The sequence below is a fragment of the Lissotriton vulgaris genome, chromosome 1_1 (genome assembly GCF_964263255.1).
Source record: "Lissotriton vulgaris chromosome 1_1, aLisVul1.2, whole genome shotgun sequence".
NCBI classification, from domain to species: Eukaryota; Metazoa; Chordata; class Amphibia; order Caudata; family Salamandridae; genus Lissotriton; species Lissotriton vulgaris.
The window spans coordinates 1,413,512,698-1,413,584,786 of NC_141685.1; positions in this window are offsets into that span (position 1 = coordinate 1,413,512,698).

Here is a 72,089-nt window from a genome sequence, read left to right on the forward strand (position 1 = left end):
ACTCCCAGTTTGGCCAAATATTCTTGCGTGGAAACAGAAGTAAATTGCACTCCATTATCAGTTAGTAGCTCTTCCGGAACACCCTCTCTCGAGAAGACATCTTGTGAGAGCCGATTGACCGCTTTGGAATTAGGCTCAGAAACGCCTCTTACTTCCAACTACCTGGAGATATTGTCTATGATCACTATGAAATACCTCATGAAAAACATGAAAGGGACCAAGAAAATCAACAGAAATTCTTTGCCAAACCCTGGCTGGACACGGGACAGGTTTAGGTATGGGAGTGCTGGAAGTGAGATGCTTATCACTATAACAACACTGTCCACAATTCTTAACCAAGTTATCAATGTCCCGACCCATACTGGGCCACCAGAAATCATTCCTGATTCTGCGCTTGGTAGCATTCATCCCCAAGTGACCAGAGTGAGCTGTTTCCATTATTCTCACTTTGAAAACAGTAGGGGGAATAATGTTATTGTCTCTGACCAATAAGTCATTCACAATAGAGAGTTTGTTAGCAATTCTGCAAAATGGTTGTAATTCAATGGAAAGAGTCCTCCCTTTGGGCCAGCCTTAACAAGAAAATCCATCACCTGCCTTAAGGTGGGATCATTGGATAGAGCAACTTACCAAAGTGACATGTCAGAACAAATGACAGTATCATCCATATTTGCAATAATACACTCTTCAATGTCATCAGGAATGTCAGTGGAGACTTGTGGATTGTCCATCAGAAGTCTGGCTAGAAAGTCCGTCCTGAGGTTTTTTCCACCAGGTATGTAAAGTACAGCAACATTAAATTCTAGCAGGTTGGTGGACAACCTAGCTAGTCTGGCAGTAGACTTTTTAATTTTGGAACCAAACAGAATGTCTACTAAGGGTTTATAATCCGTCCTTAGCCAAAACTTCCTTCCCCAGACATAAGATTTAAACTTTTCAACGCCCCATACACAGGCAAGCATCTCTTTCTCTATCACTGAATATCTTAACTTAACATCTTTCATTCTCCTGGAGGAAAATCCTACAGTGATTTCTCCTCCAGCATCCATTTGAGATAAAACTGCACCCATTCCATAGGCACTGGAATCAACAGTAATGAAGGTATCACGACCTTCCACATAAGCTTGAAGAGCTAGAGCCGATAAAATACATTCTTTAATTAAAACAAAATGTTCCTGAAATGTGGCTGTCCAAATAAATTCTGAACCCTTTTTAATAAATTTCTAAAACACTCAGTAAAACTTGAAAAATCCTTAATGAACTTAGAATAACATTTGTGTAGACCAAGAAAAGATCGCAACTGGTCTTTGTCCGATGATTTGGGGCATTAACAATACCTTCAACGATGCTGGGATTGGGCTTGACACCATCCTTCGTGAGCATATGACCTAGATATTCAATTTCATTTACTGAAAAAATACACTTATCTTCTCTCAGAGTGACACCATTGCTCTGGAGAGTTTGAAAAACATGATCCAAAATTTTATTATGTTCAAGTTCCGTTTTCTTGTGCACAAGAATATCATCCTGAAAAATTACAACATTGGGAACATGTTGAAACGGATGTATGACGTTACAACGCATGCTTTTACCACGCATGCCTTTACAACGCAGTTTTTACATCGCAATCCATTACAACGCGTAGTGCTTTGGGGTGCTGGATAGTGAAAAGTTTAATTTACTATTCCAACACCAGTCCCCGTGGACACTAGGGAAGGTGTTGGATAGTAAATTAAACTTATTCCCTATCCTAGAGCGCCCCCCAGCGCAATGCGTTGTAATGGTTTGTGTTGTAAATACCGCGTTGTAAAGGCACTGCGTTGTAAATGTTTTGTTGGAACGGTTGTTCACCTGTTGAAACATCATAGTCATACATTTTTGAAACACAGAAGCAGCTGAGGCCAGTCCAAATGGCATCCGGCAAAATTGAAATGTACCATCAGGTGTCATAAAAGCTGTAAGATGATGGGAATGTTCATCAAGAAATACCTGATGGTACGCTGATTGTAAATCCAATTTGGAAAACCATTTGGACTGACCTACAGCAGTAATAAGGTCGTCTATGCGAGTTAATGGAAAGTTCTCTACCCAAATAGCCTTGTTGACAGATCTTAAATCAACACATAAACGAAGTTCTCCAGACCTTTTCTTGGCTACAATAATAGGAGATAACCAGAGAGTGGCATCAACACGTTCAATTATGCTATCGTTAAGCATTTTGTTGAGCATAATGGTAAGATCACCTCTTATACTATGGGGAACATTCTTAAACTTGTGTTCGACAGGAGACCTCTTTAATCTTAATGTAATGCACAACATTTCTTATTTTTCCAATAGTGTTAGCAAAAACATGTGAGTAACTATCTCTCCATTGTGAGGAGTCAGAAATTGAAATAATCAAAGAAACAGAATTCTTCTGACCAGGTCTTATTATCATACCAAATTCAACTTGGTGCCACCATCCTAAAACATTGATGCCTTTCACAGCAACATAAACCTTGCCATGGATAGTTTTGTTTTGAAAAGTAATGTAAGCCCAAAAGTAGCCTGCAAGATCAATCCTATCTAACTCATCAAGAATATCATTGGAAGGTATATCTTGGACACTTTTTACCAGAAACCAGTTGCCTCCTCTGCACACCTTGCCAAAATGGACAGTTTTTTTTACATTTGTAACATTCTTGGTTTATAGCAGGACAATTTCTGAAATTGGAAAGATGAGAAGGTGAACCACATATGTAACACTGAAAACCAGAGGAAGGACGTACAGGAAACTTGTTCCTGTCAGGAATGTCTTTGACTTTCTTAGACTTGACATCGCTAATAGGTTGTCGAGCATTGGAATGAGAAGTGGTGGCAGCTACTGTCGACCAAGTGTTGGACTTCAATTATTTAGTGTCCAATTCTGACCGCTCAATACTTTTAGCAATATCAATAGTTGTTGTTGAAATAATACCTGCATACAATTTGGTCCCTTATTAATTGAGAAATAAAATCCTCAAAATCACAATAACTAGCTAATACCTTTAAAGCAGTAACATAAGTGTCTATGGATTCACTTAGAGATTGAACACGAGTAAAACATTTGTGTCTATGGACCGTCAAATTACTCTACCTTCAAAATAAGTACTTAGTTGTTTGAGAGCTAATTGATATTCGTCCTTGTCGATTATAAAACAGGTAAATGATCATAAACATTTTGTCCTTCAACACTTAAATAGTAGTAAAGAAGACTGTGTTTCCTATCCGGTTTGAACTTCATACCATTAATAGCTCCAAGATAAGCATTGAATGATCTGAACCACACCTGTCTCATAACACGGGAGGCAAGATGGCCGCGGGGGGGTTGTGGTGAGCAGTTGCACCTAAACCTCTCTCCCATCTAGATGCAAAACCAATGGAGTAGAGGGCGCTGAAATGATAGCGCTAGATCATTCGGATGGCTGTTGACTTTACCTGCTCAAAGGACGGACCCAGAACTGAGAAGTGCGGTGGGAAGTTGATTACTAGTCAGCTCAAAAGCAGAGCGGTGGCGGAATTTTGCAGTCTCAAAAAGGCGCTTAGAACGCTCACAGGTAATCTGCTGAGGCAAGTATATCGGCAGCTGGACTGAAAGAGATAAGCGGTACACTACGCACAAAAATGCCACTAAGGTCGGCGAAGGCTGATAAAGATGACAAAACAAAAAGTGGAGATGGGAATGAATCCAATAAACCAAACTCTAGCGGACCGGAGATTCCCGCCGTAGCGAAACCACAATTACTGATGAAGAACCCGGGCGCTATTAGGAAAGTGACAGTCCCTGTTACAAAAGAAATTGGATCAAAAAAAGGGAAACCACTTGGCGGTGAGGAAAGCGATACAGTAAAAGGACGCATAAAAGTATCCGAGAAGCCGGCGTTGACAAAACCAAAAAACAAAGGTACCCCCCATAGGCAGTCCACCTTACCAGAATCATTTACCCGCCCAGTCAATGCAGAATCGGCGGGCTTAGCAGCGGCAGCAGCAGGCACCCTCGGGAATTCAGAAACAAATCCTGGAGCCGTTCGGCAGAGCGTCCTCGAGGACGCAGCGGCAGCAACAACAATGGGAGCTGGAGACGTGGCAGGCGTCGAGTCGGCTGTTGCTAAGCAACCGCTCTCCGCGAGCCTCGAGCAGGCTGAGCGAAACGCTGACAGGAGCGAGGAGGAGAAGGCAGAGGCGAATGCGGGGCAGAAGACTCTGAAAGATGATGAAAAGAACGGAGAGATCGAGACTCCGCGGAGTGCCAAAGAAGGATTTGGTGTTGTCACTGAAAATGGTAAGGGGGCGCCAAGGGGGGCTGAAAGCTCGGATATGCTACAAGCAATTATGCAGGTGGAAGCTGAAATACTGGCCAAATCTCCAAACCCCACATGGGGAAGTTCAGTAAGTTTGGTGGCAGAAAATTCAGGAGCCGGTATTCTCAGGGAGAAGGAAGATATATGCTCATTGGAGGGGGACCATTTTTTCTCAGTAAATGAGGATTCTGACTTTGTACAGCAGGAGAGGGTGACAACAGAGGAAGAGGAGGAAGAGGAGGTAGAGAAGGAGGAGGATGAAGAGGAAGGTGAAGAGGACTCATGGTCGGACTCTACCTCCTCAGGAACTGATATAGGTAAAGATTTAACACAAAAAAGGAAACAGATAAGGCGCTCCAGGCACGAAAGATCACCCACAAGGGGCGTCGAGAGGAAGCTGGACTGGGATTACTCGGCAACATCACAAACATATCAGGAAGAGCAGGAAACCGGCTCAAGGCAAGATGGTGCACTAGGAATGGTTTTCAACATGTTGAAACAAATACAAACCGAAGCGAGGTCTACAAGTCGTAAAACAAGACAAGATTTCAAAAGGATTCAAACAACGCTTCGAAAGACAAACAGGCTATATGAAGGTTTGGTTGGGAGAGTTGCTGAGGTAGAGGAAAGAACGGGCAAGGTGGAGGATGACGTCCGCAGCTTCAGCGAATTTAAGTCACAACAGGAAAAAAAGGCGGACGATTTCCTCTGGAAGATGGAGGATTTTGAAAATCGTCAAAGACGCAATAATGTCCGCATTTTGGGGGTGGCGGAAGGGCTTGAAGGGCAGGACCCCAGGGGGTTCGTGGTTAAACTACTAAAGGACGCTTTTCCTGAATCCCAGTGGCAGTGGGAGGTAGAGATCCAGAGAGCGCATCGGTTCCCCTTTGTCCTGCGTAAGCCATATGGAGCCGAAGGGGGCTCTAAAGCAACTCTTCCCAGAGCAATTCTAGTGTATGTTGGGAATTTCCTGCTTCGGGAGGAACTTATTCAGAAAGCCAGACCAGATAGCAGAAGAACTGTGTAAGGGGTTACTTTCTTTACAAGACCGGATTTTTGTCATGTGACTGTTGAGAGGAGGTGGAGGCTTAGGAAACTGATTCCACAGTTCCAGGCCTTGGGCTCAGAGGCATACTTGCTATTCCCAGCCAGGCTTAAAGTGATCACAAAAGGCAAAGTCAGGATGTTTATGTCAGAAGTGAAAGCGGAAGAGTTTATTCAGGAGCTGGGAAGGGAGAAGAGATAAGGGCCTTATTCAGGTGTGGGGAAAAGTAATACCAAAGGATTTGAGAAAAAGGTTTATGCGGTAAAATAAGAAGGACATGATGAAGGTGGGAGAGGGGGGCGACTAACACAACCAGGAAGCGGCCACACATAGGTCATTGCTGACCTATTTGCCTGTAGGGAGGAGGGGAGGGAGGGAAGGGGTGGGGAGAGAGAGGTGGGGGGTGGGGGTCAAAAAATCAGTGGAAATGTATAGTTTGGAGTTGTCTTTTAGCACACGTTGATTGCACATATAGTTTGTTATTTATATTTATATTTTTGAGAAGAGAAGGGAGGAGAAAGAACGGAATAGATGGGATACGAAGGATGAGCTGGATATGCAATACACTATGTCTTATAAATTAGTCTCGCTAAATGTATGTGGATTAAATGATCCAAGGAAGAGGGCGAATGTAGCAGCCTATATTAGAACTCTACAAGTGGATTTAGTAGGTCTACAAGAAACGCATATAGAGGAAAAGCAGATATATCTAATGAATCAATTGGGCTTTGATGTTCTCGCAGCTAGCAGGCAAGGATCTAGGACAAGAGGAGTTGCAATTCTTTGGAAAAGAAGGGAGGTGATAGTCAAAAGAAAGAAAGAGGACCAATGGGGGAGATGGGTCATAGCGGAATTATGTTTCAAAGGTCTCAGGTTAACATTGGTAACCGTATATGGCTCCACGGAGGATGATCCGGAGATATGGCAATTTATAGATACAGAATTAGCACAATGGCCCAAACCTGTCATTTGTTGTGGCGATTTCAATTTACATGACCCTACAAGTTCATTTATGAATACAGGAGGGATGTATAGTGGTAGGAAGAAAAAGGTAAATAGGGCCATTACTAACATGGTTTATAATAATCTTTTGGTGGATCCGTGGTTGATGCAACATCCAACAAATGAACTCTTGCAGTTCAGAAAAAAGGTGAAAACCTGGCTCTTTCCTTGCTAGCCTTCCTACGCTGTCTGATCTTTACCCCTCGTTGGTCTCTGTCAGCGCCAGGATGCCTGTAATGGTGACGGTTGCGCTTTATAAATTCTCAAAATAAATAAATAAATAAATGTTAGATAGTAGCACCTTTTATTCAGCACCCCATCAGGTGTTGGTAAGATTAGACTATTTCTTAGTCTCAAAATCTTTGGTTATGGAGACACTGATTGAAAAACAACCAAGGATTATCTCCGATCATAGCCCACTTATATTAACAGTCAAGGTTCCGCAAGTCATGCCAAAAAGATCAACATGGACTTTTGAGAGGAGCCTCCTTCAGGATGCCGAATATAGGAAGCATATGGAGGGATGGATTAGGGTTTTTTGGGAGATCAATCATGGTACTGCCTCTATAGGACAAACTTGGGATTGCTTCAAAGCGGGTTTGAGAGGGGAAACACTGTGTTATGTAGTGACAAGACGTAAGAAAGAGAGATTAAAGAATGAGGCTATCCGGAAGAAGTTGAATATAGAGGAAGAGAAGCTAGCGGCTGCCGTAGAATCTAAAACTAGCCTGGAGCATATATTGCTAAACCTGGTAGTATTGAAAGCACAAGCTGTAGAAAGTTTTTCCAGAAAGCTTGCTGAAAAATATATGGCTAAAAAAGAGGAAGCATACGAGTGCAGTGAAAAAGTAGGGCATATACTAGCAGTCAAAGTTAGACAACAGAGGGCAGCTGCAGAGATAAAAGAAATATTGGATCCACTGGGTGTCATTGTTACAGACCCGGATAAGATAAGAGATGTTTTTAGAATATTTTATGAAAAACTCTATACACGGGAAGATACAGGGGGAATAGTGGAAATTAGCAATTATCTTAAAGATGTAGCCCCATCACCTCTCTCAGGAGAAGAAAGAGAAATGTTAGAATCTACTCTAGGCCTAGAGGAATTCACCGATGCATTGAGTAGTTTACCATCAGGAAAGGCATCTGGACCTTATCAAATTCCGGTTGAGTTTTATAAGGTATTTAGGGAGTGTTTACTGATTTATATGTTTGAGGTTATGCTGTATGTACAACAAGGGGGGCAGGCACCGGATTCATGGGGAGGGGCAGATATAATTGTCATCGCTAAAAAAGGGAAGCCCTTAACTCTCCCTGGATCTTACAGGCCAATTACATTGATGAATTCAGATGTTAAGATATATTCGAAGATGTTGGCAAAAAGACTAGCAGGCTGTATAGAACACCTGGTGAGCCCATCGCAGCACGGTTTCATACCCGGGAGGGGTACTACACAGCATATTAGGACAGTCATCACTATGTTTGATGCGGCAGAGGTTGCAGGCGATCCTATTTCAGCTCTCTTCTTGGACGCCGAGAAGGCATTTGATAGGGTCGCCTGGGACTATCTATGGGAAGTTATGAAGTGGTGTGGTATTGGGCCAGGATATATACAGGCTATACAAGCTCTATATAGAAACCCGGTCGCAAAAATAAGAGTAAATGGAGGGCACTCAGATCTAGTACATATACAAAGGGGGACTAGACAGGGTTGTCCGTCTTCTCCATTGCTTTTTGCCTTATACATAGAGCCACTACTCCGCAAACTAGAGGGAAATCCTGAGATTCAGTCTATGTCATTAAATGACAGTACCGTGAAAACCCTCGCTTATGCGGATGACGTTGCTATATTGACTCCCAACCCAGATATAGCTATGGTAGGTGTAGAAGCAGAGGCACAGGATTTTGGACTGGTCTCAGGATACAGCCTAAACAAAACAAAAACTCAAATAATCATGAATAGGTTTGCAATTAGTCGGGATACTAGGGTGGTTAACAGTGCAATATATTTAGGGACTGATATTTCTGCAAATTTGGAGGAGGTAGTCGAGTGTAACATCAAGCCATTGATTGCGAAGGTAAAAACGAATTTGGAAAGGATAAACAATTTGCACCTTTCACTGGTTGGCTGCACGAATGTGTTGAAAATGATGGTCTTACCCAAATTCTTGTATCTATTCAGGTCTATACCTCTAATTTTCGAGAATAAATGGTTTAGTATGTTGGAGAATGTAGTTAACAGATTTATATGGGCCCAAGGAAAAACTCGCAGGGCTTATAAATTCATTACTTTGCCAAGGGATAGAGGGGGTTGGGGTGCACCGGATTTTAGGTTGTATTATTTGGCTGCTGCTCTCCAGTATATGCAGGGACTAATAGGTGGAGGTGGAGGGTCATCAAAGTCTATTAATACGTCAATTGAAGCCTACACAGCGGTATTAGGACAGAATGCGGTGAACTGCTTCCTCTATTTTACAGATTTGGGTCATCTTAGAAGACAGACATATAAGACTATTAGGGCGGCACTTAAAATATGGGGCTCCTTTTTGAAGAAAACAGGCATGGGCAGGTTTAATAGATATACCAAAGTCTATAAAAATAAATCCTTCCCTGAAGATATTTTTGCTGATCATGTAATGGCTGGCTGGGAAGATAAAGGGATACATCAAATCGGGGACTTAATAAACTCAGAGACTATGGTACAATTCGAGGATTTGGTGAACACATATAACATAAATAGAAGGGATTTTTTTAAATACCTTCAGATTAGGAGTTTTCTAAGAAACAAGCAAGGGGGGCCGTTGAGTTTTCAACCTAATGAACTGATGGAAGGGATAATCGCGGGAGAGGAATATTCCATTAGGTCAATATATGCTGCTTTGGCAAAAAATAGACCAGATGATCTAGATAAGCATAGGGTTAAATGGGAGGAGAGAATAGAGGCTACTCCGGAAGCTTTTAATGAATCCCTGGAACTAGGTCGGACTATGCTCTGTTCTGCCCCCTTGCAAGCCCAACATTACAAAACCTTATTTTCATTGTATTATACTCCATCTAGGATTGCGAAGTGGGGGGGTATAGAGGGTATCACTTGTCCCATATGTAACTCCACTGAGGCTGATATTGTCCACATGTTTGCTACATGTCCCCAGTTACATACATTAATTAAGGACATTGAACACTTCTTAGTTAATACACTAAGGATACAGATAACCTTTACAGTAAATCTAATTATGTTGGGGGTCGATGAGGGAAATGCCCAAATGGATTCGGGTGACGCAATGTTTTTGTTTATGGCAGCTGCTGTGTTTAGATTAATGTTAGCTAGAGTGTGGCTAGATAAGAGTCCTCCATCCATACAAACATGGTTAGCAAATCTTATTGCTATATATAATCTTGAGAAACATATATATGCTAGAAAAGGCAGGCTCGGGAGGATTCGAGGCATCAAGATTTGGGGACCACTGGAGAAGTGGAGGGCAGGAATAGGATGATAGGGTTTGTTGATGTTTTTTAGGAACTGCTTTAAAATGTTAAAATATGATACGTTTATGTATTGGCTTCCTTCTCTTGAGTGTATATTGTTTTTTGACTAAGGATTTCCTTTGATACTGTGAGGTGAACAAAATGTAAGAGGAAAATTTGTCTTTTACTTTAATGTGTGCTTTTTCTTTTGAAGTGTAAAATAAAAATATATTTAAAAAAAAAAAAAAGAATGATCTGAACCACAATCGCCATTTTAAAGGAGGTTCTCCTAGATCTTGCTAAAAATAGTTAGGGGGAGTAACAGTTTGCATAGTGTAAAACAGAGAATAGAAAAATAGCAGGAATTAGGAAAAGTTAAATAAAATGAGAGTGGAAGACAAAAGATTAAAAGCACGAAATTCACACACGTAGAAACAGTAAATGGAGAAATGGAAAAAAAAATGGTGTGAACTACAGAATCATCATGATAAAAAGGAAAAATATATCAAATGCAATAATAACAATGATTAAATGAGCTTACAAATGTTGGACTGTATAGAAATAGCATTGCAGGAAGTGTGTGAATCACTGGATCCACAATTTGTGGAGGTTGGCATGCTAGATCTTTAACCACTGCACTTCCTCGTTCACAGGAAGTGAGATAACTGTGTCAGTGCTCGACGTATCCAGGAGCAGAATCAGTCTGGAATATGGCAGTCTGGAGCAAAGAGAGGGAGTATAAGCCTCAGGAATTCAAGAACAGAAGAGTAAAGTCACTGGCAGAAAGAAACAGATGCCAGGGCAGTATCCCATGGCTGAGCGCGTTGAAAGAAAGCAAGGCGAGCAAGAACTAGCAGGTGCATACGCCGGAGCAGTGTCCCACGGCTGAGCGCGTTGAAGATAGACAATTTGGTTTCCATGACAACGAGGGATTGTGGAGTAGTGCAGCGTGTCCAGGGAAACCACTGTGAGTGACGAAATGCAGCTAGACCAGGGAAACCTTGGTGTGTGATGACAGGAATCTTGTCACTGAACGCAGAAACTCTTGAGTATAAGCCTGAGATGTAGCACACGGGCAATATTAAAAAATCAACACCTAGTTGTGTGAACGTTCACCCAGGCTTTAAATCTATTGAAAATAGGGACACCAGTCCAGAAATAGAAGGACAGGATGAGCAGCACGGAATCTTTAAGAAATAAAAATCAGGAAAAATGACCCCTGGGCCCGTTGGAGAAACAAGAGAAGTGCAGTACCTTAATGAAATAGTAGAGCTGGAACAGAACAGCGCTTTACAGGCAGGTTAGGTCCAAATCCCAAGTCAGTCGCCAAATGTAAAGATGTAGTCCATCACAAGAAGAGTTGTTCAGGAAGATTTGTTCCAGCAAGCAACAAGTATTGAGGTATAACGGGCACAGGGAATCAGCACCAACTGAAGCTGATGTTCTCATCCACTGTTCCCATGCATTCCATTACAGCATAACACTAAGTAGATGGACATAACAATCCTTTCATTCTATACCATAAATAAACCAAAGGGAGGACACAGGAAATACAATATGCAGCAATAGATAGCAATACAAAATACATAACAATGCATAAAACACCACAAGATCCTATTCAGGATGGAGAATACTGTATGTAGATTGAGCGAAGTGGACCTACAAGGACAAATCTGGTTTGGATCAGGGGAGATATTCTGCTCAAGCAACAGTGATAGCCTATTAGCCATTGCTTTGGCCAGAATCAAATTTTCAACATTAATCAAGGAAAGGGGTCTATAGGAGTCACAGAGATTCGGTTCTTTGCCAGGCCTAAGCACGTCCAGCATATCCTCTCGGTTTAAGCGTGAGGTGTATAAGAACTTATATTATGACACTAATTCTCAAATAATGCCTTCATTAGCTGTAACCTGGGTGCCATTGTCCAAGCGTAGTTCAGTTATACATCCGGGACCCCGGGGGGACACAGGAGGCGGGCCAGGTTGCAACCAGGGCACTCACCCTCGCGTATCTACGAGCTGTGGAGTGTTCGCCGGTGTACGCAGTCTCCCTCTTGGTGAGGTGCTGGAATTCCGCCAGAAGAATTGATTGTCTGTGTATAGAGGAGAGGTATTAATAGGGAAAATTTGCCTTGTCGATGTCAACGAGTTTGGTCTCTACCCCTGCTAAACTATTACAGAGTACGCCTGTGTGCTTCGAGATGCAGACCCACGGACATAAGCCTTGAAGGCATCCCACAAGGTGGCAGGACTGCTAACAGAGCCAGCATTGAGCTTGAAATATTCAAGGATAGAGTCACAGAGCTCTGAGTAAAACACTGCATCCAGCAAGGCATTGGTGGGAAAGGATCAGCGATGATCCCGGCTGCCACTGTGGGGGAGAGTGAGAAGCAGTTTGACTGGGGCATGGTTGGACAATGTTTGTGGTAATATATGTATGTTCTGTAGCCATGGACTACCATTCTCGGATATGTACCAGTAGTCCAGCTGCTTCCATACCACATGGGCACTAGAATAAAAAGTGTATTCTGGAGTATTGGGGTGACAAAGACGGTAGGCGTCTGTGAGGGCATGAGTATCAGTGATATTACGGCGAATGTGAAGCGAACGTGGTGTTCCGGCAAAACATATGCTGGTGGTGTCCAATAGGGGGTCGACAATTAAATTCAAATCACATCCATCCATTAAAGACTTTTGATGAAATTACCTTTCTGTATTGGGGTTATCTATTCCCTGTATCTCTCAACACACACAGTGCTACTGTGTATCGCATGGAATCAGCATAACCCACATGGGCCTACATTAATAGATACAGTCTTACACAGTGACTACAAGGGGGTTTGGGCACCATTTCATGTCACCTGCCTTGATTACCGTAATGAAGGGAAGGATGCAATACTGTGTAAATCATGTTCATGAGTTCTTCTGAATGAAGCAGTAGGGCTTCTGAGTAAATTTTGGTGGACCTCGTGGCCATCAGTTATCCATTAGTTAGGGCAATCTGTTGGATCCCCATTAAATTAGAAGGCATTGTTTTTTAGTTTTGCAGAACTTGAAGCACATCCACATTGTCTGACACTGAAGAGCATCAAAAATGTGATGGAGACAGTTAAAGAATGCACCTGTGGGTGAACATGCAGCTCTAACTCATTCTGCACTACTGTACAGCTTCTCTACAGTACAACAGTGACATCCTGTGTGCCTTTGAAGGGGTCATGAAAACTCCTTTAAGTTTGTGGGGGTTGTATCCACAGATTTCAATAATCATAACTGAGACTCTGGGCCTTCTCCATTTCACCCAGAATCTCCAGGGCCAGGTTGCACTTAGTTATGGTCAGGTTGGACCATTTCTCTATGAGCTACTCTTTCTGGGTTATCATTGCTACAAGGTTGGTTATCACTATAACCCTAACAATGGTGCCTCTTGTGTCAGGTCAGTGCAGGCCTACTTCTGTCCTGGGAGGTCCCTTTCTGTGGGTGACTAAAAATACCAAAAGACCAAAACATGACTAGCTCTTTACAATATTCGGAGTGTAAAGTTTGTAAACATGCTTTGCATGTCAATCACCAGATGCAATCTAATGTCTCATATCTCTTGCACCTTGAACCAAGGATCAACTTGAGGTTAAACCGAACCCCCTAATAACCTCTATCTACACCAATATATGTCCGTAATCCCTGATCCTGGAGACTGGGGTGTGGTACCCAGATACCCATTAACCATCTTTCTGTTGTTGAAGGATTCCCAATTTATTTTGAGAAGGTAGGTATTTGGGTGTGAATACTGCAGCACAGACCTTTTCTTGACGTCTGGGGCAATTAGTAGTTACTGGGAAGTTTTCTGCATGGGTACTGTTACATATCACTGGTTAATACTTTGGGGTATTTGACTTTGACGATAGCAGAGAGATGCAGTTAGTGCTTACTTTGTAGAACTTAACTCAGATATATGGCCGATGTTATCCTATAGGCTTGTGCTCGGGTCAACTTAGAGATATTTGGAAGGACTCCAGGTCACTAGTCTCTTGAAAGTTTTTTTCCTCCATGAGAGATTCAGGGCCGCTGAAATCTCAGAAACTGTTTTGAGTACCTAATGTGAATAGTAAGTGTTGACCCACATAAAACCTTTTGCCTAAAAATGTGCAATCCAGACAACAAGGACTCCATCCCAATGTAGCCACTTGTGCTCCCAAAGATCCGGTTATGAAGTCAGTAATGACGAGTAGCCTGGCACCATGAATCCAGATAAGAACACAGTATAAAAGTGACAAATATTCCACAACTATTTTAGAACCTTACTGGCTGTGTTTTTTGTTCAATAGAACATATGTAGCTAAGAAGTCCCTAAGGTACTCCTAAATGTCAATGACTTGTATCTCAGAATCTAGAAGACATGTTTGAGATTTTCAGTGGTCTGCACACTAAGGGACTTGGGGCACTGACTACAGTCTTTAGCTGCATCAGTCTCTTGTTGGGAATGTGACTTTTAGAGTTGGGGCTTGATTGTGAATTTGAAAATCAATAAATGCTGGACCTACAGGACTTTCACAAATAATTCTAGAATAATGAACTACTTTCTCCAGTCAGAAGCACAGGGCACCGTGCTAGCACTACGGAGGCCTGCTGGTCCTTCTGGGGCTGAGGAGGGATGATATTGGCATGTGATGGTTCAGGGACAATGCAGCTCTTATAGTGAAAGGAGATGATGTAGCTTCATGGCCTAGATGCTGTTCTTCTCCTCCTGGGCAGATGTGCTTCTGGGATCCCATGGCTCTAAGTGATGCCAGTCCATCATTGTATCCTCCACACTGTTCATCCAGTCAGGTGGACCCTTTGTAGTTCTTCCTGGAATCAAATCAGATTCACCTGTTAACTACAGTCCAGTTTCTTCTCTTCATTTTTACTCTAACTAAGCCCAGCTAAGCTGGAAAATGATTATAATTGATTTTCTATGAAAGTTTACTTTTTGCTTTAGTTCTGTTTGAAGAATGGCAAATGTTTGCAGAATGTTCTGTCCAAGTTTATCATTGCCGAAGCTTTTCTAAGCACAATGACATTGCACAGAAAAGGAACACTAACCTTTCTAATACAAATATAATACATGAGACTCTGAAATCCCTCTATAAACGGCAGTCTCTAATTTCTTTTTAATTGGCGACTTGTGATACATCCATTTGCCGATTATAAAGAAAAGACGTCAGAACTTGACTATTAATGAAGGGCTAATAAATAAGTAAACCCTGGTGTACATTATAAGGATATTGCCAGTCACCAAGGAGTTCCATATCTATATAGAGGATTGTTGGAATGAGGAGTGTTTAATTTTGCACTAGAGCTTTCATTTTTATTCTTCATATTTGCAAACTAGCTGACTCTTTCCTACGAAAGAGCTACACACCAAGGTTTTAAGTGGATTGTGGGAAAGGGGACCATGTTTTATACGAGAAAAAGTACCCCCTGGAGTACATAATAAGGCTATTGCAAGTCACTTCGGAGTGCTTTAACCTTGTAAAGGAACTCAGCCATCGGCCTTGTTCCTCTATATGGTTATAGAACTCCTTTGTGACTTGCACTATCCTTATAATGTAAGGCAGGGGTTACTTTAGCCCATATATTATGTTAGAACTATTTTATTGGTGTTAAATAAGGACAAACACACATATGTGCACAGACATACACACCCATCCACACCTATCCCCTGACTGTTCGCCTCCCAGAAAGATGAAGACAGTGACTTGAATTGTGATGAGTGGACTGGTAAGAACTCGCTGGCAGTCTCCACACAGGAGTACCAGTACATATGGGTATGCACCTGGACGACAGATTTGTTGGAACTGCTTCCTTTTCTGAAGTGTGAGGCAGTAGCCATGCTCATTTAGAAAAGCAGTACACTTTGAGGAGGTCCACCAGCTATCAGAGAACAGTTCTAATGATGAACAAAACAAAATGGAGAAGGAATACCTACAAGGGCTCTATGAAGGTCAATTTGTGGTCACTGATGTTGCAGCTAGTTCCTCTGGCTTTTTTTGTATACTTGGCACTGCTTTTCTCACCAGTGGCTTGCACTCCAGTGCATTCTCAAGTAAAGTAAAAAAGGACTGTAAGAAATCCATAGTATAGAGGAAAATGTAAAAGTGAAAAAGCATTCTTTTTCTTTCCCGAGTTGACAAAAAACACCCTAAAATGTCTTCTTTTTTTCTTAGCATTTATTTATCACTTTTAAAACAACAACACATAAAATAAGCCAGAAAAACATTTGTGCAATAGCATTTACATATGTGGTAGCATAGGTCTCCAGTGGTAGAAAAAAATAGCAAAAAATTGAAAAGTCTTATAAATATGAGTAAGTAGAGACACAGAATCAGTGTGGAAAATTACAGAGACATGACATATACATAATGACATGGCAACATATCAAATATCATAAAACAAATCAGAAAAGTAGTTTGAAAAACAATTGATATATGATAAGCATTTAACATGTTTTTTTTGTCCTCGGTAGAACAATCCCTAGACAACAAATACATATGCAGTGGTGGCCAGATATCCTTGGGCAAGATGTAATTGGCTGTAGAGACATAACTCAGAGCAGAGTTAGCACCACAATAAGACAGATCTTCCAACCAGGCTGCCCTCTTTGGGGAGGTGGAGTTCGCCAGAAACTTGAGGGGTCCTCCCTGCAAGGTACGTGGAGGGGCCCCCTCTGGCCTCAATCAGGAGCTCCCCGGCCAGAGTGCTGAGCTGAGGGGGCTCCCTGGAGCTTAAAGGGCCCCCCACCGCAGGTGATGCGGGGGGGCTGTGTTATGCCCCTGCAGTGAAGTGAGATTTCCTGTTTGGCAAGTAATAAAGCAATGGCTGTATAACAATGAAACCCTAATGGTAATAGGTTAAGTTATCACAATAAGGCCATCAGGGTTGGGTGATAGAGATCGTCCAACCATGAGGGATAAGTGGGGAGTAGATATCTCTTGAAAAGGAGGCTATCACCCCACAGGTCCATGCCAAGTAAAGAAAATCTGCATGTTCCGCCTGGCACTTAGAGCAGCAGTGAGATACCCTAAAATGTCTGTTTTTTTCAACTTGCAGTTTTGTTTTGAGACAGTAAACTTCATGCTAGCAGTTAGGAATAGCATGGATAGGAAACACAATCTCGAAACTTATGTATTACTATTTTTGTGGCCACAAAGTGGTACATGATGTTAGAAATACTTATTTTATTTGTGAAAAATAAGTTTTGTTGTATATAATGCCCACACAGCTGTTGACCAGTAAGGGTAATAACTGCCTGTGGTTTTATATGTATTGATTAGTAATTACCTTTTTTAACACCATGTGCTGTACTGCATTATTCATGCACGAAATTCTTGTACATTGATACAGCCGATACTACACCGATCATCAAAGTCCGATACTGCCCTGCATAAAGCAGTTTAATGTACCATGTTCGTATTTGTAGTTATATTTCTTATGTATTATTTAACCACAGACACAATGGCATATTGACCAGGGCACACCCAGAGGCAGGGGAGGGGCCTGTAATAGAAATCCTTACCAAATACTCAAGTGTGGCTTTTAAGTTTCACCGGAGAAACCGCATGCGCAGTTGCTTGTGAATTATTTTGTTAGCTTAGAGTGGGCTTACTAGACTAGAGCCCGCCAGCTGCTCACATTTTTTGGCTTAATCGTCACTCTCATTTGCTTGCGCCTTGTTGATCAGTACATGCTGGAATCACTTCCTCTCCTTGTTTTGGCCCAATGTTGGAAAGCATGCCAGAAGTACTTTTGTAATTTCACTGGTCGCATTTGGCTGCTACTTTTTCATTTTTGTTGAAGCCCTCCATGAGAGCGCCTGTGTTTACAGGCTGTCTCCTTCCTGTGCTTCTTTATGTGTTTCTCTTCCTCTCCAAGCTCCGTGTCGCTCTCTCATACCCCCATCCAAACACTCGCCCATGATGGCGGCCGCACGCCCTTATCTAAGACACATCAACCAACCCACTGGTCCCCTGAAAGGTCACATCCTCTCCCCCTAACCTTACGTGAACCAAAACAAGCGCGCAGACTTTATAACTTAAACGTGCAGACTCTCAAACAAATGAGAGAAACTCAACCCACAACTATTCACAACCAAAGCCAGTTGCCTGACCATAAGATGGCGACTATTCACAAATAACTCCGACATAACAGGACCCTCTCCGCAATACAGCCTCAACTCAACCCAAGGAGTGACCCCCAGAACCCTAAGACCCTCATACTAGAAACACACGGGCCGCAACAACTGGAGTCACACCCCCTCACCTAACTAGGTGCCTGCCCCCAAGATGGTAGTTGTAAGCCCATAACCATCCTTAGTACTACCTGCATGGGGACGCTGTCTCACTGACCTGGCCGGTGGTGTTTGTTTCTAAGGGCTGCCTGCTTCCACGACTCGCGGAACCCGCTCCGCGGGTCCCGCTTCGGATCTCCACCACTTCTACTCCTGCCTGGCTGCTTCTGTGGGGGCGTGTGAGGCTGCAGGGCTGCGAGCGTGAACCGGGACTCACCTTCCCAGGAGTCCCGGTCCCGGGCTGAGTCACCTGGCCCTGCTCTCCCTGAAGGCCCCGCCCCCACCTTCCTGCAACCTAAAAGGCGCTTGGACCTTTGCTTCGTGGGACGCTGTCTCACTGACCTGGCCGGTGGTGTTTTTTTCTAAGGGCTGCCTGCTTCCACGACTCGCGGAACCCGCTCCGCGGGTCCCGCTTCGGATCTCCACCACTTCTACTCCTGCCTGGCTGCTTCTGTGGGGGCGTGTGAGGCTGCAGGGCTGCGAGCGTGAACCGGGACTCACCTTCCCAGGAGTCCCGGTCCCGGGCTGAGTCACCAGGCCCCGCTCTCCCTGAAGGCCCCGCCCCCACCTTCCTGCAACCTAAAAGGCGCTTGGACCTTTGCTTCGTGGGACGCTGTCTCACTGACCTGGCCCGTGGTGTTTGTTTCTAAGGGCTGCCTGCTTCCACGACTCGCGGAACCCGCTCCGCGGGTCCCGCTTCGGATCTCCACCACTTCTACTCCTGCCTGGCTGCTTCTGTGGGGGCGTGTGAGGCTGCAGGGCTGCGAGCGTGAACCGGGACTCACCTTCCCAGGAGTCCCGGTCCCGGGCTGAGTCACCTGGCCCCGCTCTCCCTGAAGGCCCCGCCCCCACCTTCCTGCAACCTAAAAGGCGCTTGGACCTTTGCTTCGTGGGATGCTGTCTCACTGACCTGGCCGGTGGTGTTTGTTTCTAAGGGCTGCCTGCTTCCACGACTCGCGGAACCCGCTCCGCGGGTCCCGCTTCGGATCTCCACCACTTCTACTCCTGCCTGGCTGCTTCTATGGGGGCGTGTGAGGCTGCAGGGCTGCGAGCGTGAACCGGGACTCACCTTCCCAGGAGTCCCGGTCCCGGGCTGAGTCACCTGGCCCCGCTCTCCCTGAAGGCCCCGCCCCCACCTTCCTGCAACCTAAAAGGCGCTTGAACCTTTGCTTCGTGGGACGCTGTCTCACTGACCTGGCCGGTGGTGTTTGTTTCTAAGGGCTGCCTGCTTCCACGACTCGCGGAACCCGCTCCGCGGGTCCCGCTTCGGATCTCCACCACTTCTACTCCTGCCTGGCTGCTTCTGTGGGGGCGTGTGAGGCTGCAGGGCTGCGAGCGTGAACCGGGACTCACCTTCCCAGGAGTCCCGGGCTGAGTCACCTGGCCCCGCTCTCCCTGAAGGCCCCGCCCCCACCTTCCTACAACACGGCCCATTGGTCACTGGCCCATAAATATCGGAGAGTGACGCTGCGCGGGAGCGCGCTGGAGCGTCCGGGGCTAAGACCGGGCAAAGAGCGGGCCGTTTGAGGCCGTTCGAGGACAGAGAGGACTGGACTGGCCCATCCCTTTTCGTCTGTTATTTCCTGGATTCAATACAATTACTGAGGGACCAAAGATCCACCTTCGTCACTGTGCTCTCAGCGCTATGAATTCAAGGGTAACTCGCAGTAAAACTTCTAAAGGCGGGTCACAGTTCAGTGGCCCCATGGATGACTTTATTACCCGCACCAACATAGCCATTGACGAAGAGATAGCCAAACTCCAAAACCGGGTCTCGCTAGAATTAGAAGCTGCCAGAAGAGTGTCCCAAGTAATTGCACTTTCTAAGAAATCTTCCTTAGGCCACATAGCCACTTCTGTCACCCCTGAGCGTCCAGCCCGCCCACATTGTATAATCACTCAGGTCGATGTTCATCATTTCCCGACTCCGGCTACCCCCCAAAGTGCCTTAGGAAGTAAAGATGAGATAATCCCACCGATACCACTTAGTGTGCCCAACCCAGTCACTATTGTACCCTTCCCGATAAATCTACCTAACACTACTTCTAGTGGCAAGCAACCAAAGAGGAAACGCAATTCTCGCTCTGCTTATTTCCGCAAAAAAGCGAAAATTGCTGTTCCCAAAGATCTGCCTCTGACTAACATCACAGCACCTAACGCTGGTGCAGAGCATACTCTTAATGCACAGCCATCTAGTGAGGGACAGGAAAAGTTTCCATCCATTCCCTTCCCTAATACCCCAGCAGGTGTGGTCCCTGAAGTAGATGGGTTAACTAAAAACAACAAAGAATTTATAGAGGTGGTTTGGGAGACTCTTAAAAAACTTTTGTCACCCCTAGATCTAAGACTATCAAGGATAGAAAATAACTTGTTAGAAATGGAGAAGAGCATCATTGCTTTGGCCACTCTTGGGTTGAAAAGTCTTGAAAACCAGGGTATCATTGTTGCTGACCCAACGCCACAATCTACTGTATCCCAAACCAACCAAACTTCCTCTTTGGTATCACCCACAATAAAGCCCGTCCCTAAACCAAGGACCGTTACGGTGGAGCAAGCTTGTGATAAACCAAAGGTTCCTCCACGGGGCTCTTCACGTCACCAGCAAAATACCAAACACGATATACCCAACAGGTCGATTCCTAGTGAAACCCAAGTCCCTCCAGCTAAAGACAACTTTAGAGGTGGCTATATTGACCTCCCCCCAGAGGCAAACGACTATGTGGTTGTCCTGACGGGTGTTCCCATGATAGGTAATGGCCAATTTGAAAACCACTGGTCGCTCAAAAATAAAATAATGCACTGGTTAAATGTAAACAGACCAATCCCCAATGGTCGAAGAAGTCGCGTACTGATGGTTCGCAGAACTCCCTGGGTAGGTCCAACGCTGAAATCCAGCCCTGGGGACTGCGTAGTAGTGACCTTCGAAGATCCCCACACGGCGCATCACATTTGCTCTTGGCCCAGCAACGGTGACTCCCTAGTTATACCTAAACCACTTTCCTTTTTTTATCCTCCTTGACCAAGCCGAAATCAGGGGGATAATTGGACATTGGTTCAACAACATCCATGGCTGAATAAGTCCCGGGGCCAGAAGGAGACCCTCCTACACTGGAACGGTCTCTCTACTTACAACAGATTCGGGTCCCTAGAGGAGGTGGATTGACTCCCAGCGCAACCAGTCAACCAACCCCGAAGGGAAATTTTACCATCGCAGGGGCACCATCCCAATGATTGCACTGGTCCTGAGTTTGGAACAAATGAAGTGGGACGACCAAACAGCCCATGGTTTGAAGGGGAGCTATCCACATTTGACACAACAAAAACTCCCGGTAGGGAAGATTGGCCGCACCTACCCTACATGTCCCACTCTGCAGCTACCTTTAACGAACCATCTGGCCCTACCTGTTCTGGCTGCTTTGTGACCCCTAACCAGCAAATTGAGCCACCTGTGAGGTCTCCTAAACCTGAGGATACGATTGTTTCTCCTATGCCTATTGTTTCTACCAAGGCTTCTCCACCCGGTGACTCTGCTCTAAAAATCTTAAGTTGGAATGTGGCTGGTCTCGGTCGCAACTTTGATATTCCCGAATGGAATGATTTCCTGGAACCCTATCACATCTGTCTTTTCCAGGAAACCTGGTGCTTGGAGCCAAGACATCGAGTGGGATTCTCTACCTTTTTTATCCCCGCTGCCCAGGAACAAGGATCTAAAGGTCGCCCTTCAGGCGGCCTTATTATATGGATTAACATTGCACTGGACTTTAGAGTAATAGAAAGAAACACCCAGTCACCTGATCTCCAGTGGTTAACGATAACTCACAAAGGGGGAAGAAGCCTGGAACTTTTCAATATTTACCTGAGGGGTGCTAAAGGCGGTGCATCCCATCTACCCTCTACAGGCCTAAACCACAATCTGGCCGTCTGCAGTGTGGACTCTTATGTAATGGTTGCAGGCGACTTCAATTGCTGTTTTGAACCTCTGGCCAGAGAAGATATCTTGGACACTTTTGAGGAGGATACCAGGAGAGGCATTCCTATTCTGAGCCTTGACCCGATCCCTAAATGGTCGCAAAACGCAATAGAGATCAATGCTCTCTGTATGGAGCATAATTTGCGAGCGACAAACGGGCGTTCCAAATCTGACCATACGGGTGCTCATACCTACAACAGACCAGGCCATACATCAAGGATTGATTTCGTCATGCTTAACTATAACCTCTGGCAACACCACCAAGACATGGAGGTCATAGTGTCGGGTGATAGCGACCATAACCCTTTATCACTAACTATTTCATCTCCCTGGCAGGTTGGAAACCAAGGCCCTCCCGGCCATAAGTGGAAATCTTCCCATGAATTAGCCCCTACAAACTGTAGTAGGCACTTGAAGTGGGCGAAAGTCTCAGTCGATGAAACAAGGATGGCCCAAGCCGGGACTATTTTGAGAGGAGTGGAGTCCCGGATGGACACCTCAAGGCCAACTGACACTAAGATTCTACCCCTATTCACTCAATCAATCAATCAGTGACACTTGTAAAGCGCGCTACATACCCGTAGGGTCTCAAGGCGCTGGGGGGGGGGGGGGTGCCGCTACCGCTCGAACAGCCAGGTCTTCAGCTTCTTCCTGAAGGAGAGGTGGTCTTGGGTCAGGCGCAGGTCGGTCGGGAGGGAGTTCCAGGTCTTGGCGGCCAGGTAGGAGAAGGACCTTCCTCCTGTAGTCGCTCTTCGGATGCGGGGGACGGCGGCGAGGGCGTGGTTGGCTGATCGGAGGTGGCGTTTGGGAGCGTAGAAGTTGACTCGGCTGTTGAGGTAGCTCGGGCCTTGGTCGTGTAGGGCTTTGTGTGTGTGGGTGAGGAGGCGGAAGGTGATTCTTTTGTTGACGGGGAGCCAGTGAAGGTCTCTCAGATGTCCGGAGATGTGGCTGGTTCGTGGGATGTCGAGGATGAGTCTGGCTGAGGCGTTCTGGATCCGCTGGAGTCTCTTCTGGAGCTTGGCGGTGGTACCGGCGTAGAGGGCGTTGCTGTAGTCCAGTCGGCTGGTGACTGTATTGGCACTGAGTGATTTATTCATTGTTCCCCAATCTACTCGTAGGGGTCCCTCGAAACAAACAGATAAGTGGTATACAGCTAAATGTCGTGCAGCTAAGAGGGAACTTGTTGCCACATTTAAGTCCAAAGACGCAGCTGATATTAGGGCTGCTAGGAAAATTTACAAAAAAACCCTATTTGAAGCCAAGCAGGATTATGACTCTAATTTCTGGGGAGATCTAGTAGAGGCAAGCATTAGGAAGGACGCCAAGGGGTTCTGGGACCTATTAAGATCTAGGGAAAAGCCCATTGACCAGCAGCTAACTTGTAACATCCCAGGGGGCGTATGGTTTAACGACTTTTTGAAATTATACTCTGCTCCTCCAGGTCCATCCCAGTTAGCTTGCCCACCCATGGGTTTACTGCCTAATTCTATTACTGATCCCCGGTGCCATGACGGTTTATTTACCAGCTTGGAAGTCGAGAGAGCAATTCAATGTATTGTCCCGAACAAAGCGGCAGGTCCCGACGGAATCCCAGGAGATCTAATTAAGAATTACCCATCTTCCTGGAGTAGATTAATTGCCTCCCTTCTGAATGAAGTATTATTGGGTGGAGTCTTTCCTGACTCCTGGAGGGGCGCTGAAGTCGTACCTATTTTTAAAAAAGGCTCTAGGGACGACCCAGCGAACTACCGGCCAATTAGTTTATTGGACTCTTCCCAAAAGGTGGCAGGAAAGGTGGTATTGGGCAGGATCATCCAGTGGGCCGATGAAAACCATATCCTGTCAGATCTTCAAGCGGGTTTCAGGACAGGTACAGGCACAATCGAGCAGACGTTCCGCCTCCTAATGATCTATTGGAAAGTGGTGGTGCTGGGAGGGGGCAGTCTGTATCTAGTCTTTATTGACTTGCGGACTGCGTTCGACCTAGTACCACGTGCACTTTTATGGAACGTCCTCGATGGGTTAGGCCTCCCTCCCTACCTGCTCTCGCTCCTTGTAAAATTTCACGACAGGAATTTTGCCCAAATTAGATGGGGTACACAGGGAGAGAAAACACCTCGTATTCCCGTGGACAGGGGCGTCCGCCAAGGGTGTGTGCTTGCCCCCACTCTGTTTTCTCTTTACATTAACGGAGTGGTGGAGCATTTACTCCAGCAACCATCAGACGCACCCACCCTGGCTGGAAGGAAAATTCCAACGCTCCTGTTCGCGGACGATACCCTCCTAATCTCGAAATCCCCAATGGGCATCCAATCGCTGCTCTCCAGCTTCAAGGCCTTCTGTGATGAAAGGGGTTTGGCCATAAACATAGGGAAAACTAAGTTTTTGGTTCTTAACCCGCCCAAAAAGTCTGTCTTTCCCCCAGTCCTAGATTCTGTCCCACTTGATCGCGTCAAAGAATTTGACTACCTAGGTATACGCATCAGTGACACCATGAGCTGGAAGGCACACCACCAAAAAGTGTTCTTGACTCACAAAAGGGTGGCAGGTGCCTTGCTCAAGGAACAGCGAGCCTCATCACTAAAACCTATTGGGGCTCCCCTGGATATTTATAGGGCAAGGGTTGTGAGCGCGGCACTTTACGGTGCCGAACTGTGGGGCACTCATAAAGTTGATACTCTGGTTCGTCTTGAGAATAACTTTCATAAAGATCTAATGGGTTTGCCCCACAGCACACCAACTATCCCACTGCTGTTAGACGCGGGTACCCGGGCTATTTGCGACCAAGCGAAACTACGCCCACTCCTGTTATGGTCCAGAATCTGGAATGTGCAGGAACTTAGAAGTTATGCAGAAGCCCTGAATGACATTATGTCACTACCGGGCTCGCATAAAATCATCTGGCTCAGGGAAGTCAAAAAGTTGCTGCACAAACTAGGACTAGGAGAGGCTTGGGCCAATAAATCTGCACCCCCGAAACAACAGTTAAAGAAGGCTTATTGGGCATGGGTAGACAGTGAGAGGGTTCGTAGTACAAACCATTGTAAATCTGTAATAATGTTTTTGTCGGTCAAGGAGTTACCGTCAAGGGAATCTTATCTGGATACTATCCAGAGCTCATGGGACAGATCACTGTACATCAAGTTTAGGGTGGGGGTGCTTCCATTATGTGAGTTTACGTCCACTTGGAGACCGCCGGCCCAAACTGTACCTTACTGCCCTTTTTGTGACCTAAGGGTAGAGTCTGTGCCCCATATGTTGTTTGAGTGTAATGTCTATGCAGCCCCGAGACGTAGGTGGTTGAAGCCCCTTTGCAGGTGTCTGGGAACTCGTTCTCATTTAGAAGCGCTGCGTATTTTACGTTCAGATGCTAGACCCTTTTTTTCCACCTGCATGGCAAAATTCTTGGGCTGGGCCTGGCGTCTTAGAGCTGCAAGAAAACTGTTAATCCAGTGACTGAGCTTCCACACCCAATATGCTGCTATGTTTATAAAATGTTCTTATGCTGATGATTGCTGTTTTAAAAATGTTTTTTAAGATGTATGAAATGCTTTTATGATATGATTTTTATCGAATAAAGCTATTACTACTACTACCTGCATGGTAGTTGTAAGGCAAGCCCATAACCATCCTTAGTAACCCCTGGAAGGTTTCTGGCCACAAAGAACAGGCAGACACTAGCCAATCATCACATTCAGCTACACCTACACCCTGAATGAGGGATAACCCCCCTAGAAGGTCTCCGAATGCAAAGAACAGTCAGCCACTAGTCCATCACCACATTCAGTTACACCTACACGTTGCTGCACTCCCTGACCAGCTGACTGCGACAGGTGATGTTGACATGCTGCTGCACTTTGAAAGTTATGACTTGCATTTTGAGCTTTGATTAGTATTATATACTACTGCACTTTACAACTAATGGGTATTTCATCTTCAATAGTGGCATGAAAGTCATTTACAGTTAACGCATATATTTGTCGTTTGAGGAGACCTATTCTGGTAAAAGCAATAAAAACACGTGATTACTTGGCAACTGGGCTGCATTATAGTTGTAGACGCGTATGTGTGTTTATTGCATGCACCCTCCTACAAAATGAAATGGACCAGGGGCAGAGTCATTGTGCTTATTTTTTGTTGTTGTCTTTCCTATATGCTGTACAGCATCAAAAAAAGACATTGGCAGACCCAATAGGCCTTTAAAGGTAAGGCCTGTTGTTGGCTTTGCCAATTTATTTTTAACAATCCGCAACAAAAGTGCCTGTTTGGAGGAAACCCTCATTAGACGTGTATTTAAAGGTCACATGGCATCAGGTAATGTGATGTTATTCTAGTCAAAGTTCATATGGGTTCACTTCCTGGGACCACACGCCAAGTGACGTTACTTCCGTTATCCTTGCCATTTTGTTGAATTGATGTCTGTGCTGCACTCACATCAAAGTGATTTACTGAAGAAATAGGGTTATCGAGAAGAAACTTAAAGTGAATGATGACACAGCTATTTCGAAGCAGTGCAAATGACAGGCATCCCAAAACACAGCTTAAAAAGTGTGTTTTGAATCCCCTGTGACAAACCTCTTAATTTCTAATCCTTTCTAGCGACCACGAGTGCAGACCTCTCTCATGGACTGTGTGAACCTGTTTTGGTCACATGCACATTTTGTTGTATGAAGGGAGGTGTATGCAAGTTGTTTTGGTTAATATTTTAATATGTAGCTATAAAAAATTGCGAATTATTCCGGATTATCATTTTTGATTTCTGTTGGACTACTATTGCTCAAAAATGATTTTTATAACATATTAAACGTGAGAACATTGTTTAGACGCATGTACATCATCACATTATCCTACATATCCTTAGTTTTACATACATTTGGAGGCTGCTAATGTAGAGGATTTTAGAATGTGCCATTTACATCTCTTCGAGACTAAATTAAAGAGAGCATTCAGAGATAAGTGAAGAGTACTTCTTTTAAGGCAGACAAGGCTCTGAGCTGTGCCCCTCAGGCAAGAACTCCCACTTCCCGGTGGTTCTGTAATTACAGCTCAACCTCCTTCCAATTGTCTGAAATCAATCATGTTCACAAAAGGCAGTACCCCCTCCATCCAGGTGTTGAAAACCACAACACCTACTACCTGATGTAACTTGTAGGCCGTGCCCGTTGCTTTTTGATGTTTTCAAGCAAGCCTGACATTATAAGGTCTCTGCTGATTACCATCAGTGGAGGGGATAGTGTTTACATGGGGGTGAATTTGTGTTAAAGGTGGACTAGCATTTGGGATTGGGAACTCTCTGATATAGGCGGCTTCTGCTCAGTTCTCCAAAGTATTTTTCAGATTAGACAGACATATAATTGTTACCTGCACCCTCCACAATGGCCCTAACACACTCACAACTCTCCAACACAGCCTTATCCAAAAAGCACCTCAAGAGAGCAGGCAAACCAGCAACCTGATCTCAGGCCAGGAGAACTTCTAGTTTAGGCCAGACTGCCTGGGGAATGATCAATGCTTGGGCAGTGACATTTTAAGAATTTTTAGGACCCAGGGCAAGATATATTTGGGGCACCCTGTTTGGGACATGTTTGAATTTGCTACGCTGCACTGTGCAAGAGAGAGAAAGCATTACAGAGCCATATTTAGTAAGAATGGCCCTCCGCTGCTCACTACCCCAAAGCTGGCACACAAACAGGCTGCCTAGAGCCACATACAACGTTTGCACCATGGGGAAGAGGTGCGCGCACGCTATCTAGCATTGTATTTGTAGTGAAAGCATACCCTTCCTGAAAAAATTCTTTGCTTAGACAAATTCTTAAATATTGCACTCATTGTGCGTATGCTGTACAGCATGCAATGTGTGGAATGTTTGGAGAAATGAAAACATTTCTCACTGGTAACGCCTGCTTCAAGAAGGCGTAATGTTTCTGAGGAAAAGCTAGGTTTCTGCTAAACCTGCTCGGCTCTCAAATTAGAAAAATTGAACTGCCTATTATAAGCAATATTATTATTGCAAGATTTTCGACTATCCCACTCACCTTAGCAAGGGGCCCCTGGGAAGGTGGTGGCCCTATGAATGTGTCCACTGTGCCTTAAAATGCCTCCATGTTAGGGAACGCCCTTCAGCATGCTGACAAGGACTTCTCCTTTGAGTCCTGAGGTCACCTTCCTCCAACAAAGCTCAGAGCTCCTAAAGAAATATGTGCGTGAGTATATTACTGGCTGGAGAGCTGGTCTCTGTACGGATAGCACCCTGGGTCGAAACACATTTTCCACCCAGGCTGCAGTTAGTGACTAAAGCACTTAAGGTATACAGGAAAATGATGGATGGAATGCTTGAATTAATCGCAGCTACTGATAATTACTCGGGCCCCACCCAGGTCCATTGTTATTTTACGCACTGGTATAAAGTTGATTGGTACATTTAATTAACTTATAAGTCTCTAGTAGATGGTACTAAATGTACCCAGCACTTGTAAATTAAATGCTAGTAGTACACCACTCTTCGAGCCACCCACCAAAGTAGCTCCCTAAGCATGTCTTAAGCCTGCCACTGCAGCCTGCAGCACAGTTTTAAAGTGCCATTTCGACTTGGCAAAATAACGCCTTTGCCAAGCCTATACCTTCCTTTTTTAATAGTTATAAGTCACCCCCTGTCTCAAGCAGTAGCAGCTTCTCCCGGAAAACAGCAGTGGAGCGGGGAGAGGGGAGGAAGGGTGTTGCAAAAAAGAAAAAAACACTTACCTGCCGGCCTCTGTCGCCTCTCCCCCGTCCTTTTCCTGGCTTCTTCTCTGCAAAGGAAGCAGGAAGCACCGGGCTCCCAGGCTCCCCTGACCAATCACAGCACTGCAATGCTGCGTTGTGATTGGTTTGAGCGCGAACCACTGCGCTCAGCCAGGGAATGGGAGGCTGGGCATGTTCTCCATGCAGGCTGTAAGGGGGCCGGTCAAACATTCATGCGCACTTACATAATGCTCACAACTCCTCCCCTGCTCTGAGAGCAGAGCAGATCACACCCGCCTGTCGACATGCTGCAGCAAGAACAATAAAATGATAATAACGTACAATTACTATGATTTTGTTTTTCCTTTTTTTCAACTGCATAAAGCAGTGGGGCGACGCCCCTCCGCCTTAGCGGAAGAGCTGCCACTGGTTTCAAGGGAAGCCCTGAAGGTTCACTGGGCAGAGTGCAGGGTATTTAAAAAATGGGGCAAACACAAGGAGATGATGGACGGAGTGCTGAAACTTTTCAGACACTCACCCCAATCACAAATCTGGTTTGAATCCATAATTCTTTAGCTCACTTCACCACCCCAGTTCAGACACACCTATATGTAAATCAGTCTTGATCCTGGGCCTCATGGGAATAGTCCAGCCTGAATTGCCAAGCAATGTCTTCCCTGCACAGGAAGCAAGCAACCTGGGACTGGTTTTGCGATAATCCCCGTCATCAGCAAGGCTAGGTCGAATCCATTGGCAAAGTGAGCAAGGGACACACGTCTGGGCATACCCTGCCAACTTAACGCGAACAAAGCAAACACAAGGAGATGATGGACAGAATGCAAAAACTTTTCAGACACTTACTTCCACTCACAGATCTGGGTTGAATCCATCATCATTCTTTAGCTCACTTCGCCATCCCAGTTCAGACACAGCTATATTTAAAAAATGGACCATGTATATTTAATCTTTTACATGTCCTAGCAATGAGAAACCCCCAAAGCCGCTTTTCACTGTGGCAAGGCTGGACTCCCATAGATGAACACTGGTTTACCATGTTATATTTAATAAGCAATACATTATATTTGGGAACAGCTAGAGCAATACTTCTTCCACTCATTTGAATTGAAATTGAAAGACCTCCTTAATGTTAAAGTCTGGTTTTAAATTATTATTTTGGGAATACCACTTTTAGAAAGTTATGTAGAAAAAAGGGAACCTGGATATCTTCCAATTGTTTATGCCACTTATCAGCAGAGATCAAAAGAACAACATTCCATATGATATGGTTATTTATTAAACCTTTTTTCCTTTTTAGAAAACGTTTCTTGTATTTCTGTACATTCATAAATATGTGAATAGGAACACCTCCTATTCATTCCAGAGAGACATACCAACATCGTTCCCAGTGTTTGATAGTCCTTTTTCTTGGTTTCAAAGAAATGCTGAGTGGGAGAGGGTCTATCAATTGTTGAAACAATATTGGTGGATGAATAAACTTTTGTTTTTGTTATTGTGGTATATGTTGTAAATATATGTAAATTGTTCCAAATGTATGTTCGATTTTGGTCTGTACACAAGAGCAGAAAGGAAACTGTCAGTGGCAGAGGATATGTGCAGAGTGTAAAGGAAGCTGCACCCAGGCCACACAGCGCAGAGGGGAAAACAATACAGCCTTGAATAGTAAATGTGCCACATTTTACATTTACCGTAAAGTTACAGAATACTATTTTCAATGCATTTTTTTGTAAAACAATGGTTAGCCATTCTGCTCACCACCTTTGCAAAGACCTCTACATCATAAACATTTACCTCACTGCTCACGAAATCCACAATCTACCCTTTCTAGTAGAGTGCAGTTGAACCAAGAGGCTCTGGCATGACTGGCAGCCTGCAATCTGAGCAAACCGCCCAATTAAATATTATTATGAATTGAAACGCGCATGCCAACCTCAATTTCCTGTACTTAAAACATAGCTTGAAAAATGAATAAAAGGACATCATGTGATGTCTGTGAGCGTTCAGTATTTTTGGAGCATGAATGCCTGCTTTGATGTATGTATCACATCTTAGTTTGGACAAGGTTACAGAGATAGGGCCACAAAAGTCGTATTTTTTATGTTTTATGAAATGTGTTGAGATGTGCTCAGTCCGCCTCAGCCCGTCTGCTACTCACAGCCACAGAGGAGTCGCTCTCCGCCCTGCCCCCACCCCTCCCAGCTTCCTTACCTGGTGATGGATGAAGAAAGAGCAGTGCTTAAATTTTAGGCACATGTAGTGGGCGACGGGCGTGGGCAGTGGGCTGAAGAAAACGGCGGGTCCGGGAGGCACGCCACGTGAGTGACGTTTCGATTAACGTCGTTGACGTCCGGACGCCTACGTCATATAGCTAATTGGACAATAATCTTAGCCGGCAGCCGGGTTACGGGTTCCTCCTGATTTATGTAGCGATTTAAAGCAGAGGCTCAGCAGCGGCTTCACTAGGGTTGACGCAAAACAAAACTATAACACGTTTTTAGGTCTCGCCTGTCGATGCGCATGCGCATCGAGCAAGCGAGACTATGGGGGCTCATCGACTCTTTATCCAACTTGCAAGGAATCGTGGCGATTCCTTGCAGTGCACGAGAAATTTAAGCTCAATGCGCATGCGCATTGAGCTTAAATGCGCGTGCACATGCCCCCAGCCGCCTGCCTTGCCTACTCTCTCTCACAGCCTCCCCCAGCTCCGCCCCCTCACTACTTGATTGCACGGCCGCTAGGCCGTGCCTCCCCTACTCTCCTCCCCCCTCCTCCTCTCCTCCCCTGCCTGCCTGCCGCTAGGCCGTGCCTCCCCTACTCTCCTCCCCCCTCCTCCTCCTATTCTCCTCCCCTGCCTGCCTGCCGTGTCGCACCTCTCCCCTCTCCGCCCCCTCCCCTGCCCGCCGTGTTACGGTGAAAGGCTTGGAGCTAAGAGAACGTAAACACTCCTGTGCCATGCACTTTTGTCATTGCAGTTCGCCTACCTCGGAAAGCTGCGAGACCCTAAGGGCTTTCCAGGTTCTACCCTAGTTCTTAAACGACAACTTGTAATTCCACACAAAGACAATTGTGGTGTTATAAAGAAATCGCCCACAATCTGTTGAAATCACCGCTCTGTACCCGCACAGACCTCTGCCAGTGGTGCCCCCGCGCAGCCACTGGCACACGCACACACCCATGTATACCCCCTTCTCCCCTCCGAGTCCTGGGCTCAGATCGGCCTCGCATCCTGTTAATATTCCACCGGGGAGCGCGGCTGGGCGCCCGAGGCTGCCCAGGGCAGAGGAATGCTGTGATGTCAGGCTGCAGGCAGCTCCTTTTCATCCCAGCTCCTAGCAGGCTGAGGACGCCAACAAGGCGCCAGTTTAACAAATATGAACAAATGTCCCTTAACTTCCCACTCCAGATGTGGCAAGAAGGGACCCCCGGCTTCAGTGCAGCTCCGCCGACATCTCTGGAGAAGCCGACCTTATCGGCGGCAGAGCCCGGCTCCCCTTCTTTCCAGCGCTGCGCAGCCGTCTCCCAGCACATCCTCTCGAGTTGAGCAATGATTTATCTCGGGCACCCATAAACAACACAACTCCCTCACAAACATACAACAATGGCAGCCCGGCAGTGACAGACTCCCTGCCATAAATCAGGGACGGTGGGAAAGCGCGCGCTGACTAGGGGCGAGAGAAGGCATATTCCTAAAAAAAAACAGCAACGAAATGACTGCAAGGGATAAAACACACACGCAGACTGCACTGCCCCTGCGAAGAGAAATGGCCCCCAATGAAGATGGCTATTTGTCAGATTTTACGACAATAACATTAATAACAAAGAATGAATTTCCATGGACACACAGGCGCGGGATGCACCCTCACCCTCTCTCACCCTCACCCACCCTCACCCTCACTCACCCTCAACCCCTCACCCTCACACAGTGCAATAGGTCTCGGAGCATTTGAGTTAGAGCTTTTAGAAATGTTTATGGCTTTGTTTTTTAATTCTTTAGCATTGGCTACAGGAAACAAAAATGCTAAAGATTTACAAAAAAACCCATAAACAATTCTAAAAGCACTAACTCTAATGCTGCGAGACCTATTGCATTTCCAATGCTTGTTGTGTTTATGTTTGTTTATCACTAACAGAACAGAAATATTTTTATATTTCAATAATACATTTCTCTCGCTGGGCTTAAACAATGCATAAGAATAATTTCATAGCATAGAGTGACGTAGAATCATAGACAGGCAGTAATATTTTGCATTTTGGTGTCACGGCGTCACCCCACGTGATGGTGTCACCCGGTGCAGTTCGCACCCCGCACCTCCTTAGTGACGCCGCTGACCTCCCCGATACCTATTTGACTTTGCGAGGACAGCCTCAGATATAGCCTGCTTGCTTGCTCCTGATGAAGGATTTTCACTTCTAGAATGAAAGCAAAGGGGCTCATTATGACGGAGGGCGGACACCAGTCCGCCTGCCATCATCACGGTGATGGGATCGACCGCCTGATGTACGGCGGTCCCACCAGCCCAATTAGGATCTTAAAATTGTCTGTCAGAGAAGTGGAAACCAACTCTGTATCCATATCAGGTCGAAACCCTGCTTCCACAGGGTGAAGTGGTTGGTTTATTTCCATAAAGGTTTGTCTTAGATATAAAACTGATTTGTCCACTAATTTGAGATATCAGGTGATATAGAAATAAGTCTGTGGTTAGCAGGGCCAATACGATCCAGTGTTTTTTTAATAGAGGTGTACAGTAGCTCATTTAGAGCTCTTAGGTAGAGTGCCTGGGGAGAGAGAGGCATTTATTATCTTTGTTAAATATGGTGCTGCCTGTTCTTTGACTGTTTTCCAGAACATAACTAATATTCAGGAGAACAGGAAGGCTTGTTGTTGGCTATAAGGTTTTCACAGTGCTTCTTTGTACTTTAAACTAAGTAGGCTGTGGCAGCTAGATAGGGAACATGCTTCCAACATATCCATGATATGCCATGTAGTTTAGTTTTACGGTATCCATCAGCATTCGCCACCTCACCCAACAACACTCACTACACTGCACCTTCCCAGTAACCAATTCCAAAAATTCTTTATTTCGGCCACATAGGCCATAAAAGATGCAATAAAATACAATACATACATATATTACACAATAAAATACAGTAAAATAATACACGATATTTATATAAAAAGTCTGGGGGACTGCATGGGGTAAGGACTGCACAGCTGTACCAGTTCAGGGGGACATTTTGTTCCTTATTATCCAAGCTGCCATTAGAAATTTTGAGACAGCAAAGACAATATGTCCCAGGGTATTGGTTTTCATGACCCTATAGGCTTGTTGATACTCCCGAAAACCCAGGTTTCGGCACATCGGTGCTATCCATCGCTTCCTGGGACTCTGGTACGCATGGCAAACAAACATTATGTGCAAATCATCTTCATCCTTGGTTTTGCAGCAGGGACAGAGTTTGTCACCCCCTATGGACCATTTGTGGGTGAATACTTTAGTGGGGAGTGTGCCAAACCTCCATTGCAGGAACAATTTCCTCGCCAAGAGAGGAAAGATAAAATCCATAAAAGATTCAAAAAGGTAAGAATTTTTGGATTCGATAAAACGTCCCGTCAAGGTGCCACTGGTACGGGCATTATCCATGTCAGCCAGATTTTTGTTTCTGTAGAGCTGGGCAAGAGTTTTGCGCGTGATCCTTTGGCAACCCTGAGCTGGATCATCCCAAAGGTCTGGCAAGTTCAAACTGAGCAATTCTGATTTAATATAAGCCAGCCAGGGGATATTGTTGCTGCCATTCAGCCTCAGAACATGGGTGAGGTCCTGCCTGTAGTGATACAGTTCCTCGGTAGACCATATCCGGTGCCAAAACTTCACGGGTTTCGATAGGAGATCTTCAGCAATGGAATGTATCCCCAAATCCAATCTTAGGGGGAGGAGTGGCGTGCCTTGCGGGAGAGCAAGTAGGCGTCTCAGAAAACTGTTTTCCACCGCTGCCAATGCCTTCCCTGCTTTGTGACCCCACAACTCGCTGCCATACATGGCTGCTGCCTTCGCTTGGGATCTGTATGTTTCAAGGGCCGGGCTTACAGGCTTGAAGGTGGACTTATTTACCACCTTCAGGAGTGCACCTGCTAGCTGGGATAGTTTCAGCCTTGATCTCGCTATCTGGCAGTCCCAAGCTAAGTTTTCTTGTAGCGTTACCCCCAGATATATGAAGGTCGAGACCCTCTCAAGACTAACTTCCCCCAGTTTTGGGTTGGGTCTGGTTCTGGCAGGGGGATTGAAGATCATAAACTTGGTTTTATCTGTGTTGACCTCCAACCCATGTTGACGACAGAAAAGGCCAAAACCATTCACAACCCTCTGGATTCCCATGGGGGATTTGGAAAGCAGGAGGGTATCGTCAGCAAACATAATTGCCGGAACCCTCCTGCCTGCCAAAACCGGGGCATCATTGTCCTCAACAGTGTCAAGATGTTGAATGACACTGTTGATGAAAAGGCAGAACAGGGTCGGCGCCAAGACACAGCCCTGTCTGACTCCTCGGCGGACCGGAAATTTGCCCGAGAGCTTACCATCCCTCCCACACCTCACTTGTGCATAGTTGTTTTCGTGCAGCCTGATGATAATGCTAAGGAGGTGGGGGGGCACTCCTAGCTTCTGCAGAACCTCCCAAAGTTTCCCTCTTGGAACTAGGTCAAAGGCTGACCTCAGATCCACGAAGACCATGTACAGTCTCCCTCCCTCTATAGTTACAGTCTTCCAATATAGGAGGAGAAGGCGGAAGATCTGGTCCATGGTCGACGTGTTCTTTCTGAAGCCAGCCTGGAGGGGGCTCATGATGTCATTGTCCTCCACCCAGTCCAGGAGGTGATTAAGGATGAGGCGCGCAAAGAGCTTTTGGGGTACATCTATTAGGCTAATAGGCCTGTAGTTGGCGGGGAGCAGAGTAGATCCCTTCTTGTGGATCGGAACAATCTCTGCCCCCAGCCACGACCCAGGGATTGACATACCTCCTAGGATGGCATTAAAAAGAATAAGGAGGTATGGGCCCCAGATGTCCATGTGATGCCTAAACAGATCCCCAGGTAGCCTGTCCAGACCTGGCGCCTTCCCCGATGATAAGTGCTTCAGGGCTGCCTCCACTTCCCCCAGGGATAGTTCCATTTCACAATCCCGTGTGCCACAGGGCACCAGCAGGGCTGCGTCAGGGCAGAGATTGGTGTCTTGATAGAGCTCCCCAAAGTGGGCCTCCCAAACCTCGGGGGCAATATTGGGTTCCACTGCTTTTTTAAGTTCCCCTGTGCCATTGTTGACAAGGGCCCAGAATTTGCGGGAGTCCCTGACTTTTAGGGCATCATGAAGATCATGCCAGTGATTCCAGTCCCACTCGGTCCTGGCAGTCGCTAACACAGCTTTGTAGTATTTCCTAAGGTCACGTACCTTGGCCTTATTTGTCCCCTCTTTTATTGCAGCAATGAGCTCAGTCTTTGCTGCCCTACAAGAGGAGGTGTACCAGGTGGGAACATGGGTCTTTTTCTTTCTGTTGGGCACCACCGGGTAGAATACCTCAGCCAAGTCTCTTACAAGATCCTGGTGGATATCGCCCAATTTCTCATTGTATTCCGGGGTTCTTGGTGCATTTAGAAGTGCATCCACCTCCATGAACCTTGGAAGTGCCAACTCGTATAGCTTGCTAATGGTCTCTTCTGAGCTCACAAGCTTCCCCCACTTGACCCTGCGCCTATTGGTTGTAAGGACCAATTCCCCCGTGTCTCCCCCTGGGTTTTCTGCCACTTCGCCCACTAGATGGATGGGCCACTGAATATTTAGACGAAGGGCATTATGGTCGCTATCTAACCTGTTTATTACCCTGAAGTCGAGGACTTTGGGCCAGAGTGTAATGTCTACCATGATGTAATCTAGCCTCGACTCGTGACCCCTCCTATTGAAGGTACACACTGAGGGAGTGTCGGAAGGGGTACGACCATTGCAAGCCCTCAGTGCGTAGTTCAGGGTTAGGGACATAAGCTGTATTGCCAGGGGGGACCAAGCTTTGGGATAGGGGGAGGACGAGGGTGGAACCCCCCAGTAATCGTCCTCGGCCGTGAGGGCACCCTCCGCCATGCCCTCCAAGGGTTCAAAGTGGCAGTTGAAGTCTCCTCCAAGCACCACCCTGAGATCTCCCGGGAGTTGCCCCAGGAAGGCGGACAGATCGTTTAGGGTTGGAGATTCGTTTGGTGCGGCAACCGGTCGCGAGTAGACGTTCACAATAGCCCATGATGGTTTACCAGGCCATGTGAGCCGTACACACTGGATGTCCTGCGAGAACGTGTGCACCAGTTCCGCCTGGCACCCAGCGTGGCTCGCGATCCAGATTGCCAGACCACCTGACGGCCTCCCCTTCCCACCCCATTTGGCAGGGATTTCAAATACTTCAAACCCGCTCCTAGTTGCGGTGTCCCTCGCCCATGTTTCCTGGAGAAGGAGGATGTCGCTGCAGCCCACTAAATGATCCCACTCCGGTGTGCCTTCCTTATTTGCAATGTAACACAATTTGCCCTTCTTAAACAAAACACAGTAGACAGCCCAAGTGATGACCTCATGAACAGAACACAACACCAAAACCAAATAGTTGGTGGAACCTTTTTAACTCATTAGCACTTCCCCTGCATCACATCACTTCATAAATCACTACCAGACTGGTGAGTCATGGATAGAGATCCCTTTATTGTCTCTGAGCATCAGACAACTAACCCATTAAGCCAAAAAAAAAAACTAAAAGGAAAAGTCATTCGGCACACCCATCCATAAGGATGGCACTCTACAGAAATCAAATGACACTTTTTAATAAATGACACTTAAAAAAATTAAAATGAAAACCTGTTATTCTTTCATGCTGACTTAATGAAATGTTTTTACACAGATGCATATTTGAACAATAACTTTGCGTTAATGTGATAACAGTCCTACCCTTCCATATTAAACAAAAACCCAAACCCCACACTCTAAATGAAATTCTACCACTGTTTGGAGTTTACTGAACGCGCTAACCTCCCCCACTCCATCCTCGATGTTACCATTTTTTAACAGCTTCCCCTGACGAAGGGCAAAATAAATGCCCGAAATGCATTGGGACTAAGATTATTAGCTGTAACACATGAATTAATGTTCCAACGTGATGTAGTACGAGGCCTGGATTGGCACAACCACCTTATGTGAAACAAAGGGGCGTTTGGACAGTTGTATCGTGCATAAGCAAGTCAAGCTGGATGAAATATGAAAACTATGGAATAAAATGAACTTGAACTTGAAAAGTTTGTAACGTATTCTTACGGAAGCTGTGCGACTGGTTTGTAGCAACCTGTAGCTGCAATTCTTGCTTTAATTTTTGTACGTGTTCGGAGGCGAGACACGGTCCCAGTCAGCACGCAAAAAAGGACTCAAAAAATTAATCCTGAGAAAATTCACAAGCTAGGTGTGCAACTGCTTCCTTTATGCATATATTACATAAAAGTGCCTACGTGAGGACTGGATGCTGAAATTTACTAACCCATATTGTACCCTCGCCGTTTGTCTAAACGCAGTTAGTAAATATGCTGTGGTAAATTGTGAACTGCCGTATTTTGTAACCAAGAAAAAAAAAACACCTTATGAAAAAACACGGCACCAGAGTTAGACATACAAACCCCAGAAGCCTGAAAAAAGATGAAATGTTTGAAAAGTAGGAAAGGGTTTGGGGGAAGCAGATATCAAATGAAAATATAAAAGCCACAGCCAAAGACTGAGGGATTCCAAGCTTATCTCCCGATAAAGCACACATTCCACGAGAGACTAAGTGCGTGGTGCTCTTCAGCCTGTCACCTCTTGCAATCTGCGGTAACAGGTGTTAAAACATAAACCGTGGAATCAGTGAGGGTTATTTTGCTAAAAGCTTTGAAAACAGGGATTTCACCTAATCCATGCTTTACTGAAGCCTGTCGGGTAATCTTGGGTAAACAGTGCCTCAATTTTCTAAAAATCACTCTATTGAGGAAACATTAACATGCCTGTACCATCAAGGTGACTAGCGTGCATGTTTTAGGAGTAAATTGAATTTGTGTCTAGCTGTAGTTGAACTTTTTTTGAAACTTTCTTTCTTTCTTTATTTTTTTAACAATTTATAGGTTTCCTTTAAAACACAAACCCTTTAATGTATAGGTTAACTGCAGGGGCGGTAGAGCTGCTAGCGCCCTGCGCAACAACCATTTTTGGCGCCCCCTGCCCCCACCCATGGACTCCTTGGACTCCCTCACTACCACTGGGCAAAAGTACCCCTCATCTCTCCATAGCCCCTCGCTCACATACATTTCATTTGATTTAAAGCACTGATAAAGGCTGGCTTTACTAACAAAAAAATTATATCTACTCAAACAAACCCTTTTTTAGCAATATCAGGAATAAATAACACAAGACTGTAGAAAAAAAAAACATAACGTCCTCCTAACCTATTTTATGCAGTTTACCTGCAGATCTTTGATGAAGTTCGTAACAGTCACTTTTCTGTATTGGTGTTATATTTAATGAGCTAAGGTAACAAAAGGAGGCCTGTGACAAAAGCAGTAATCCACTCAGTTATCCACATAAAATACAGATCTGTGATCTGCACAGTATGCATTTTTTGCAGCAAGCACATTAACCCTCTACACTACTTTATGGTGCACACAAACTACCACTAAACAACACTCTGATCTCTCTCTCTAGCAGGAGCATTAATCACAAGGGCTATATTGACATTTTTACTGCTACCTGAAAGCAGGGGCACAAGGCACACGCAGGTGATATTTAAATCGTAAGATATTGCTAAACACAGCCCCCCAAGAGGTCAGCGCCACCTTGCCCAGCTCAACGTCCAGTACGGCCACACCAGTCGCACAACCCTAAAGTTGTGCGACTGGTGTGCTTGGTTAACTTCATGAATTACTAGAGTGACGGAAAATAAATGTGATGATGAGGAAAGAAGGTTTTGGGTAAACATAGGAATTCCGGGGCATATTATCAAGGACCGGTGTTAAAATATCGCCGTTTTAAACGGCGATAATGGGCTTGATAATACGCCCTTGTTAATTCCCATACAAGCCAATGTTCTGAAGTTAACATGGGCTTCTATGGGAATTAACAAGGACGTATTATCAAGCCCATTATCGCCGTTTTATGGGCAGTTTCCTGACGATAAAACGGCGATAATTTTAGCACCGGTCCTTGATAATATGCCCCTCTGTGTTTTCAGTGTTTTTTTTCTTCATGTTTATGAAAAATAAACCTGCAGTCCACCCTCGCTAGTAAATCTTAACTTTGAAACATATTTCTGAGCAGCTTTTCCCATAAGTAAGAACACAACAGTAAACAATAAATGCAAAGAAGCCCTAATTGGTTCCAAACATTGCACATTCTACACAAATACTTGCATATTATATATTTTGTGCTTTGGTCCCAACGTCTAAAAACATTAACAAGAACTGGTGCAGCTAATGTCTTCAGGAGGAAAACAGGGGGAACTAAGACTACCTTATGCTGTACAGCTTTAGAAGCTGGGGTGTCCAACGTTGTCCAAGCCAGCCAGATCAATACCAGATTTTCAGGGTAACTACTGACTATTTAAATGATGGCCATTTAGAGTCAGTGTAAAAAAAATTAAAGATTTTCTCTGTTATGTTATGTATGATTTGTAGCGTGCGCTATCACCTGAGGGGTTATCCTGGAGTGGAGCAGGTATGAGCCTAGCCATACCTAGAGCCTAGGGGACTACTAAGAAAGCGAGGGCTTCAGCTTCTTGCAGAATTCAGGTAGTGAGGAGGAGGCTCAAATGTGTGATGGCAGGGTGTACCATGGATTCGGAGGGATGTAGAGAAGGCTCGAATGGAGGATCTGATTTTCTCTTTGCATGAAATGTGTATAAGTAGGAGTTTAGATGAGGGATTGTGTCTGGAAGGTTTGTAAAAGTGATTGTTGAGGTGTGCAAGGCCAATGTTATGTAGTGCTTTGAAAGTGTGGGTAAAAGTATGAATTGTGTTTGTTTCATATTGGAATCAGTGGAGCTCCTCCAGGTGTGGTGTGATGTAGTGTAATATGTGTGAGGCGTGGGAGGTTGAAAGTGATTCTGGCCGTCAAGTTCTGAATGGTCTGTAGCCTTCTAGTGTGTTTTTTTGCTGATCTGAGAATATGTGATGGTTTTCCAGGTGCTGATTGTGAGCCATTTGAAAATCTTCCTCAGTATCTTCAGGATTTGGAAGAATGAGGCAGTAATTGCATTGACTTGGGCCGTTATGTCAAGTTTGCTCTTGATGACGACACTTGGCCACCAGGTGGAGTCCCAGAGTGAAGTGCTCTTCCAGAAGAGCACCATTTTGGTCTTGTCTGTGTTTGCTTTAGACAGTCTTTATCCAGAGGGCTTTTTCAGTCATTCAGGCATTGAACTTAATCCGGAAACTCAGCATCTTTTCCATATTTTTTATTTTTTTTGAAAATCTGTTTATTAGCATAGTAGGTAAAGCAGTCACAGAAATTTCCAGTCCCGGAGGGAAACAGGGTAATACATACATAAGGTTGCTTAGAACATATAATTGCAAAGTTGTCTTGATTTTTCATTTTGTTGGTGACAAGAACCGTCACACTATAGACAAACCCCGGTCAATGCTATCCCTCCCCCCACCCTCAACAAACCCACCGACACTCTCACAAAAACATATTATTGAGCAATCATTAGACTGGGGCACTTACGGTATTACAACATATGGCTCCATCCGTCTGTACACATAGATGGAACGAGACATGTACAGTGATTGTGATTGGGGGGCCCCTCGCATCTCTCCATAGCGCACCACGGTCAGTGACAGTGCATGTCAGTCCGGCTAAGGACACATTTATCTTACATTCGGAGAGGCACCTGCATCCTCGTCCTCTCTGTCGTCCCCAGTTTCAAACATACCTAATGTGGTAAACCAGTCCAGTGAGATTGGCGTTTTCCTCAGGCATCTGTATTCCTCCCGCTGCAGTGCATCTCCCTCTGCCTTACCCCACCGCACCACTTCTGCCTTCCACAGTTCAGGGTTGGGAGGTCTAGGTGACTTCCACCTCATCGTGATGGCACGCTTCGCCAGCAACAGGGCCAGGTCCGAGAAACGTGCCGCCACGGTTCTGATGCGTTGTGAGGGCCCCAACCCCAGTAGCGTGCATTCCAGTGTAGGAGATCGGGACAGAGCGCCCACTTTCTGGAGCGATTCATGGACCGTGGTCCAGTAGTATCCTAGTTTGGGGCATTGCCAAAGCATGTGTATTAGTGTTGCGTCCTCGGTGTCACATCGGGGGCAATTACTTTTCGCATCAGGAAACATCATATGTATGCGGCGTGGGGTCAGGTAGGCTCTGTGTAGGAGCATCAATTGAATGAACTTAAACTTGGGGTTCCTAGCTACTTTTTTGGGAAACTGAAGGATACGTTCCCACTCTCTATCCCTCAGGGGCCTACCAATGTCCCCCTCCCATGCTGCCCGGAGTGGTGACAGATCGAAAGCCCTCCCCTTCTTAACACTAGCAGTGAGCCACCTTGTCAGGTGGGCGCCCGTGCCCATCAGGTAGTGCATTGTGATGAGAGGATTCGTAGCTGGCTCTCGGCCCCGAGGGGACCACTTGTGTGTGATATAGTGGCGAAGGCCAGCGTGTAGGAGGAAGGTGCCTCTAGGGACTCCGTGGATAGTTCTAAAGTCTGCGAAGGACAATAGGTGCTCTTCCGCGAACAGGTCACCTACGTGTGACACTCCCGCGTCATGCCATTGTTCCAGCGAGTCCGCCGATAGAGTCCCCGTGGCCAGCGGGATACCCAAGAGCGGGATCGTGGGTGCATAAGACGACCCAGGGGACGTATACTTTAATGCCTTTCGCCAGTAAGTTATCGCCAGTTTGAGGAGAGGCGGGGCATACCTCTGTATAACTGAGTTGGGCAAAAGTAACGTGTGTATTCTCCCCAATGCATGCTCCCTATCCGTCATATTGATCTCCTGAAGATTGCGGCCCGCTACCCAGAAGGCCAGCCATTGTAGTTGACACGCATAGTTGTAGGCTCTAAAATCAGGCAAACCCATGCCACCGGCGTCAGAGGGGAGCTGCAGCTTGGACAGACCTATACGCCTGCGGCCGTGCCCCCACACAAGTTCGGTGAGTAGAGTGTCTAGGGTCTTAAAGGTTGCTGCCGGGATCAGGTGTGGCAAGTTAGTGAAGTGGTAGAGAAGGCGGGGGAGCATCACCATCTTGGATATCGCCACTCTGCCGGGTATCGAAAGTGGTAGTGTGAGCCAAAATTGTATCTGCGATTTCAGTGCTCTGATGGCCCTCCCGAGGTTACCGTCAAGCATCTTGTCGGCTTCCCTGTAGATCTGCATCCCCAGGTATCTGAAGGTGGTTTCAACTATCTGGAACTCGTGGGGGGCGAAGGGTAGTGGAGTAGCCAGACCTGCGGCTGCAAATGTAAATCCATATGATTTGGATTTGCTTATGGTCAGGCCTGAGATCGACCTAAAGTCCTCAAAGACCTGGGCAACAGGGCTCAAGTCGCCCCTCAAGTCCCGGAGATATAAGATAATATCATCCGCGTAAGCTGACACTATATGTGCCGTCCCATGTCGTAGAATTCCATATCGGGGGGCCATCTGGCGGAGCCTACAGAGCATCGGCTCAAGGGCAAGGACGAAGAGGAGGGGGGAAAGTGGGCAGCCTTGTCTGGTGCCCCGTGCTATAGCTATAGGGGCTGATATATGGCCTGAGGTGCGCACTCTAGCTGTGGGGGTGGTGTACAGCAATCTGACCCAAGCGAGGAATTCGGGTGGAATCCCAAATTTCGACAGCGTGTCGAACATATAGTCCCATCTAAGGGAATCAAATGCTTGTTTCAAATCTAGGGATATGCAGCCTTCGGAGCTCGTGTCTTCACGGTCACCGAGCATGAGCTGGGCTAGTCGCCTGAGGTTCATGGCCGTATTGCGGCCAGGGACAAAACCACATTGGTCCGAATGGACCAGCTGAGGTACGTATTGCACGAGCCTCGATGCCAGCACCTTGCTCAATATCTTGGAGTCAGTATTGAGAAGGGACAGGGGTCTATAGTCAGCCATCTGAAGCCCTTCTTTAGTAGGTTTCAAAAGGGACGTGATTAACGCCTGCATAGACGATTGCGGTAGGGTAGTTGTCCACAGAGCTTCTAAATAGATAGCGTGTAACCGTGGGGCTAGTAGGTCTATGTAAGTTGCAAAAAAGTCGGCTGGTAGGCCATCAGTTCCAGGGGTCTTGCCCTTTGGAAGGGCACGTATTGCCTGTCTGACTTCAGTTATAGTAATGGTGCGCTTAAGGTCTTTGATTTGCCCGTCAGTAAGTCGAGGCAGGGCTAAGTCCCTCGTGAAGGCCTCGAATGCAACCTCGGGAAGGGGCTGTGGGGGGCTATACAGCGTTGTGTAGTATTCCTTGAACGCAGTGTTGATCCCGACCTGGGTGGTAGTTGGGCTGCCTGCTTGGTCCAAGATTCTCAAAATGGGGTGGTTCACTGGGGAGTCCCGCAAAAGGCGGGCTAGAAGTGGGCCAGCTCTATCCGCCTGTGCATGCTGCCTGTTCGTGTATTCTCTATAGTCTAGGAGCCTCAGGTCTTCCAGTAGCTCTGCGTGTCGAATGTGAGCCTCCTGTAGTGGTGTGAAGTGTGCATGGGTGCCGGCAGCCTCATTCTCTAGGGAAGCTAGGGAGCCCTCCACCTCCTTCAGTTGATTAATTATCTCCCGTTTCCTGCCCATTCCAGCGGCCATGGCTGCCCCCCTCAGACAGACCTTAAATGCATCCCATTCCACTTGACGGGTGCTGGCCGTGTTCATGTTTGTGGAGAAATATGTTACTATAGTATCAGACAGAGAGGCCCGGAATACCGAGTCTTCAAGGAGATCTGGAGACAGTCTCCAAGTGGGGATGGGGGCTAGTCGCCTGCCCCACTGCCATGTGAGCTCTACGGAGCTATGATCGGACAGAGTTTTCCCAATGTGTTGGGCCTGGACAATTGCATCTGCTACGGAGCGGGAACAGAATATGTGGTCAATTCTGGTATGAAGCTGGTGTGGTGGGGAGAAAAAAGTATATTCCCTCTCTTGTGAATGTGTACTGCGCCATGCATCAGTCAGGTCCCAGCTCTCAGCCCACCTTGTAAGAGCATCTGCTTGTTTCCTACTCTCAGTCGCCTGTATATCCCCCAATAAACCAACGATGATCAGCCCATTCCGCCAGCACCCCGTTCACTGTTAACAAGAACTCCGATTGATTAGAATTCGGCGAGTAAACACATCCAAATACAACAGCATCCCCGTCTAACAGCCCCGCACAAATACATATCGGCCCTCTTTATCGATTCTTTGCTCTAACATCTGAAAGGGGACGGAGCCGCGGAACCAAATCGCTGCTCCCCTCGAAAACGCAGAATAGGAGGTAGCAAATAGTTGTCCCCTCCATTTCTTGCGCAGCTTCACAGCTTCAGCAGCGTTCAAATGTGTCTCTTGCAAGCATGCAATCTGGGCCCCCTGCGATTAAGCTGGGCCAATATTCTATGACGTTTCTGCACTGCTCCCATGCCACGCACGTTCCAGGTGCACAGTTGGTAATTATTAAGTGGCCCCATAACCATCTGTGTGGTGCGACCCAGTGAAACGCCCGGGTCCCCATGTCAGTTCTGCGTTGCGATAAGGTGAGAGTGTTGTGAAAACAAATAACCCCTGAACAAAAAGGTCCCCAAGCCAACGTGCCCGGGATCCAAACTGTGGTGCCCAACGTGGGCACAAGTCAATGGAGTCCGTGTGCATACCGGGGGGTGACAGGCCTCTGTCGACTGTCACTGAACGGTCTGCATGGGCTAGTTAGTCCTCAACAAAGTGGGTTCCCCATGCAACCCACCACATACGAAAGGGGGGGGGGGAGTTCAAGTATACATAACCACCTGGAGGGGATCATAATCTCAGCAGATCAGAACTCCTCTGCCATTTGGGCTGTAATTTTCGGGAACAGCGGCAAGCTGTCCACTGAGCCAGACACCTCTGTATGAGTGTCGGTGGTGACGGTGTGCCTGTCTCCAAGTGCTTCTGCGTCGTGAGCTGCCAGTGCCTCCTCCGTGAGCTGCTGCCGGTGAGTTGACGACGGGCGGCTTGCCACCCGAGTACCAGGAGGGTGCGTCTTCGCAGAGGGTCCATGGGAAGAGTGGTGTCCCGGGCTTGGGGTGTTGTGCCGTCGGTCCGATGGGTCTCCGTGGTCGCTGCGGCCGCCTCCTTGGTGCTCCCCGAATGGGTCCTGTGAGGTCGGTGGCGTCAGAGTGACCTCCATCCATTCCTCAGCCTCTTCTGGTGAGTCGAAAAAGTGGGATTTGTTGTCGTGCAGGATTTTGAGCCGAGCAGGGAACAGTAGTGCATATTTCATATTCCTGTCTCTTAATTTGCGTTTTACACCCATGAATGTGGATCTGGCGCGCTGTACAGTGGGCGTGAAATCAGGATAGACTGAAATGTTTTTATCTTCAAATCGTATCGGTGCTTTCTCCCTGGCCGCACGCAACACAGTGTCCCGGTCTCTGTAGTGAAGGAGGCGCGCTATCAGGGGACGAAGGGGTGCCCCCGGTTTGGGGGGCCGAGGAGGCATCCGATGTGCCCTCTCCACGCTGTACAGGGCAGTGAGATCTTCTTGGCCCACCAGCGTTCGTAACCAGTCCTCCACGAATTGGGTGGGGTTCCTCCCCTCGCTTCTCTCCGGAATGCCTAAGATGCGGACGTTGTTGCGGCGCGCTCGTCCTTCGGCCTCGTCCACCCTGTCCCAGAGATGTTTGAGCTGTTTCTCCACTCCCTCCAACCTTGTGGAATGCTCCGTCTGTTGTGGCACTAGGTCATTCAGCGCTATCTTCTGCTCCGCCACTCGTTCCGCCAATTTGTTATGGTCCGCCCTTAATAGCGATAGGCCAGTCGCCATATTGTCTATACGCGATTCCAGGGCTTCGCGAGTCGCTCGTATCTCATTGAGGATAAGGTCCAACTTTGCGTCCTGGGACCTTTTTCCAGTCGGCGGAATGATGTCCATGTTGGAGGAGGCCAGCGGGTCCTCGGAGCCCGTGGACTGCAGGTCCGCCGCAGCGCCCTGTTCATGAGTCTTGCCCCTATGTTTGCCCATGGATCTCGTTAGCAGGGTGGCGCTGGAAAGGGCACAGCAAATCGCCGCCGCCCACCCTCGTGTCTACTCTGGACGCCGGACCGCGTCCACCGCAGGATCAGGGTGTGGTGGTCAAGGGTGAAAGTAGCGTAGACCCAGGGTTGGCAGAGAGTGCGTGGAATCTCTGTCCGTGGCGTCGGTATCGGGATAGGCGGCTTCCACAGCGAGGCCCCGTGGGCAGAAGTGACCTTAGCTCCCAAGAGGACAGATGAAGGGAGAAAGACGGCCTGCTGCAAATGTCAAGTGAGTCGGCCTCACGCAGGAGCACTCGAGAAGTCTGGGCCAGCGCGTGGTGGCAGGTCCGCAGCGCACGTGTCTCACCCCCTTACCACTAGCTGGGGCCGGCTGTCTGGATATCCAGGGTCTGCTGTCCACTGCCCGCTGCCTGCTGCCGGGCACACTGACCCCAACAGTGCGTCACTCCGCGTGAAATCCCAGTCGCAGTTCCGCCGATCGGCAAGTGTGTGGGCCAGAGAGATGTCTCAGCGCAGGGCCGGGGACACTTTCCGTCCGGGACTCAAAGACAAGATGGCGCCGATGATACTGCGTTCGAGGCCTGCAGTGCCCGGGGGGGTCCGGAGCAAGTAGTGCTGGTGTCAGGTGCCTGGCGCCGCCCGCCCCACAGTCCCTGTCAGCGCAGCAGATAACAGGCGGCTCGCTCACCGTATAGGCTGGTGGCGAGCCGGTCAGCCGGTCAGAGAAAGCCTCCGCTCGTTCCGCAGGTCCCCCAGCAGGGTGGCCGGGCAGGGCTCCGCAGCGGAGAGGGGGGCCGCAGGGTCACTGCAGGAGCAGGGCGCCTCTTCAATGGCGATGTCTGCCGCTGGTGTCCGCCTCTGTGTTCCGGCGCGGAGTCCCGAGGCTATGGGGAGGCCGGGGAGATTGCCCACTTGAGCCCGGGGCTTTACCACGAGCAGCAGGCCGCGGCCGAAGCAGCCGTGTCGGCGCGTCAGCAGAGCGGGCAGAGTGGAGAAGCACCGCTCCGCTTCCAGCAGGACACCTCCGGGGGCCTCCGGTGCAGCAATCAGGTGGGTTGCAGGTGGGGGTATCAGGATAATTTGCGTGTGTAGAGGACTACAGACGGAGCTCTAGAGCTACACGTCCACCATCTTCGGCTCCAGGCCACGCCCCCCAGCATCTTTTCCATATGGGAGAGAATTAATTGTGTATTGTAGGCGTAAGAGAGGACGTTGATGTCGTGAGAGAGGAGGATGCTGGCTGGTGGGATTGTGTATGCTTTGAAGAGGGTCCTTAAATTCCAATGTTGTGTAAGCATTGGACGAGAATGGGGTGGGAGACCACCATGTCAAAAGACATGGAGAGGTCCAGGAGGATGAGGGCCCCTGTATTTAATCTGTCCAGAGTCATCCTTGCCGGACATGAGGGCAGTTTCCTTCCTGTTAGTGGTGGTTGAGGTATTCGATGAGGCGTCTGTTGATGATTTTCTCTAGGATCCTGGCGAGGTTTTAAGATGCCCGGTCTGTAGTTTCAGAGTATTGACGGATCAGAGGAGGATGCTTCAGCAATGGTAGGACCGTTACATGTTTCTGAGTTTCTGGGAAGGTTGTGGAAGAGGAGAAGGTATTCAGAATGGGTGTGTGCATGGCGCTGATGGGTTGCCGTTCTCTGGAATAGGCGTTGCGGGAGCAGGAGTCCAATGGGGCCCCTGAGTGCCTGGAGTTAATCGCTGTGGCGGTTTATTTGGGGTGATGATGGGCCATGTGATTAGCACTGGTTCTTTAGACAAGATTGTGAGGTGTTTGGCAAGGTCTGTTGGGTCCAGTTGCGGCTTGTACTTGCTGTAAATGATTTGATGCTGAACCATTGAGAGAGATTGTTGCAAAGGTCCTATGAGGGGGTCATCGAGTTGGTGGAGGTGGTTGTAGAGGTGAAAACTTTGGTTCTGTTGGTTCTGTCAGGAGGTAATTCAATTATTGAAATGGCTTTGGGGAGGGTGTTGCAGTCTTCGGAAGAGAGCGGAGTTCCAGTCCTTATCAGTGATGCTGTTCCAGTTATGGTGGGCTAGTCTAGTACTTGTGCATGTGCAGGATGGTGAATTTGATGAGGGTGTGGCCTGTCCAAGAGACTGGTGTGGGCTCCTCAGCTCTGATGCTGTCTAAGGTGGTGAAAATAGGGTCTAGGAGGGATCCGGTCCCATGGATGAGTCCCTTTACTCATTGGATGAGACCCAGGCTTCCAAGGTCTTCGATGACTGCTTTTGAGTTGGGGTCGGCGTGATCTTCGAGATGGAAGTTCAGGCATCTGAGTAGGATGTAATTTCTTGCATCAAAAGCGAGTGGTGGGGGGGCGTGGCTAACCGCCGAGCATTGCGGCCGTGGATTGAAAAGGCTCTGCGTTAAACCTGACACTGGCCTAATTTTCCTGTAGATGTGAGCCCTTTTTTGCAGCAAAAACACTTGCCTGAGGTGGCAGAGCGGCTGTGGGTCGAGCGGACCAAGTTTGCGGTTCGTCTCTGCTGCGATAAGAGCTGTGCGAGTGAAGAGAAGGGAAGTGCCTGGAGCGCCGGAGCCGTGAGACGTGCTGAAGTTAGGCCGCAAGGGAGACGCGGAGGGGCGGCTGCGGGGGACCTTCCCCGCCTCCCTGCTGTCTGGGGGACCTTAGCGCCAAGAGCGACGAGGGAAACTGCACACGGCTGCCTGCTGTGAGCCCCGGGCAAACTGAGAGCATCAGCGGCGCTCGGAGAAGGCGGAGCCCCAAGATGGCACCGGCATAGTCGACAGTAATGCGAGAACCGGGCTGTGGCAGTGCGGACGCCCAATACTGTGCCTGCGACCCGTGAAATATAGAGGGTGAGTGGCAAGGGCCTGACTGCAGCTACAGGTGTGGATAGTCGCAGCGGGACGCGAAAATAGAAGGGAGCCACGGGGAGTGCTCTATACGCTAACACCACTGGGTGCCTTGCTGGGTCTTCAGAGTGGCATGGGGCAAGGGCGGAGGCAGAGCGGGGTCGGACTGCCACATACTGATCCATGCACTGTGGATTACTGGCTGAGATAAGTGGCTGCCTGGTCCTGAACACACCGGCAGGGGGTAACTGCTGAAGCGGGGCATATCCGATACACTTTGAGACTGGAAGCCATGAAAGCCAGGGCAGGATAGTGTCATGGGGGGTACAAAAGGGGCACACCAATCTGATGTGAATCAATACATTTGGACGCTGCTGCTGCGGAAACACTGACGGTGAGCAATACGAGCTGGGAACTGAGATCTGTGGATGGTGACACATTCTCTCCCCCCCCCTTTTCTGTGGCTGGCATACCGGACGCATATGTGATTGGTGACATGCACAGCTGTGTGGACTACGACCCTGCTGCTTTTGGAAATAGGAGATCGGAGGGCTGCTGGTGCTAGGAGTGCTACGTTCTGTCCCCCCTTCCGGTTGTATAGGCACAGAGTTGAAAGTGCAGCTGGGGGTTGTACCGCAGAAGGTGGTGATCGGGACAGACTGGTGGTCAGAGCGAGGTTCTGCCTATGGTTCCACACAGGATTTGGTGAGACTAGAGGGGTGGGTCTCTTTAAGAGTCATCTGCACTCCCCTGGCAGCGGGCTTATTGGTACTCACATCCCCCCACTTGGGACCGGGCGCTACGAAGCACAGAAAACGGTCAATACCAAGTATCATCGGTCGCACCATGGCAAACAAGCAGGAACCACAGACCGCGGACAATGTGGAAAGAGGGGTGCTGAGTGGTCGGATGCAGGAATCAGACATGGAAGGGATCACGCCTACAGCTGACCAACCACCTGTGGATACATTAGATCTCATCCTGAAAGAAATAAGAGACTCACGGATAGTGATGGAGGCACAGCTGGGGTCCCTCTCTACTAGCTTCAACTTGTTGAAGGCGGACCACAAGAACCTGGCCGAGAAGGTAAAATGCAATAAAATAGCCATTGACGACTTGATCCCCCAGCACACGGAACAGGCTACGCAAATGGAGCAGGGTACGGCGCCAGCTGAAGAGACTACAGGAACAGGTGGATGACGCGGAAGGGAGGTCCCGAAAGAACAATGTGCGTATCCTGGGGATACCAGAGAAAAGCGAGGGGCGTAACCCACCACAATTTGTGGAGAACTGGATACGAGATAATGTGGCGAAGGAGGGTCTGTCAGCATTGTACTGTGTGGAAAGAGCAAATAGGGCCCCGGCCAGGCCTCCGAGACCTGGCGCGCCCCCGAAGCCACTAATTGCCTGCATTTTAAATTACAAGGACTGAGATCTGATACTGAGAGCGGCACGAGAAAATGCACCTATCAGGTTTTAAAATAGAACGATCTCTCTATACCCTGATTTTACACTGATGGTCCAGAGGGCTAGGGCCACCTTTTTGGAGGTCTAGAAGATACTAAGGGAACACAACTTGAAATATGCGTTGCTCTTACCGGCTCGATTGAAAGTGATACATGGGCAGAAGTCGCTTTTCTTTAAGAGTACAGAAGAGGCAGCTGTCTGGCTTGAGATTACTTTCACCCCTCCGGACAGACAGGTTTCTTTGCCACGAGGAGGCACTGGGTCTTCTCCACTGAGGCGGGATGTACCACTGGCCCTGCTGGACACGGGTTACAGAGGAACGGACACTGGAATGTCCCCATCGACGGAACAAATTACTAACAGCCAGAGAGACGCTTTGCTGACGGCGGGGACGCTGGCAGAGCATGATGCCAGCTCACGTGCTGTCTCTGTACAATCCTCTGGAGGGGCCACGGTCCGCTCTGAATCGGAATCTAGCCTAACATTGTTCCCTTTGGTGACTGACCAGACAGTAGATAATTACTAAGCTGTGGAGGTCGCTAAGTCTAGAGTGGTTTTGTATATGGTACGGCCCGAAGGCCTGATCTGCTGCTGAAATGTTATGTTAGGAATGCTCTATATCTCACTGTATAGACCTGTAAAGGGTTTATGACGGAATGTTGTAATGTTAACATATGTGTAACGCAAATGCCAAACTGTACGATGGTGGTTGCCTGCCCCCCCTTGGCGACTGCACAGAGTTGAGATTTTCATAATAGTTTGACTACAAGTTTGACTATGGTTTGGTCCTCAGTTGTTCAGAGGGGGACCCGAGTATTGGGGTGGTTCAATGTGTTTGATGATTCAAAATTAGTTAATATGATGCAGTCCAGGCTCAGTGTTCCTTGTGGTGCTGCAGGACCACTCTGCGGGAGTACTAATGTCGCACCCGGATAGTTGTATATGTTGTTCCTGGAATGTCCGGGGCCTTGGCTCTGTCCAGAAAAGGCATAGGCTGTTTGCCCAATTAAACAGGAGGAAGGTGAATGTGGCGTTTCTGCAGGAGACTCATTTGAACCGGGACGAGGCGATGAAGTTAAATAGGAAATGGAGGGGACAGTTGTTCTTCACATCATATTCGGCTTTAACTCGGGGAGGTGCGATATGGCTGAGAAATGGCACGCCTTTTAAATTGTTAGAGCAAAAGATTGATAAAGGTGGCCGCTATGTGCTGGTACATGGATTACTTGATGGGGAGCACATTGTACTGGGTAGTGTATATACTCCAAACACAGGACAGGAAAAATTCTGGGAGACTTTAAACACACTACTGGCTGACTGGGAAGGATACCCGTGGGTGATTGGGGGGATTTTAACGCAGTACTAGATACTGGGCTAGACAGGTCTCATCCACCGCTGAATAACTGGCTAGACAGGTCTCATCCACCACTGAATAACAACCAGTAAGAAATTGGCGAGGTGCTGACACACTGGGCGAGAAGTTGGGGACTCATGGATGCATGGAGGGAAACACATTGCGGGGTTAGGGAATACTCATTTTGTTCCCCATTGCATAAATCACATACCCGTATAGATAGGATATTCTGTTCGGCTACTTTGATGTCTGCAATTAGGGACTCCGCCCATTTAGGGAAAACCTTATCAGATCACTGTCCGGTAGAGATCACGCTACAGTGGGGCAAGGTCCCGACCTTGGTACCGACGTGGCGACTACAGCCGCAATTGCTAGAAGATTCGGTTTTTAGGTTTTGCCTGCGGTTTGCACACGTAGTGCGCAAGCGCTAAAAAACCTCTTGAGTTTAATATCGGCTTGATGACCCGCCTCTGTCTCTCATTGGCTAGCTCCATAAATGGAGGCTAGCCATTGGAAGACAGAGGCTGTCTATCACGCTTTCTCAGAGAAAACGCGATTCGGGGGCGTTTTGCGGTGTTTTTTTAAGCCCCGCCCCTTTGTCCCGGGCCGCGCTGCGATTGGCTGCCGGCCCGGGACACCCCCGTGACGTCATTCCCGGGCCGCGCTGTGATTGGCTGCCGGCCCGGGACACCCCCGTGACGTCAGCCAATCACAGCGCGGCCCGGGACCTGACTTGTTCTAAATTGCTAGCTATGCCGATTTTCCACTGCCGCTTGTTTCCTCTTGAGATGGTCTTCCCTAATAGCAACTCTCGGCAACATGCAGCGTTCTTTCCACTCTACAGCTCTTAATACACCACATAACTGCAGTGAAAGCCTCAGTATATCGGCAGAGGGAGAGTGTCTTGGATTTCAAAATACCTCATCCTTAATTATGAATACTCTTTCCGGTTCGCTGCATTCTGTAACGCGTGTAGAATCTTGAGTGTTTCCCCAGTGCAGTGCACTTGCAACTCTAAGCGGAGTGCCTGGATATGACGATGCTCTTCTCGGTTTTATTGCCTTCCACTCTGTTGCTGCTTCACAGCCAGGGTTACTGGAATAATGCTAATCTGAGTTTTTTTCAATTAGTTAAGGGGTTGCCATTGCCACATAAATCAGTCTTTAACAATTTGCATATTTTAACAAAATGCTTTTTTCTTCTTCAAACTGGTACTAAGGTGAAAACTGCCCAGACTCTTAACGTGTGGGAAAATATATGGTGCTTTATGCCGTATACTTTGAAATTCGCGCACAAGCTAGCCAGACATGCCACACAAGTCTTCCTTTTTTGCTTAATTGCAGGGTGTCCTGCTCATAGATAACCATGTGATAATGGGATTAAGTGAGCAACTTTTCTCATAATTTGAAATATAGCCATGATATTCTGACCGTTTCTGCACGATTTCCAATATTATTGGAGTGGAATAATTGCAAATTATGCGTAAACCTCTCCTTAATAGGAGCCTTCAAGGATTTCTTGTTTTGAATGCATGCTCCTAACCCAGCTTATATTTTCCTGGTTCACACGTTCTTGATGCAATATTACTTGAAAAGTATATGGCCGCATTTGTTTAGGCGTGTCATAAAACGCTTTAAAGGTCTCTCGTAACATATAATCAACAACCGATCATATAATAAAGCAAATATGTTTAAAGATAAAATACGTTGAGACATTTGCTGAGCCGAATTTGCGTGATTAAGAGAACGTATTGTAATATTGTGCTAACATATGAATCACAAAGCGGCTGAGCCTGTTCGGGCCGGGGCAGCCTCCAGGCGAGCGGGCCAATCACAGGCCAGGCGAGCGGGCTCCTCTCAGTCAGGGCTTTGGTCGCTGATTATCCCAGAAATCAGGTGCATTGGATTGCCGCTGCTTGTTGATTGGGCGCCGGGAGTGAAGGAAAGAAAACACTCTCGGCCAGCTGACGAAGCGAGGAAACGGCTGACGTTAGCAATTTCAGAATACATAATGAAAAACATGCAATTATGTATTATAAAGATCATTGGAATGCCTAATATAATTTTAATATAAATGTTCTTGCTGTATTGTCCCCGTGCTAGAAACGTTAATGTTGTGTTCTTGATGCAATATTACTTGAAATGTATATGGCCGCATTTGTTTAAGATTAAGAGAACGTATTGTAGACTAAAATGTCAGCTTATTTCATAGGAGAGAGATAGGAGTTTTTCTGTTTTTTTAGAAATGCACTTTCCGATTTGGGAAAAATTCCTGAGTTGGATATTCCTATTAGCATTTTCTGGGACCAGGCAGCCTTCCTATAACCAGAGAACTGAGGCGTGTGCTGAGTTGTATTGGTTACAATACCGTTCTGCGCATATGAGGATATGTGCTGACTTATTGACAAAACCGCTAATATTGTGCTAACATATGAAGTCTGGTATATATTCCCAAAACATGTATTTATTGTAATTAAGCCACATATCAATGAGTTGTATTGTTTGTAAAGCTATCGGTCTTATTTTGACCATTGTATTCAAACAATGGCCGCCCGTAGCCCTTAAAATCCTTTCTAAAATATGCGTGAAATGCATTTTTGTTTTGAGTGTAGATGTGACCCTCGCCACGTTTGGCCGGTAAAGCATTCCCCGTTTTGCTGCCAGGTGTTCTGTTTCGTGTTTGTTTCCCTCATATTTAAGACATGAGTTAGGGCTAGAATGTCATTAATGCCGTAAGGGCTTCCATCATCTGTCACAGGTGAGGCTCGTTGGTGCCACGGATCATCACTCCGGTTCTATGCATGCTGATAAGCAGACGGGGCTGCCCAGATGTAGTGTCCCGAACTCACCACAGCAACTGGAATGTATTTTTTTAATTGAATGCTCAGTCATTGAACTATAAATATAGGGCCATGTTACGTTGGAATGTGTTCGTGCAGGGCACAGCTGTGTGTTGGTTTTTAGGTGAATGAGTGTATTGCTAAAGCACAAACACTTAACTCGGATTTTCTCGGAGTATGTGCAGCAGGCAGTATAACTGGAAAGGCAGGCAGTCCACGCCCAGTGTTTCCAAGATGCGCTCTCTTCAGCACATGCTCTCACTCTGAAAACAACCCGAGTTAACGTTATGCTTTTTAGAAAGTGCCTTGCTTATAAACAGGAAGTCATCAATGCCGTGCAGGAACGCATTCTTTCATGACACCACCCCAGATCTTGTCTATGGGTTTAGTATTTGTCATCTCACATAGTTCTGTTTAATTATATTTCTCTTAAACCTGTTCCCCACTTATACATCTCTCCTGCGTAGTCAGCATCCATTCCACAATGCTATAGTTTACTGGTCCTCTCCAAAGACTGTAAAGAGAAAAAAAGTGCCTATTTTTCTGATGTTTAACCCATTACATTTCTAGTGCGCTAAAGTCTCGTAATCTTCCAGTTCTGCATGTTTGTTGTTCTGGCAATGTGCCCCGTTGTAGCATCAGCCAAAGGATGCCAGCTGGTTAATTCAAAGTATGTCTTTGTTCCCATATTTGAAGGAAACGCTTCCGTCGGTGTGACCTAGTCTGAAATGTAGCCCGTAGGACTCCCCGCTCCTCCAGATGGCCTACATCATGCTCCGAGAGAAAGGGCTTATCTTGGAATACGAACCCTCGCCACATGTAAGCGCTGCACACAATGTTCTTAAATCATAGACGAAACGTGCCATTATACGCAACCAAACAACAAGTATAAACACATAACCGTAGTACTCGGAAAATCAGTGCATCTAAATTGGACTTGAATAGTTATCAAACTTCGCGTCTTTTTTCGCTCATGAGCACATGACTTTTAGTATAGTTCTCGTTCTTTGCCCATATAAAAGAGACTAATGCATGTTTTGCTGATAACTAAATACGTTTCGTCCTTCACATATATTCGATTTCAACGGTTAGAAAGGCAACTCGGATTATTTACATATATTAACCCCTTATTGACAGGCATTCCAATTGTTCTGCCATCACCGCATGAAACGTCTCCGAGGCTGGCCCCGCATACTCTAAACATTACACAGTTAGTGCAGTTTAGGTGTTTTGTATAGCTACGCGTGCGTACAGATAGATGAATAGATGAGCTTTTAGGCAAACACGTGGAATACGTTCACTGGGTTTGTACTTTGCTTTACAAGTCTTCTGTGCTGCAGAAGGCTTCTGCATCATGCAAAGGGAAGCAGCTTTTAAAAACTGTCAGAATAACACTGCGTCACTCTTAAATCATATTTGGTTGCAGAATGTTTTGCTTAAAGAGAATGCAGTGTGTTAAGAGAAATATAAATCTGCATTTTAGTGACTTTTTACTGTGCATTTATTTATGTGTAATTGACGCATTTGTACACGTGACACGAACACTTTGTTTTTCTTGGTAACACTTGGAGGAAATGTTACGAAACAAACAAAACGCACCCCGCATAAAGCGAAGTACTTTCTCTGGGGTAGACCTTTCATTAATTTTTTATGTTACTTTTTCAAATGTAAAGATTCTTTATGGGAGATTGAATTAGAAATATTACTTTTTGTATTTCTGTATTATGCGGCCATGACCCTTTCGGTGGTGGTCAGAGGTTCTGGTGCCAACCTTCCGTTTTTAGGTCAGGCGGGTTCCAGTCTGGTTTCCCATCGGCATTTTGGAGGCCCATTGTTTGGGATTGTTTTTACCTCAGTCCCCAACCAAATTGTATTAAAGTTCACTTTGAATTCTCAGAGTGTAAACATACACATACTATAGTAATTTGTGACTCTCAGCCTCTTCGCTTAACAGAGTTTTTCTTTCGGATCAGTGAGATGTTTAAAAGCGCAATGAGAAATCTTGGTAGATTGTGATCACCTTGTACATGTCCACTCTTCTTAATATCAACAGAGTGAGCTGTGTGTGTGTGTGGGGGGGGCTCTGTGTGGAGGGGCTCTGTGTGGGGGGGCTCGGTTTGGGTGTGTGTGGCATTTGCGAGAGATTAAGCTATTGGCATTGTAAATGACAATGCCATTTGTTTATCGGGGATCAAAAAGAAAACATAAATAAAAAAATTGTCATTTACAATGCCAATAGCTCTAACTTTTCCAAAGGCAAAACCGTTGCATTGTAAATGCTTGTTAAAACAGCTCTGGCTACTGCCATTGGTAATTATTTTTCTGAAAATGCGAATACGGCCTCTTCGAGGCAGATTGAGTGGGATGCATTTAAGACTGTGTTGCGGGGGTGGCGATTAGCACAAGGGTAGGATTGAGGCACACGCTAGTTACACAAATCACTGACATAGAAAAAACACTGGGAGGGTTGGAACAACTCTCTACACTGAACGAAACACATAAAGTGCAGTTACAGGAAGCCCATATACGATATGCTTAACTCTTAGAGGACCTCAGATTGGTAGATAGTAGGCTCCATACCCTGAAGCAGCATACCGTAGCAGAAAAAGCGGGATCGTTATTGGCCGGGATTCTCAAGGATGCCCCCCCGGTTGTCCCAGTATTAGAGGTTAAAAATGCGGCCGGTGACATGGTGTGTACACAACTTGACATTAACAAAGCCTTTAGGGAGTGTTATGAAAATTTATATGGTAGGCCCGAAGATGTGGGACTAGAGAGTTTGGATACCTTTTTTAATGAGCTGCAACTCCCCCAATTATTGCAGGCGCATCAAGATGAGCTCAGACTCCCGGTGACTGTGATGGAAATCAAACAAGCGATACTTAGTTTGCCCAGGAATAAATCGCCTGGTGGGGACGGGTTGCCAGTGGAATTTTATGCAGCATTCGCTGATTTATTGGTACCTAACTTGCAAAGGCTATATCACTCCTCCTTAGAGACTGGTATTCTGCCACTTACCACACTGCAGGACACAGTTATTTCACAGTTAAAATCTGGGCGGGACAGCACAGATATGGCAGGATACAGGCCCCTTTCGTTATTAAATGTTGATTACAAGATTCTGAGTAAAATACTGGCGACCCGGATTTGTCATTATATACCGCAATTAATACATATCGACCAGTGTGGGTTTGTCCCGGGAAGGAGTACTTCCCTGAATATTCAGCGTCTGCATCGGGCGATGGCTCATACCACCCAGAGAGCTGCTGCTGTGGGGTGTATCTCGTTAGACTTAAGACAAGCTTTTGATTCTCTACAATGGGAATATATGTTTTATGCTTTGCTGCGGTATGGTATCCCTGATGAATTCATAAAGTGGGTGTTATTACTATATACAGAACCTACGGCCAGGGCGAGAATGGATAGGCACATCTCAAAGTATTGTACGGTTGCAAGGGGTACCAGGCAGGGGTGCCCGTTGTCGCCTCTACTGTTCATCCTGGCGTTAGAGCCCCTACTGCTGACGTTACGCACTACTGCAGGCCACAGTGGGATAAAACTCGGCCCCACGACACATATTGTATTTGATTATGCAGACGATATAATATTGTACCTCAGAGACCTGGACGCTGTCTGTGAGCATATACCTTCGATCTTTGCTGCATTTTAGAGGCTGTCTGGATTGTCCATAAACAAAAATAAATCCTATGTCTATTACTTTGCTGACCCAACACGGACTGGGACGATGGGGTTTGGAGACTGGTCGTTTCACGATGCACCTGACACTTTCAAATATTTGGGAATTAATATTTATAGAGACAAGACGGATCTTCTGAAGGGTAACCTGGATAGGGCTATCGCCTCGCTTAGATCACAAATAAGGTTCTGGATCACTTTGCCCATATCTGTGGCAGGAAAAGTGGCAATAACAAAAATGGTGGTGCTCCCCAGATTGTTGTATTTTTTTACCAACTTGCCTGTAATGATACCTGCAAAGACTTTTTCGGTGCTCACCACTATACTGATTGAGCTGATATGGGGCAAGGGCAGGAGACGCATAGGGATTACAAAACTGTATCTAGATACTGCACATGGGGGAATGGTGGTCCCTGATCTGAAGGCCTACTGTTACGCAAGCCAGCTGCAATGGCTGGCATATTGGCTGGAGTGGCGGAACTTGCAGGAGATAGAGATGACGCATCTGGAGTGGCAGAGGGGCGCAGTACATACACTCATGTTGCCTAATAGCAAGATCCCACCGTATGCACCACACCTTTTAAAGATTGCACTATTATACTGGAGGCATTCTATACGATACACCAAGGCGGTGCCCCCATATGCCCCTACTATACCCCTGCTAGGGATCCCCACTCAGGTAGGCAGAATTACAATGTGAAGGTTAGAGTTGTGGGAACCGGGGGCGTATCCACAGTGGGTGATTTCTTTAAGGAAGGTACTATGATGCCACATGATGGATTCATGCGAGAACATGGAGAGCCTAATATGTTGTGTCTTCTACATGCTAATTTGTCACACTACATACGCACTACATGGGTGCCTGAAGGGGTGGAACCGGCCACGAATGCACTAGTCACAATGCAACATTTAATGGGTAACGGAGGTCATCTTACTAGATGGTTATACAGGGGCATCCGCACGGTAGCAGCAATACCCCTTGGTCCCCTAAGATGCAAGTGGGAAACGGATATAGGGAGGGAGTTCAGTGATAGAGAATGGGATAGATTGGTGGAATATCCCAGGAGAGTGTTGCGAAACCCGAAATTTTAATTTATTCAACTTATGCTATTGCATAGGGCCTATTTAACACCGTGCAAGCTGAAGTCCATGTACCCTGATACCTCGGATGTATGCCCGCGTTGCCAGTTACAAGCAGCATATTTGATACACATGCTGTGGAATTGTCCACGACTATGACGGTACTGGGGGGCGATCTGTGAGATTCTGTCAGAGATAGCACCAGTACGGAATAATGATAGCTTGGAATATTGTCTGTTGGGACTGGGCCCTAAAGGCAAGAAGGGTAGTCCGGTAACTAAGTTTAATAACTTGGCGCTAATACTGGCTAAACGAAACATCGCAATGCACTGGAAGGCAGCTAGGCCACCAGCATTAAAAACTTGGTATGATGAGTTACTGAAATGGGGCAGGGCTGAGGGAGTGGAGTTGAACAGGGAGGAACACCGTTGGCTGCGCAAGACGCCCATATCAATGGACTGGAACTTGCTGTTGGGGGAGCTTGGTGCCTTGGACATAACAGAATACTGTACCTAATGTATATTCTAGGGCGGCCTGTACCAAGTTGTAGAACGGTGGGGCTGGAGCTCTGGGCCTGAACAGGGAGGTAGATATAGGCCAGAAGGACACTGTTTATATGTACCAAAAAGTGAATGGGTAGTACTGGACTGAATATATGACAATGTAATTTATTTTTATATTGAGCCTTAGGGGGGAGGGAAGGGGTGGAGTGGTTGGGAAATTTTTCGATGTTTTTCCTGTTTTAGATTTTCATTTACTTGTAGTACTGAATGCAGTGATTGGTGGACATGACAAAAGATCTCAGAACGGGTAATATGGGAACTGCATGCACTAGGATATGGTTGGGGAGATATGCCTCTTCTTGTAATATAACCAAGATGTGTACTAGCAACATTGGGTGTGCTCCTGTAAAACAACTCTTACATTGGGATTAATATTGTGTGAATTATGTTTGCCATGTTGACTCTTGCTCCAAGATGTAAAGACACTGTGATTTGTTCTACTCAATGGTGTGTAATGGCACAACCCTCTAATAAAAAATATGTTTTAAAAAAAAAAAAGAGCGAGTGGTGCACCAATCCATGAGGATGAAGTTGGTGCGAGGTCCAAGTTGTCCGTAGATGAGAGTGCCTCCTAGGGTGAAGTTGGCTGTGACACGGAGCTTGAACAACAGGTGTTCCATTTTGGAGAATGACATGTCCATGCATGTAGTGTAGCTGATAGTGTTCTTGTGGATGATGGTGATTCCTCCTCTGGGCATGTGAAGTCTTTCTTGCCTGGCGATCTTGTAGCCAGGAGAAATGGCTGTGGTGATGTCGGGTACCTATGCAGGTTTCCGCCAGGTTTCTTTGTGGAAATGTAGGTCCAGAGCATAGTTGTGCAGGAGGTCCCATATCTCTGTGGGGTGTTTGTTCAGTGAGCGGTGAGGAATGTGTGTTCGGTTGCTAGACTGTGTTAATGGGATAGAGTGGGGTGGTGGGTGATGTCGGTTGGGATGCAGTGATTGTTGGGTGTGGGTAAGTGCATAAAAATGTGCATAAAGAGCTGGATAACACTCCCTCTGTGTTGTTCGGTATGGTGAGGAAGCAGTATGTGGCATGGCAGCTGGGTTTTAGGGCTCAGTCACAGTGGGGTAGTGGCAGGAGCTGGGAGGACCAGGGTTCCTGCCATTGGGCAAGTGCAAGCCACAGAAGGGCGTAGACAGGCTTGCCTTTGTCACACCAGCGAAACGCCCGCTGCACACGCCCATTGCGTGTCTGCACTGCACCTGCCATTAAGCAGGTCCTGGAAGGAGGGAGGAGTTATGGCTCTTTCTGTGTAGATTGATGATGGGAAATCCAGTGATGTCACTTCCTCTGCCGCATGAACAAACATTTGTGCTTTTTACAAATTCATAAAACTTTTAAACTTATGGCTGGAAAGGAAAAAGTCTAATGTTTCCAAGCTCTTGGAAAGGTTTTTATCAATTCCGTTTTTGTTATCAGGGCTGCTAACCGGGAAACAACCTTTACCACTGCAGTTATTACCACACAATGCCTTTACCACACACACATACACATCCAAAGATATGTGTGTGTGTGTGTGTGTGTGTGTGTGTATATATATATATATACATTACCTACTGGCGTCTCGCCAGTAGGTATATATAGTTAGGATTTTTTCCCTATGGGATTTCTGAAAATTCTATGTCTAATAACTTTGGCGTTTGTGGACGGAATCGGCTGAAATTTTCAGGAAAATGGCACATTTTGTTTCTGAGCAGCCCTTGAAAATTTGGGGGGGTTTCGTCAAGGGGGGGCCGAGAAAAAAGGGGGGTCCCAAAACGCATTTTTCCCATGTTAATTTCCATAGGGCGGTTGGACTCACTTTTAGCTCGAACGGCTGAATGGATTTGCACGAAACTTGGCAAAATTGTAGGGACTGTTAGCCCGATGTGCCTTTGCTAGGTCTCAATATATGTGCTTCAGTGGATTTTGAGAAATTAACGTTCAAATCAAGATATATATCTGTAACAGCGCTCTGGGCAGCGATCCGGTCCGCTTACTTTTCGCGAAACGGAACTTTGCGTGCAGAAAGCTGATTGGCTCTCCGGTGTCTGTCAACATTCTAAACAGTCCGGAGCGGCCGCCATCTTGTCTCTCGGTAGGATCGAGAGAGAAGAAGAGGTGAAAAACGAAAGGGGAATTTAATGAAAGGGGGCAAGGTATCCCCCTCTTGACCCCCTAGGAATGTTGTTGGGGTTATTAAAGGGTCCCGTGGGGGAAAAAAAAAAAAATGATTTTTCACGGTAGAAGCGCTTCACGGGCCGCGAACTGGGCCGCAAACTGGTAGCGAAACGGGAATTCGCCATTTTGTGCTTCGTTAATTAAATTACTAGGTACAAGTGGGTGCGGGAGACGTATCCTAATCCCCTATGTTTCCTGAGGGTGGCTGAGGAGGCTGATATATGTTGATACATCTCTTCCAGCGGCTGTGCGTGAGCTTTTTTTTTTTTTTGCTGCGTGACAGTCCGGAGCGGCCGCCATCTTGTCTCTCGGTAGGATCGAGAGAGAAGAAAAGGTGAAAAACTAAGGGGGAATTTAATGAAAGGGGGCAAGGTATCCCCCTCTTGACCCCCTAGGAATGTTGTTGGGGTTATTAAAGGGTCCCGTGGGGAAAATAAAAAAAAATGATTTTTCACGGTAGAAGCGCTTCACGGGCCGCGAACTGGGCCGCAAACTGGTAGCGAAACGGGAATTCGCCATTTTGTGCTTCGTTAATTAAAGTACTAGGTATAAGGGGGTGCGGGAGACGTATCCTAATCCCCTATGTTTCCTGAGGGTGGCTGAGGAGGCTGATATATGTTGATACATCTCTTCCAGCGGCTGCGCCATCTTGCCTTTTTTCCAATGCCACAATTTTGTCGTGCACGGCAGCCGTTTTAGATGCCAGGCTGGTCCCAGGCTATCACCTAACCCTGCGGATGTAGTTTATGGCCCCAGCTGTAGAGAATTCAGACATGCCAATCCTCCCGATTCAGGCGTGTGACTACTGATTTCAGTGCTAGTCTCCCGCCTCCCGATTTCTGCAAGCAAAAACCCGGGGGCATATTACGAACAACTAGCCATAATTTTTGTCTCTAACTTGTTTAGAGACAAAAATTATCGCCGTACATCGGCGATTTTTATCGCAGATAAACCTTGCTATTATCGCAGAAAAGTCAGCGATATTCATGTATTATCGAGCAAATGCTCTTAGCCATGTTATCCACCTCCCATTGGATAACATGGCTAAGAACTGCTCAGGGCAGGTGTTAGATTTTGGAGATATTCGCGCTTAGCGCGAATATCTCCAAAAGTTGGTAATAGAAGGTAGCGATGTTAGGGACTGTTTCCAGTTGCTAACATCTTGGCACGCCACTTTGCATGTCATTAGTGATAAGTATCACTGACATGCAAAGCGGGGCCCAAGATGGTCGCTATCTCCTTTTAGCTGTCACTAACTGGTGTTAGCGACAGCTTGGTAATAGGGAGATCATTTTATCTCCGCTTTCATGGCTTTTAAAGCCAAAAAAGCGGAGATAAACCCCCTTGATAATATGCCCCACGATTCCTTGGGGGTTTCAGCTGACAGGGCTTGGTATTGTGTTACATGGTAATTTTTCCAGGAAACGTCAGAGGGTCGATGCAGGGGTTCTAGAAGAGGTGATAAACCATTTAAGCCTCATGAACAAGCGCATGGTCTTTTAAAGATTTGTGAAGTACTCGGAGCGGCGGTGTGTGTGTTTCCTCTTTCAGGAGCGGGCGGGGGGGCACTGCCAGCAACTTGCCAGGTCAGGTAGTGTTCAACACGTGCATCACCCTTTCTCTGCTTGCTATTGCGCTCCATGCTTCGGAAAGGTAAGAAAAAGAACGTGCATTTGAGTTTGAAATGTCCGATCCTGCAGCAGCACACTTCCAAAGCCCACACATGACAATAACCCGATTCAAGGCCCCATTCACCCGTTTTTAAAAAAATAGATAACACTCCAACAAAGTAAGGTTATAAAACTTTATTAACTATTAACTTTAACGAACGGAACAAAAACTAAAAACATTTAAACATTTCTCAACACAAAAAGCAACAATGGTTAGAAGCTGTCTTTTGTGCGAATAGTCCCAAGGCAGCACAACGTGCAGAGTTCTGGACGGCACCCAGGTGATGTCGCCTGGGTGCCGCACTGGTTTAGGGATCCTACAATGCTGCTCCGAAAATTGGCGTGGGGCGTCCCGGGTGGGGCGGGGGGAGGCCTCGTCAGTAGCGGTCTGTTGTGCGAATAGTCCCAAGGCAGCACAACGTGCAGAGTTCTGGACGGCACCCAGGTGATGTCGCCTGGGTGCCGCACTGGTTTAGGGATCCTACAATGCAGCACAGAAAAACAGCGTGGGGCGTCCCGGGTGGTGCGGGGGGAGGCCTCGTCAGTAGCGGTCTGTGTCCAGTGTCACATGGCTGACACAACATGTACGACAGGCACCCAGGTGATGTCCAGTAAACTGCTGCACTGGTTTTGGTATCCTACAATGCTGCTCCGAAAATTGGCGTGCGGCGGCCCGGGGGGGGTCGTGGGGGAGGCGGCGTGAACGGGCCTCCCCAGGTGGCGGCCATCCAGCTGAGTTGCGCCCGCTCTTGCGGCTACAGCGTCTCGCTCACCATGTTGTTGAGTTGCTCCCACTCTTGCAGTGCAGCGATAGGCGGCTGCCACATGGCTCTTAAAATGGCGGACGGCTCCTCGGTTTTGGGCCTGGTCCACTGAAATGGCTCTGGGACACTTTGGAACTCGGACGCTTGCCTGCTAGGGCTTGGGCTCCATTCTCGAAAAGCGTCCCCTCAGCCGTGAAGATTGTACAAAAGTCTTGGGGGCCCCCGACTCCCGCAGGCTTCCGGTGGGGAGCGGCTGCCATGATTGCTCGCGGAATGACCACGACGGAGCCACGAGATGGTGGTGCTCTCATGCTGACGCCAGCTTCAGTCTGAATGATCCAGAAACAAGGTGGGGCTTTCATCGTTTGGGAAAAAAAAATGTTCTAAACCAATGAAAAGTGTTATTTTTAGGTCATATGACCAAGCCTTCCATCTTTAGGAAACCAAAAGTAAAATGAACCAATGAAAAGTTTTATAAACAAGTCACATGACCTGTTATGCGGCATAGGGCTACAAAAAGCGTAGAAAATCCGTTGGCACGTGAGGCGGCGTCAGTAGCGGACCGATGTGCGAATAGGCCGAAGGCAGCACAACGGGCCGAGATCCAGATGGTACCGAGGTGGTGTCCAGCAAATTGCCGCACTGGTGTGGCCATCCTACAATGCTGCGCCGAAAGACGGCGTGTCCAGCTGAGTTGCGGTCACTGTTGCGGTACAGTGACTCGAACGCGCCGAGATCCGGATGGCACCGAGGTGGTGTCCAGCAAATTGCCGCACTGGTGTGGCCATCCTACAATGCTGCGCCGAAAGACGGCGTGTCCAGCTGAGTTGCGGTCACTGTTGCGGTACAGTGACTCGAACGCGCCGAGATCCGGATGGCACCGAGGTGGTGTCCTGCAAATTGCCGCACTGGTGTGGCCATCCTACAATGCTGCGCCGAAAGACGGCGTGTCCAGCTGAATTGCGGTCACTGTTGCGGTACAGTGACTCGAACGCGCCGAGATCCGGATGGCACCGAGGTGGTGTCCAGCAAATTGCCGCACTGGTGTGGCCATCCTACAATGCTGCGCCGAAAGACGGCGTGTCCAGCTGAGTTGCGGTCACTGTTGCGGTACAGTGAGTCGAACGCGCCGAGATCTGGATGGCCCCGATGTTGTGTCCAGCAAGTTGCCGCACTGGTGTGGCCATCCTACAATGCTGTGCCGAAAGTCGGCGTGGGGTGCCCCGTTGGCTTATGAGGTGATGTCAGTAGTGGACCGATGTGTGAATAGGTCGGAACCAGCACAAGGCGCCAAGATCCGAATGGCAAGTCCTGGATGTTGAGTGCCTCAGTTGAGAGTTCTGAGCAGTGCTTGTAAGACTGTCTGAAGCTTATTTGCACCTGCTGCAGCTTCACTAGGTCCGGCGGAACTTTTTTCCTTTTCCTTTCTGCTTCTTTTCCTACAATCCATTTCATCTGAAGACACGATCAGGTCCCTGAATGTGTGCAGGGGGACGCTATTGATTGAATGAAAATGGCGGCTTGACACAAAGCTGACTCAAGCGTTACTGTTGGTGCTATACAGACAAAAATTGGTTTTCAGTTTGTACATTCTTCAGGTTTTTTTTTTCCATCCAAGTCTGATTGAGAGTTTGTAGAAAAATGGCTTCAGATTTTCCACATACTACTCTTCAACATTCTTCCTAAATGTAACAATGTGAAACTCACTAGGAGAACGGCTGTTTCTGTTTCCTTTCAAAATGCTGCCAACAATATTTTCTGAATGGAAGACACCATCTTGTAGCATAAAGGGCCGAAAGGGGTTCTGGTCTGGCCGATGGTTGGTGGAGACATTTTGACTATATCTTGGACCTGCCCGGCCTCGCCCAAAATGGCGCCGGTATAAATGGGACTCGTAACTCCTTGCCCGCAAATGTATATCTAGAAAATGTTATTGTAAGTGGCCCTGTTCTATTTTAATTACAAAATGTATGTCCACCGATTCCGCAACTGTTAGACACCTTAGTTCTTGCAACCTAATGGCCCGCTCGTTACGTTCCTCTACAGTGTAAATGTCTCCTCATCATATACGATTTCAGTTTGCTCCGTGGCCGGCCCACGTGGTTATAGGCCCGTATTTGTATACTGACATTTTCACAATAAAGGTTTTTAAAACAAAACACGGTAGTAGTATTTACATTGGTAAAGTTTTTACTTTTAGTCACTGTTTTCGAATCAGTAAAAGGCAAGTGAAATAAAGCAGTCCAATTACATGACGGATAAAAGGTATAATATGTAGGAACGCAGTAAAGATAAATGGTCAAGGGCAGTTGTGTTTTTCATGTCTGCAACATAAAGTGATCAATAAGAATCTGATAATCAGGCGTATCGGCGACTAAGACAGCAGGCCGAATCTCTTTTACTCAACGGCTCCGTCATGGAAGGAAGAAACGCCCTTTTTCTCGAAAAAGGAATATATTTTACTTGCAAGACAGTTGTAAATTTTCCGGGAAAGTACATTAGCCTGGAATATTATAACATATGTTTGAAAAAAAAATATTGTTCGAAAATAATAAAAAGCGTAATTTTTAGGTCATATGACCAAGCTTTTCATCATTAAATTAACAAAAGTAAAATGAACCAATGAAAAGTTTTATTAACAAGTCACATGACCTGTTATGCTTACGTTACGCGCTGCGCTGCGCGCCGCGCCTCGGATCACTTCCGGGTGCGCTAACGCGGCGTGTCATAAAACGCATTACGCGACAACGTAGGTCAAGAATATAGTCTAAATGTCTCCACCAACCAGCGTTCAGAACACAACCCCTTTCAGCAGTCCAAAAAGTTCTGTTAAATGACAACAGAGGGGACAGGCAACAAGAACCATCAGTCAAAGAGGGGAGGGCAAGTTCTTCTCTTCCGGGTCATGTTGGGGCGCTACCGGAACTGATCGAATTGGTAGTCTATAGTGTTTCTGGATGTTTCAGACTAAAGCAGGCGTCAGCATGAGACCACTACCATCTCGTAGCTCCGTCGTGGCCATTCCACGAGCAATCATGGCAGCCGCTCCCCACCAGAAGCCTGCGGGAGTCGGAGGCCCCCAAGACTTTTGTAGAATCTTCACGGCTGAGGGGACGCTTTTCGAGAATGGGACCCAAGCCCTATCAGGGAAGCGTCCGAGTTCCAAGGTGTCCCAGGGCCATTTTAGTGGACCAGGCCCAAAACCGAAGAGCCGGCCGCCATTTTGAGAGTCCTGTGGCAGCCGCCTATCGCTGCACCGCAAGAGCGTGCGCAACTCAACTACATGGTGAGCGAGACGCTGTAGTCGCAAGAGCGGGCGGTAAACAGCTGAATGGCGGAAGAGGCACAGTGTAGCAAAAGCGGGCGGAATGCAACTAAAACGATAAAGGGGCGCCCCACTACAGCTTGTCTTCAGGTCAAACGGATTGTGGGACAAGGTCCAGAATTGAAGAGTCATCAAAGGGCAAAAAGTTCCGCCGGACCCCGGGAGCCGGCCGCCTATGTCGGGGGCGATCTCAGGCTACACCAGTGCTATAAGACTTGGGGAGGGTGTCGGAGCCAAGCGTCTTCTCCGAGTCCATGGCCATCACACCGCCCCTCAGGGGCCTCCGTCAAGCTGTTTAGGAAGGTAACATATCACATTGTTTTCTAATGCAGTCAGGTCCACAAACGACACTCACTTACTTTGAGAATAGTGAAGCTGCAGTAGGTGGAAATAAGCTTTAGACAGTGTTACAAGCACTGCTCAGAACTCTTAACTATGGCACCCAACATCCAGAACTTATGCTATTTGAGAATGGCAGTGACATCGAAGCATCTCAGGGACCAAAACCATTAACGTACTTTCACGTATGAAAATCTTACTTGGGGAGGGGGCAGGAGCGAAGCGCCCCCTCCCAGTCAGCGCCACCACACCGTATGTTGAAAATCTGAAGCCATCGTTCTACAAAGTCAACCAAACTTGGATTGAAAAATCTAGAAAAATGTACAAACTGAAAACCAGTTTTGGTCTGCATAGCATCAGTAGCAACGCTTGAGTCAGCTTTGTGTCAAGCCGCCATTTTGATTCAACAAAGCACAGGCATTGAAAAAGGCTGAAATTCAGAACTCTAAACTATGGCACCCAACATCCAGGAGCTTGCCATCCGGATCTTGGAGCCTTGTGCTGCTTTCGATCTATTCACACATCGGTCCACTACTGACATCATCTTATAAACCAACGTTATGTAAATAGTTTTTTAATAAAATGTTTTACCCTGTTTCTTTGCTGGTGTGTTGTCTATATTTTTAATATTTGCATAGGGTTTGTCGTTATTTTGTGCGGGATGGGTGATGGAGCCGAGCTGTCTTGCAGCCCTCATGGTGTGGAGCTCAGTTCATCTCACTATTTTCGTATTTCTCATGAAGGGTTGTTCCTAATATTTCTATTTTAGCGAGGTCAAAAAGAGATCCAATTAGTGGCCTACTGATTTTGCTCGATTACTTTTATTTTTTTACACGATTTTTCACTATCTGCAAAGACTAAACAGAGTATTGCGACTTTGTGCTTGTTTGTAAATAGAGAATGATCCAAAGAGAACCAATTCTAAAACAGTAAATGTTTGGACAACAATCAATCAAATGGAGAGACAAGGAGGCACGACGGATTACAACGGGGGTAAAGGCCTGCGTTAACTACCCTTCAGTATCTGCAAAGAGAGAGTACTACTAAGACAAAAGAGGGGAGGGGGGGGGGTGCAGCGTTCAAAGCACATCAGCGTGCATAAATACGAAAATGTTTTTATCTATCACGTACTTGACATTTTAAAGCTTTTCATATTTGCTATTAAAAAACCAATGAAATTCACGGAAAAAACCATAGGTTATAGTGGATATATAGTTAGGAATTTGCATTTACAAAACCTTGAAAATTCAATGAAAAAACCATTGGTTATAGAACATATATAGTTAGGAATTTGCATTTACAAAACCTTATTTTACTCGCATTAAACCATTGAAATTCCATATATAGTTAGATGCGCTAACTATATATCGCGCACCCGCAATCCACTGCTGATGATGTCACATATTACATCATTCATGACATGGTCAGTGACATCACTGATGACATCACTGATGACATCTCAAATGACATCACTGATGACATCACTGATGACAACTCAAATGACATCACTGATGACATCTCAAATGACATCACTGATGACATCACTGATGACAACTCAAATGACATCACTGATGACATCTCATTTGTCATCACTGATCACATCACTCATGTGATAATACAATGAACCTCTTCAGACTCTAATATAACCTTACATACACTCAGTATAAACAGACACTCACAGACTGTCACTCATCCATGGAGTTACTCACACACCTAGTCAGTCATGCAAAGAATCAATCACACCTCCATTTCCTCAACTATACAGTTATACACATCTTACTTATTCAAACATATAATAACACATATTTACTCTCTTATATAATCCCTGATACAAGCTCACAGTGATCGATACAGCCACTCACACATTCACTGGCTCTTATGTTCAGTTATTTATATATCTCAACTCTCACATGTATTGTGTTTTACATACGTACTTACTTGCACATGTAGCAATGAGAAATCCATTCACTCACCAACACACCCATGCACAGTCAACCGCCCATATAGCTGTTTCCACATGCACTCTTGAACTCATACTCCTAGTGAATCAACTGCTTACACATCTATGCACAGAGTCACGCACCTCCCAGCCACCCACACACACACTCAGCCTTTGTAATGGCTGCCTTTCTGCCAGCTCTCTGGAGGAGAAGAATGATGGAGAGTGACTCCAGCCTATCACCCCCATAACATAGGGATTAGGCCGATAGACAGGGACCCTGTCTTACAGATATAAGGGCATTTTCGTGCCATTTCCCTTAGAGTAAGGCTTATGAATTTAAGTGAGGGGTTAGATATATAAGTATTAGTCATGATTTACTCATTTGCTAACATGCCGATCTGTTTCTCATGGAGCTATGCATATTATGGGCTCCGTAGGCCTTAAGCGAGACAGACTCCATTTTGCTTTCTGCCTGGTAGCTCGAGAAGGCTTTCTAGGTGAAGTGTAATGTTTTAGTTTCAAGCTGTTGTCCGCTTGGAGAGAACCGGTTCAGGCTGACCCTTATCAAAGGAATGTATTTTTCTCCACTCCGAAGACACAACTTCAGGCCGGCCGGCTGGGAAAGTGTCCTTGGTACGGGGAGGTACAAGAATTTGGTGGGCGGCAGGTTACTGGCCGTGAATTTCCATGAAGGAACGGGCTTTGATATTAGCGAAGGTGTTAGTCTTTGAGTTAGTTAGTCCGTAGGCGGCATCTAGCCGTTAGCATCTCTGCTATTATTCACTTTCATGGTGGACAAGTCGCCATCTTTGAAGTCGGAGAAAGATTTAAGACCGAAACTCTCTGAAGATAGACTGAACGAGAAGTGGCGCGGAGCGCACTAATGCAGAGAGAGAGAGAGACGGTAGCTAATTAACAGCAAGGTTCCGAGGTCCTGAGGGAGAGCAGACGAGTTTGAGCCTAACGGTGCAGAC